Consider the following 72,089-nt stretch of genomic DNA (forward strand, 5'->3'; position numbering starts at 1 on the left):
AAATGTTCCAACCGAAAGACATAGACTGGCTGAATGGATAAAAGAACACGACCAGTATATATGCTGTCTACAAGAGACCACTTCTGACCTCAGGACACATACAGACCGAAAATGAGGGGATGGAAAAAATATTGATTTCCCCAATGGAAATCAAAAGAAAGCTGGAATAACAATTCTCACATCAGACAAAAGAGACTTTAAAGTCTATTACAAGAGACAGAGAAGGACACTACATAATGATCAAGGGATCAAGGGATCAATCCAGGAAGAAGATATATCAACTAATTTTTAATTCTGATAGGTTTTAGTTTTACACATTTAAATATTTAAAATAGCACATTCAACTTTAAATTTTCAAGTATCACTTTTAGATATACAAGAGTTTCTTTGAATTCTCCTCTATGAAATATTAATAGCTATAGCTGATGCCTAATGAGTCTTTTCTTAGTAACTGCTTGGGAATTTGCATGCATCATCTTATTCTCACAACAACCCTATGAAATAGGCACACTTCTCATCAAGTGATTTTGCAGGTGAAAAAGCTGAGGTTGATGGGGCTTCCCTGGTGGTACAGTGGTTGAGAGTCCGCCTGCCAATGCGGGGGATATGGGTTCGTGCCCCGGTCTGGGAGGGTCCTGCGTGCCGCGGAGCAGCTGGGCCCGTGAGCCATGGCTGCTGGGCCTGCGTGTCCGGAGCCTGTGCTCCACAGCGGGAGGGGCCACAACAGTGAGAGGCCCGCGTACCACAAAAAAAAAAAAACCCAAAAAACAAAACAACAACAACAAAAGCTGAGGTTGAGAGAAGTCAGTCATTAGACCAGGGGCCCATAACTATTTCTTGTTAAAGCTACATTCAGAATATGTTTTGATCGATTCTAAAGGCCAAAATCATAATATATTGAAGTGAAGAAATTATTGAACTTCTACTTCTTTCCAATCTCTATCCATTTTCACAGTTAGTGAGTCTAATTCTAAACCAGTGATCCTAACATTGGGCTTGTTTTCTTTTGTATCATGCTATATATATCATGCCCATCTGTTTGCCCCTGTACTGGGGAAGCTGCTCCATGTTAAGAAGGCATACACTTTGGTGTCGAGTGCCCTTCATGTTTCATTGTATTCCATCTCAGAGGAAGGAATCCACTTTCATGAAAAATGTCCAGGGTTGATGGGGTTTTTGTTTTGTGTTAACATATGTATTTCTCCTGTCCAGAAAGCTGTTTGTGGCTCTAGTTCTCAGATTACGTCTATTTTTCTCTGACATTCTACCTGGCTAGAAGGAAGAGGAACTATAAATGGGTAGGTAGGTAAGCAATCAAATCGGTTCTATGGCTTCACATCTCTTCCAGGATTTAACTTTGCAGGGATGGTTATTTTCAGTGGTGAAATGGCCTCCACATAGTACAGTCTACGTATTTTGGAGTCTGCTCAAATCTAATTTCTCTGCCTCTCCAAGCTGATACCTGAACTAAGCTGGTGATAGGGGTCATATAATGATTTCTTGAGTCTTCTTTTAACCTGGGACAAATTATTTTGTATCTGCATTATACCTCTAGAAGTATATTGAATGAGACTTGGATTTTTTCCAAGTTCAAGCACTGCTGATTTATGTCTGTTCATGTTGGTCAGTCATGGCATGAGAAGTTCTTCAAGCCTGCACTATTTCTGCTTGATTTCCTAGAAAGCCTCACACTTACTTATTTTTGAAGGTTTTTAAGGAAAAGAAAGTTAAGCAGTATTCCTTGTTGAATGCCAAATTTCCACACTTGACATTTCATTAGAATAAAGCAAAAATCTCTACAGAAGAAAATGCTTGAGAGTAAAGGAAACCTTGTGCATTGTTAATGGGAATTTAAATTTGTACAGCCACTGTGGAAAACAGTATGGAGGTACCTCAAAAATTAAAAATATAAATAGAACTAAATATTATCCAGCAATCCCACTTCTGGGTATATACTCATAGGGAGTGAAAACAGGACTTTGAAGAGATTTCTGCACTCCTGTGTTCATTGTAACACTATTCATAACAGCCAAGATATAGAAACAACCTAAGTGCCCTTCGATGGACAAATGGATAAAAAGAATGTAGTATATGAGAAAGAAGAAAATCCTGCCGTTTGCAACAACAGGGATGGACCTTAGAACATTATGCTAAGTGACATAAATCAGACAGAGAAAGATAAATACTGTATTATAGCACCACATGTGGAATCTAATAAAGCCAAACTCATAGAAATAGAGAGTAGATCAGTGGTTACCAGGGACTGGTGGATGAGGGAAATGAGGAGATGGTGGTCAAAAAATACAAACTTCCAGTTATAAGATGAGTAAGTTCTGGGGATCCAATGTACATCATGGTGATTATAGCTAACAATACTGTGGTATACACATGAAAGTTGCTAAGATAGTAGATCTTAAATGTTATCACCACAAAAGAGAAATGGTAATTTTGTGAGGTGATGGAGGTGTTAGCTAACACTATGGTGGTAATCATTTTGCAATCTATAAGTGCATCAAATCAACATGCTGTATAACTTAAACTTACACAATGTTATCTGTCAATTGTATTTTAATAAAATTGGAGCAAAAGAGATCCATGGATCAGGAGATCTCTTTGCTGAGGTGGGAATGGCGTCAGTTCTAGAGTCATACACTCTGGTAGTAAGTTTTTGCTCAGCTGCTTTTAGATGCTGTGATCTTGATCAAATGTTTACTTTTTTCTGAAACTCAGTTTTCTTTTTTAACTCTGTAAAATGGAAATAACTATCATAACTTCCTGATATTATTTTTAGAAGGATTAAATGTAGCAAAAATATAAAGTATTGAGCATAATGCCTGGCACAGAATGAGCTCTACATAATTTTGTTTCCTTTTCCTTTCCCTTGCTTACCTATTAATGGTGAGAAACAGCTGTAGGCTTGCCAAAATATACATAATTTTATAGCTGAAAACATCCAAAATCTTTTTGGGTAGCATATTAAAGAATGAGCTATAAGGTTTTTTACCTTTGTCAATATTGATATTTTGTGGCGAATAATTCTTTGTTGGGGTGGGGGCCTGTCTTGCTCAATTTAAGATGTTCAACAGCATTTCTAGTCTGTACTCACTAGAAGTCAATAGCACCAACCACTCCCCTCCTCCACCCAGTTGCAACAACCAAAAATGCCTCCAGAAATTGCAAAATATTCCCTGGAGAGGGATGCAAAGTCAACCCCAGTTGGGAACTACTGAGCTAGAAAAACAAGAACGTTTTGGGGGGAAGTGGATAAGGACTTAAACCTCAAAGTGTTGTTTATAGACTGGTCCAGGGCTACCTCAGCCCTTCCCACCCATTCAGTGAGCTGGCCCTCTCTATGCCTAGGTCTCAATGAAGGAAAGAGTAGAGTAGCAGGAAAGAGTAGAAAGCAGGAGACAGAAGGGGGGTTTTCTTCATATAGGGGAAATTGAAAACAAGCCAGGGCATATTCAAAAGATTCCAGAAGATCCCTCATGAGTTAATGTAAAGCTTTTCTGTTCTTGAGACCAGAAACAAATTTTTCAGCCTAAGAGAAGAGTCAAGTCAAGATGGGTGTAGTGGTCATGGCTATCCTCCATTCTCCTGGTAGAGCTTGTTGAGGTGGCAAGACTCCAGAAAAGCAATGCTTTAGACACCTCAGGGAATTTTCAGTGCCCCAAAATGAAGATTGTGAAATGGTGGCATGATTTCACTATGCCCCAGAAGTTGAAAAAAGAGCTCCTTGGAATGAAAGAGCCTTGAGGATGGGCACTAAGGGTGTCTCAGTTGCACCTGGGAGACAGGAAGTTGGCTGTCTCAAAAGATGCTAAAAATATGATTAGTAAGATACCCTCAAACACACATACACAAACACAGAAACCTTGACCCTATGCCCTGGGAAAGTGGTAGAAATCTCTGAATTGGTGTCTGCCACCTTAGGAGAATGATATTTATAAGGTGAACTATCGAAAATAATAAACATTATATTTCTTGTTCCCCTGAGTCTTTGAACTGAGATATAAAATGGGTTGTGTAAAATAGAAAGCCTTGCACACGCCAGAGGACTCAGGCATAAAAGTACAGTTCAATTAAATAGTTCAACCATCACTTAACAACTGCCTACTAGGTATCAGACCCTATGCCAAGTACCAGAAAGTAAGACAACACCTCTGCCCTCACAGAGCCCACAGCCAAGTATATGTATAAACAGTTAAAATTCTGGGTGTTAAGATTTGTGATCGGAGAATGTGCTTAGGGTGATATGAGAGCCCAGAACACGGACACCTGAGCAGCATGGGAGAAGGCAACAGAAAGTGTCCCTATTTCCTGAGATGAAGCTTAAACAATGTCCATTGTATCCAATGTGCACTGACCTACAGCCCTTGTTTGCTGGACCCCTCTCAAAGGCCAAGTGTTGTTGCATTTGAAAAGCACTGGAAACCTAGGCTTGTAATTTATACAGATTTGACACTTTGGTTCCAGTTTAAGTGGGCAAAACATTTTAAGTGCATTAACACTTAGTTCAAGGGCTAAATCTCTGGCTTAAGGTTGATTTGTTTGTGGAGATTAGTGACGAAACTTTTTTAGAAGGATTTGGGAAGAAAACAAATTCTATATATGCAGGGTTGGCTGGATTGACCATAATGTACTTTAGGAAAAAATATTTAAGTACACCACACTTAATAAAGCCTTCTATGTACACAGTAGATACTTACTTTGCTAAATGACCAGACATTTAGAAAAATCAAAACACAGTTGTAAAACAGAGTCAAATGCAAAAGTTAAGATTCTTGTAAACTGGTCTGGACTGATCCACACAGCTCCCCAGGTTCCTGCATGTGTAGGACAGCCCTCTGAAGCCCCATTGGGCCGGTGTTCTGTGTTTCACTGTTTCTCAAACAGCTGGCAAATATGGTAGGGACACTATTAGTCACAAGGGATGAGGCCAGCCACAGTGACATCTGGCAGAAAGAGCTCACAGAATATGAGGTGATTATAAGTCCCTTTGTAGACTGTAAGTCTTCACTGTTCTGAGTCCTGGCAGCCCTGGTTCCTTCTTTAAAGCAGCCCTCTGAAAACTCTTATGTTGTTAGGCTAATTAGACCTCCTCTTTGGGTAGAATGTATAATGAGTAGCTGGGGATATGTAACTAGATGTCTTTATTAAGCTGGCAAAAACACACACAATCCCTGGCCCTTGATAATTAGTAATAATTTAGTCATTCTTAGAGTAATTGGGCAGCTACATGTATCACCCGCTTCCTGAGTCCTCGAGAGCCCAGATGACTTGCTACCTGTGAATTGTTTAATGCTACCTAGCTTGCTGACTCTGTACATGTTTTTGGTGATATTGATGGAGAAATCATCTGATGCTTACCTTGTGAATCTGAGTTTTCAAATCTATGGGCCTTGCAGGGCAGTCATGCACATGGCTTGGCTGAATCATTGGATAATAATGTTATTGTGGATTGACATTAAGCTACATTGCTTATATTGCTGAGGCAGTCTGATGTGAGTTTCTCAAACAGATATGACTCTTCAGTTAATAATCTGTAAATGTGTTCTATATTAAAATTTCTATTTTAAAGAGAATTTAATGAATCTGTTCCATAATAAAAGGATAGGAGTTAAGTGTTTTTTTTCTCCCATGGGATTAAGCATATCCATTTTCCAAGTAAAACACATATTTATTTATTATATATTCTATACATTTATTTTGTAAATATGAATTATGTGCAGTTCTAATACAACAAATACCATACTAACTTTTTAATGTCTTTAGAACTATCTCCCCTAGAGAATTAATCCATTTCTTTGACCCAGTGGTTCTCAACTTGGGAAGATTTTGTCATCTAAGGGAAGTATGGCAATGTCTAGAGATATTGTTGGTTGGCATATTGGGGGATGGGGGAAGATGCTGTTGGCTTTTAATGAGTAGAGGCGAGGAATGTTACTAACCATCCTATAGTACAAAGGATAGCCTCCCACAACAAAGAATCATGCTGCCCAAAATGTGAATAATACCAAAATTGAGAAACCTTCATTTGATCTAATGTGCTCAGAACTATAAAAATGTGCACTGTGAAAATCTGTGAAGACCGAGCAGCCAACAATTACCTCATTTTTTAAACATCTTTATTGTAGTATAATTGCTTTACAATGAATCACTTAATTTTCTGTGAGCTATTTCTACTAAAGCATTTGTGTGGGGAGACCTCTTCCCCAGCTGTTAAATGATTGGCAGGGAGGTTGAGAGATTGAGGTGAAGATGGCCAAAACCCCAGTGACGTTTAACAGTCAAGAAATACCCTACCTGGGGCTTCCCTGGTGGTGCAGTGGTTGAGAGTCCGCCTGCCGGTGCAGGGGATACGGGTTCGTGCCCCGGTCCGGGAGGATCCCACATGCCACGGAGCAGCTGGGCCCGTGAGCCATGGCTGCTGAGCCTGCGCGTCCGGAGCCTGTGCTCCGCGACGGGAGAGGCCACAACAGTGAGAGGCCTGCGTACCCCAAAAAAAAAAAAAGAAAAAGAAAAGAAATACCCTACCTGGCAAGTATTCATTCATAGTATCATAAACCACTGCAGGAAAATGATCTTTGAGCTCTGAGAAAATTAATAGCTGTAATATAATCTTTGCTAATTAACTTTTAGTTTGTGATCCAACAAATGATAAGCTAAGTAGGGAGTGGCCACAGGTTGTAGCATCTTATTTCATTTTCAAGAAAATATTTTTCTAAAACTATCACCATGAAAAGTGATTTAAAAAGAGAAAGTTACGTGTAGCAAAAGATTTAAAATTTTTCTGTAAAAAGAATATGATATTGGAAAAATGTATAATTACATTTTACTTGGAATTTTTTCTATGTGGCAAATTTAGTTCAGACTTCTTAAGAACATTTCATAAACTTGGCATCTCCATTTTGAGAAGAATTTCATGGAAATAATATTTTCTTATGTCTCCAAATGGGGGAGAGAGCCTCTCTCCACCAATTTACCATACTGAAGTGGTATGTTCAGCATTTTTTTTTCACTTCATCCATCCTGGCTGCAATTCAGCTTAATATATGAGCAGAAGTCCCCCTGCAAAATGAGTCAGAGGAGGGCAGTCACACCCATTTAGTGTGCTTTTCACATTAAAAAGAGCACAAGAACAAAAACAAAACAAACAAAAATACTCGATAAATACTTAATGAATAAAACTTTCTATTTAAGGGGCTAGAGAATGGAACTTGCTTCATTGGTTATGTTTTTTCTTTGTTTTCAAATTCTGCCTTTCTACTAGCTACTTCACCAGAATTTATAAATAAGTGCAATCTTGAATAAAAATTTTAAAACAAGCAGCATCAGCAACCATAAACATCCATTGACTCTGCCCTCCCCTTCAATGGTGACACTTACTGTCTTTGTTTTTACTTCCTTGATAATAGATCTCTTTTTAAAAAGCTTTATTGAGACATAATTGATATACAAAGAAATGCACATGTTTAATGTGTATGATTTGATTGGTTTAGACATACGTATATACTCATGATACCGTCACAACAAAGTAATAGACATATCGATTACTTCCATAAATCTCCCTTTCCTTCCTTTGTTAGTGTGTTTGTAGTAAGAATAATTAAATGAGATTTACCCCCTTAACGGATTTTTAAGTACACAATCCTGTATTGTTAAGTGTGAACACTATGTTGTAGAGCAGACTTCTAGAACTTATTCATCTCACATAACTGAAACTTTATAGCCATTAAACATCAACTCCCCTAATGCTTTTTGTAGTCTATACTTATCATTCCACTGAAACTATACTTTGAGAAATCACCAAGGACCTCCTAATTACTGAATCCAAAGTTTCCTTTAAGATAGTTAGGTCTCCAAGCAGATTGCATCTTCTTAGAGACACCTTTCCTGAACACCTGAGCTAAATCTCAGTACATCCTCAATTTATTTTCTTCATAGCCCTTAGTAACTTAAATCATTTTATGTGTTTGTTTACATGTTTATTTTCTTTTGACCCCCATTAGAGTATAAGTTCCTTGAGGGCAGAGACATAGTCTTGTTCACTACAACATACTCAGCCCCTAAACTATGCCTAGCACATAGTAAGCATTCAATAAATATCTGTTCACTGGCTGGGACTGATCGTTTTTCCTTTTAGGTGACCTCCCCAGGGCATTTGTCACTGATGAACATTCTCTTATATATGTTCTCTTCCTGGATTTTGAGATAACCATTCCTTTTCAGTCTTCTTTGTTAACTTTCCAATAAGATGTGATCTCTTTAAAGACAGGAACTGCTATTAATACATTTGCTGCACATGGAGGTCCAGGGAAACACTCACGAGAGGGCTTTATATTTGTATTTCAGTCTGAAAGAGCTTAATCGCACCCTGTATCTAAAGTGGCTGAAAACTATTGGTACAAGAGGAAGTATTATTTTTTGGATGCTGACAAGCCTAAATGTGCCTAGAGTGATAGTTAGGTATTGAATAGACACTTGGAATTGTATGAATATATGTATTGCTAATTACTATAGACAATAGTTGTGTTTTGGCACTTGGTCTGCTATTTCAACAGAAACACAGTGATTTCAAAATGGGTCAAAAAGGGATAATGTCCATATAAAGAAATGTCCATATATGGACAAAGGTGTTCATATATAGAGGAATGGTTCATGCATGGTACCATTTTATTGAATATTATGCAGCCATTAAAATTATAAATTGTAATTATGAAGATAAGAAACTTGCAATACTTGTTATAAGTGAACAAGGCATGACACAATATTGTACATACAATATGAGTAGAGCTTTATAAAATATATATAACAATGAATACAGTGAAAAATAAACAAAGACTGTAATAATAGCTGGGTCATTCTACGGGGTTATGGATGTTTTGTTCTTACTTTTCCAAATTCCCTATAGCACTCTAACTTACATATTTTGAAAACATTCCAAAGCTGAAAACACTAAACAACCTGTACCCCTAGTGGGGATGCATTTATGATGGAAATGTCAGAAGAGTGGTTGGTACTCCTGTCCTCTTTTTTCAAGGAGGACATACATTCCCTGTCACTCATGGCCTTTGAGATTCCCTGTGTCCTTTATGTATTCCACACCTAGATTCTCCTTTCAAGGTATCATGCCCTGGAAATATAAAGACTTAATTTACTCCCATGAAAATGACTTCTTCCACTTCACACTGTGAATCCCTGGCAGATCTGAAAATGAAACCCCTCAATTTACACTCCTAGATTTGACAAAAATCTCTAAAACACTTCTTCTATTCTAGAGTGGTGGCTACATAATGAAGGGTTCTAAATTTATTAGACTAAAAGTCTTAAATTTTCCCTTTGATTGCTATTGCTCTAAGTGGCAATGAAAGTCATTTTGACTTCACTTGTAAAAGCCAGATTGGTTTGACACACGCATTGTGGAGTTTATTAAATTACTGCCTCTTCTCTCTCACTTATAATTTTGAAAGTAAATTCACATTCATGAAATTTATTGCACCTGTGTTTGTAGAGGCATAGAGAAATGCAGCAATTGATTCATGAATAGGCTTTATCATGTAAATTAATGATAGCAGTGTCAGTCTAGTTCACAAGGTGGTTAGAGTGACAGAACACACACAAATTTCAGCCTTATACATGTGACAGTTTTTAAAGGCTATGTGCTTAGAGGAATATGGTTGGAGGAGTGATCTGAGTCTGATGCATGGATTCCCAGCCCCTGCATGCAGCCTGCCACTCCACACACTCCACAAGGGTCAGACCATCAGCCTGGGAAGTATAAGCTGCTAAACAGGAAGACATTTTTCAGCTCTGCACACCAGAAGGACTTGCCTTCAGCCAATTTAGACAGCCCAAATACTTCTTTATTAGTGGCTGGCTACATACGTTTTGTATTATTTCATACTTGAATAAATTTATTGCCTGTATACTGTCCAATTATAGCAACACTGAGCCGAAGAAAAAGCTCATCTTCCCTGAAGAATGTCTGAGAGGCCTAGAACCTAGAAATGCCAGATAAGGACATAGGGCAAAAGGGTGATATTGGAATAAAGCCAGGATAATTAATTTAAAGTATAGGGAAAAAGAAGCTTCCCTCAAGTCCATCTTACCCCATGCACAGAACTAAAACAGGCATACAACTGCAGAAGAAAAATTAGCAGTTCTCTCAACAACTTGAATGGCTCAAGAGCAAAAACTTGAAAAAATTTTCTCCAAACAAAATTATGTTTTTGAAATGTAGTCCTGTGTCTACATGCGACTGTGTTTCATTCATTTTTACTGCTGTATAGTATTCAATTTTATGAATATACCAAAAGTTATTTATCAGTATTCATTCAGTGGGCACCTATGTTATTTGGCAGCAAATTCTCTCACTTTTTGTTTGTCTAAATAGCTCATCATTTCACCCTCATTCTTGAAAACTATTTACACTTGGTATATGATTCTAGGTTGACAGTTCCATTGCCTTCCTGTTCCCTTTGCTTATGTTGCAAAGTCAGGTCTTAGTCTAATTGCTGTAGGTGAATTATCTTTTCCTCTGGATGCTTTTAAGATTCATGTGTCTTTGGTATTCTCCTCTTACACTGATGTATCTAAGGATGGGTTTCTTTTCATTTATTCCACTTGGGATTTGTTGGTCTTTCTGGATTTGAATTTTGGTGTCTTCAAAAATTAAAGTAAAATATCAGTCATTACGTCTTTCACTGTTTCGTTGACCCCCATTTTCTACTATCGAGATTTTAAATCACATATATTAGGCTTTCTTACTCAATACACCATGTCTTTTAATTTCCCTTTCATATTTCAATCTCCATTTTATTAGGCAGCCTCTCAGATAATTTCTTCAGATTATTTTCTTTCTAATTCTAAATACCTGCATTGTATTTGCATTAATGAGAAACTTATTTAGAAGTAATATAAACCCATGCCAGCATGGCCCAGCATAAGAGTTAGCCTACCAGGAAACTTTGGGGAATATCCTCCTAGTATAATTGAACTTTTTTTTTTAATTTAAAATCATACTGAACATGTTTTTAAAGTGCTAACATATCCATTCATTCTAGGTCATAGTATATATTGAGTGATACAATATTTTCTTCATTGATATTTCCACTGCAAGCTCTCTGTATCAGCATTTTGAGTAATATAAAATGGTAGTTTGAGGTACGTTTTCATACTTAGTTTAATTTAGCAGTGAATAATGTAAAGTGATGATTTGTAGGAAATCTTAAAAATAATTTCCCAAATTTAACATTTAATGCCAAGGACATTTAGTAAACATACTTATAATTTTATTTAGACAGAAATAAAGAGCTAAATTAAACTGAAACGGTTTATTTTCTTTTGAGGACAAAACATGCATACAGATTTTGATTGTGTACAACTATGTTTATGGTGATAAATGAGAATAGTTTTTATGATGGATAGAAAAACAAATCCCCAAAATAAAAGCAAAACTTTTCAGAATGCTTTGGTGTGAAGTATAAGATAACTTATCTTTGAAGTCTTATATGCCAATATTAACCTTTTGTTTTGCTGAATGGAAGTTTGCAAATTCCATCATTCCAGTCATATTTCCCAAAACGGAATTATATACTGACAAAATCTAAGTGGTGCTTGAGGGAAAAATGTACCAAGTGAATATATCTCTGTTGATACTCATTTTCTATGAGCTAACCTTTAAAAGCTAACAGATTTGCAGGTTAGACACATGACTCTCATTAAAATGCTATGTTGTATTACTTTTGAGAAACTAATGAAATTAGTAAATGTGTAAGAGTTATTTTGTTGTTGTTGTATTAAGCTTTTACAGGGATAAAAATGCTCTGGGAGGTATAATTGTTTAGTTGCAAAAGCATTTATGGGGAACCCTCCTACACTGTTGGTGGGAATGTAAATTGGTACAACCACAATGGAGAACAGTATGGAGGTTCCTCAAAAAACTAAAAATAGAGCTACCATATGATCCAGCAATCCCACTCCTGGGAATATATCTGGAGAAGATGAGAACTCAAATTCAAAAAGATACATGCACCCCAATGTTCATAGCAGCACTATTTACAATAGCCAAGACATGGATGCAACCTAAGTGTCCATCAAAAGATGAATGGATAGGGCTTCCCTGGTGGCGCAGTGGTTGAGAGTCCGCCTGCCAATGCAGGGGACACGGGTTCATGCCCCAGTCTGGGAAGATCCCACATGCCGTGGAGCGGCTGGGCCCGTGAGCCATGGTTGCTGAGCCTGCGCATCCAGAGCCTGTGCTCCGCAACGGGAGAGGCCACAACAGTGAGAGGCCCGCGTACCGCCAAAAAAAAAAAAAAAAAAGATGAATGGATAAAGAAGATGTGGTTTGGGTGTGTGTGTGTGTGTGTATACACACACACACACACACACACACACACACACACACACAATGGAATATTACTCAGCCATAAAAAAGTGAAATAATGCCATTTGTAGCAACATGGATGGACCTAGAGATTATCATACTAAGTGAAGTAAGCCAGACAGAGAAAGACAAATATCATATGATATCACTTATATGTGGAACCAAAAAAAAAAGGTACAAATGAACTAATTTACAAAAAAGAAATACACTCGCAGATATAGAAAACAAACTTAATGATTACCAAAGGGGAAAGAGGGAGGGATAAACTGAGATTTTGGGTTTAACAGATACACACTATTCTATATAAAATAGATAAACAAGGACTATATAGCACAGGGAACTGTATTCTTCAATATCTTATAATAAACTATAATGGAAACGAATCTGAAAAAGAATATATATATATATATATATATATATATATATATATATATATATATATATATATATAAAACTGAATCCCTCTGCTGTATACCTGAAACATTGTAAATCAATCATACCTCAATATAAAAAAGAAAGAAAAAGCATTTATGGTCAATCCTATTTATGATCAAATCAAATCCTGGCCCTATTGGTAACTAACTGTTTGACCAAGAATTTTTCTGCTCTTCAGTTTCCTCATCTATAAAGTTGTTATGATAATACATATATGATAAGGATGTAGCAAAAACTAAATTAAATGACAAATTTAAAGCCTCTGTAACTGTACTGTAATGCCTATATTAGAAAAATAAAAGAGATGTCAAATCAATTAACCTAAGCTTACACCTTAAGAAATTAGGAAAAGAAGAACAAACTATACATAAAGCAAGCAGAAAAAGGAATTAATAAAGATTAAGGCAGAAATTAAGAAAGAGAAAAGAGAAAATCAAAATTGGTGATGCCATAGTTTGGTTCTTTAGAAACCAATACTTGAAATCTGTTCTTTGAAAACCAATATTAAAAAAAAGTATACATATATATTTATTTTTTTTCTTTTTTTCAGGAATTATCTCACATGATTGTGGAGGTGCAAGTCCAAAATCTGCAGGATAGGCTGGCAGGCTAGAGACTCAGGGAAGAGTTGTAGTTCAAGTTCAAAGGTAGGCTGTTGTCAGAACTTCTTGCTTGGGAGAGATCAGATTTTTTGCTGTTAAGGACTTCAACTGATTGGGTGAGTCCCACATACATTATAGAGGGTAATGCTTTACTCAAAGTTCACCAATTTCAATGTTACTGTCTTCTAAGAAAACACTTTTTCAGAAACATCCAGAATAATGTTTGACCAACTGTATGAGCACTGTGATCCAGTCAAATTGACACATAAAATTAAACATAACAGACACATATTACCAAAATCAGTGCTGAAGGAGAAGGCATCACTACTGTCCTTACAGAAATAAAAAGGATTATAAGAGAATACTGTGAAAATATTTATGACAACAAATTAGAACACTTAGGTGTAATTAGCAAATTCTTAAAAAGATATAAAAGTATTGAATCTGACTCAACAAGAAATATAAAATCTGAATAGACCTATAACATAAGTTAGAATTACTAATCACTAAACCACTTATAAGGAAAAGACCAGACCCAGATAACTTCAATGGTGAATTTTACCAAATATTTAAAGAAAAATTAATATCAATTCTTCACACACTCATCCAAAAAATTAGAAGAGGGAAGTAGGATTGGTGATTATAAATTGAGGCTTGACATAATTGGCAAAAAGAGTTAATCATGATTCCAACCTATGTGGTCCTTCACTTTTCTCTTCATTTCTTCATCACTTCCAATTATCGATTGGAACCCCTGTGACAGTTGACCTGTTGGATATTGGGATGAGTCTCTGTCTAAATCATTGAAGCGTATTTGTCATCATGGTGGATCAATAGAAAACAAAAAATTTGCCATTAGAGCTTGAATGCTGTGCTATATTTGGCACTTTCCATTTACTTTCCTTTTTTAGTTTTTATTATTTGCATCAGATCTTTGGGTTTGTGTTTCTTTTAATGACAATACTGAACTAAAAGTTTATCTTGTATTATGTGGATTGAACTTAACAACTTTTACATGAGGCTAGTGTTTTTATTGAGATATTATTCATGTACCATAAGATTTATGATTGAAAGTGTACAATTCAGTGGTTTTTGGTATGTTCACAAGACTGTACAACCATAGCCACTACCTAACTCCAGAATGTTTTTATCACCTCAAAGGAAACTCTATACCTGTGAGCAGTCATTCTGTATTGCCTCCTCCCTTCAGACTCTGACAATCACTAATCTACATTTTTATCCCTATGGATTTGCCTATTATAAACTGTTTTGGCATCCTTGTAGAAAATTTAATTGACCACAGGTGTAGTGATTTATTTCTTACTTCTATTCCATTGATCTATATATCTTTCCTTATGCTGGTACCACACTATTTTAATTACTGTAGCTTTGTAGAAATTTTTGAAATCTGGAAGTATGCAAACTTTAACTTTGTACTTCCTTTTCAAGATTTTTCTGACTATTGTGGGTCACTTGTATTTCCATATGAATTTTAAGGTCAGCCCATATATTTCCCAAAATTTAGCAGTTGGAATTTTGGTAGGGATTGCATCAAATCTGTAGATCAATTTAGGGTGTATTAACATCTTAATATTAAATCTTCCAATCCATGAACACAGAATGTCTCTCCATTTATTTAAATCTTTCGTTTCTTACAGTAATTTTCATTATATGTAGTTTTCATTATATAAGTCTTGCACTTCTTGGGTTAAACTTATTTTTAAGTATTTCATTTTTGATGCTGCTGTAAATGGAATAGTTTTCTTAATTTCATTTTTCAATTTTTCGCTAGGGTATATTGATCTTGTTTCATGAAATCTTGGTGAACTCATGTATTAAATCTAATAGATTTTTTGAGTTTTTATGTATAAAATCATTCAATCTGCAAAAAGAGATAGTTTTATTTCTTTCGTTCCAATCTGGAGAACTGGTTTTCTCCTTTTCCTTGCCTAATTGCACTAAATAGAACTTTTAGTGTTGTGTTAAAGGGAATTGTTCTTGTTCTAAATCTCAGGGGGAATAGATTTCAGTCTTTTATCTTTGAGTATGATATTAGCTGTGAGTTTTTCATAGATACTCTTTGTCAGGTTGAGGAAGTTCCTTTCTATTAGTAGTCTGCTGAGTATTTTTATGATGAAAAGTGTTGGATTAGGTCAAATGCTTTTTCTGCATCTCTTGAGATTGTGCTATGCTTTGCTTTCTTTATTGTATTGATATGGTGTATTGCATTAATTTGTTTTCAGATATTAAGCCAACCTTGATTTCGTAGGATAAATCCCACTTGGTCATGGTGTATTATTATTTTTATATATTGATGGATTTTGCTTGCTAATATTTTTTGAGGTTTTTTTGCATCTGTATTTATATGAGGTATTGCTCTGTAGTTTTATTTTAATGGGATATTTTTGTCTGCTCTTGGTATCTGGTAATACTACTTTCATAGAATGAGTCAAGCAGTGTTTCGTCCTTTTCTATTTTTTTTGGAATATTTTCTAGAAGACTGATCTTAACTTTTCTTTAAACTGTTGATAGAATTTACCAGTGAAGCCATCTGGGCATGGGCTTTTCTTCGTCATATTTTTTATTACTTAGTCGATCTCTTCACTTATTATAATTCTATTCTAATTTCCATGTATTATTTGTAACTTTAAAGGCAACCCTTGAGGTACGTGGCATGATGACAATTTTAAAAAGGAGGAAACAATAGTTAAATTTCTTGCCCAGTTTTTCAAGATAATGAATGGCAAAGCTATTGACCAGAAGGTCAATCTGGTTCCAGAAACCATGTCAGTTTTCATTGTATCAAACTGTCTTACATGGACACTGATTAAGATTATATACTCCAGTTATCTTTGATATGAACACAGAGTTAAGAGAGTAAAGCCATTGGAGAGATGTGGGCACCTTGAAGCAAATGTCTATTGGCAAACCAGCATTCAGCCAATATTATTTGTGCAGATTGTGAACATCTGGTGAAAAGATTTATTTAATTCAATCCATTTTTGGTCATCTGTCCTCCACTGGAAGTAAAATATTAGAAATGTTTTTGATGTTTCCTTTTATCTACTGAATTATTTTTGATTTTATATGGCAGGGACAACATTTGGGTTACTCTTGCTGAAGAAAATTGGTCTTCTCTGCTAAACTTCTCTTTCTCTCCTTTCTTCTTTCTGAGAGACTTGGCTTTGTAAGAAAGACGTCTGGACATTTTTATGAAGACTTCAGGAGATTAAGAGACACAATAAAAATGTTGTAAGAAGAAAGGGGAAGTGAATAAGGGACAAGAGTCATGCAATCTAGTGTTTTGTGTTTTGAGGTGAGAGTTTGAGAAGTAAGAGATGAGGAGAGAGAAATTAATGAGTGAAAGGTGTTATTGTGAAATGAATCCCCTTTTTATGTTTTCCAAAAATTCAAGTGAACGATTCATTTTGTTTTGTCCACTGGATTAAGTTTATTTATCCACAAGATTAGTTCAAATGTGGGACCATGAGGGCTCCAGCTTGCATTAACATCACACTCCCATCACACAATGAGGATGTTTCTGAGTTTGGTTTTGTACCCTATGTACAAAGTGATAGTGGCTTTTGGATTTGGTTTGCATGAGTCATATGATTTATTCACTCATAAACTCAAAAAACAATTATTGAAAGCCGATTCTGTAAGCCCTGTGGTAGAGGCTGGGTGAATAAAACAATTATGATCCCTGACGTCATGGAATTTATAGCCCAGGAAGGGAGATAGATATTTAATGATTATACACACAAGTATATGAATGATTACAATTTGTGGTAAGCCTTATGAAGGGAAAGTACAAGGAATTATGAGGGATAAGCATTCTGGACCTAAGTTAAATGGAAGGGGTGGACAAGAACGCCATCTCTGAGGTAGTGATTTAAAGCTAAGACCTGAAATCTGAATAGGAGTTTCCTATATAATGAAAGTTCCAGTTAGAAGATTCTGCACATGCACAAGTTCTAAATTGGGAAAGAGCTGTGATCTATGAGAAATTAAAAATGCCAAGGACTAGATCATGGTAACTGAGAAGAATATGTAGCTGAAGAGGTAAGCAGGGCCAAGATCACACAGATCATGTTAAAATTTTTTTAAATATTTTATCCTGTGTCCACATGGGAGTTATTTAAAGGTGTATTTGGGAACCTGTTTCCTCCCATACCCCAGTTGAACTCTTCAGGCATACAAGAACCAAGCACCAGCATTCCAAAAGACCAGGACTAAGGAAAATTTAGATTTTGAGTGATCTCACTCTCAGGAGCATATGTACAATTTTGCTAGGTGACAAAACAAGTATCATTCTGTAATCAACTGCCCCCTAATTCAACAACGTATGATTGAACCTAGCTAGACAGGGTGAGAGGTCTGTGAATATAAGACAGGATTTTGGCGGGGAGGTCAATGTGTTATCTACTGCTATTCTTTGTGCACTTTTTCCTCATTTATTTAGGTGCATTGTACTTAAGTTAAAGATATAGAAGCTGAAGGTCATGGAGATAGAGTGATCTTCTCACAGTTGATGGGAGAGTTTATTTAATCCCTTTCAGTTGAGAACTCTTGTTTCCAGAACATCCTATCAACCAGATGTTGTTAATTAATGATCATTCATCCATCAATCCATTAATTTGTTCTCCACATATTAATTAAATATTTAATTAATGAAAAGCAGTTGGGAGCTGAGCCTATGCTCAAGAACTACTGGCATTTTCCTAGATCCTTCAGAGCTATAGCAAAATCCTAACATGCTTTAGAAAATAAAATATAAACCATATAAGCTGCATTACCTGTCTAAAATGAAATTTTTAAAAAACCTCTGAGGGAAAAGAGGGAAGTATTCTTTCTTTTGGGGAGACAGCTTAGTATAAACACCATGCCTAGTGGATTCACCTTGGTCCTATTACTGAACCAAACTTGGGTCCTCTCGCCCACGCACAGTAAAGTCAATCTACTATCACCGGGTTATAGTGAGGGAAAGTGCAGCATTTATTTCAGGTAGCAAGCAAGAAGTCCAGGGCAGCTAGTGCTCAAAAAGCCCAAACTCCCTGAAGGCTTTCAGGGGAATGGTATTTAAAGACATGGTGAGAGAGAGGGATTGTGGAGTGTGTGATCAGCTCGTGGACATTCTCCTGATTGGTTGGTGGTGAGGTAACCGGGAGTCAACATCATCAACCTTCTGGTTCCAACCAGTCTGGGGTCTATGTGCTTGTGGGCAGCATACAGTTAAATTCTTCCACCTGCTGGAGGTTTCAGTGTCTGCAAAACAGCTCAAAGGATTTGGCTCAGAAAATTATCTGAGCCCTTGAGGAGGAACAAAGGTCCTTGACTTTGTTTAATGGCTAAACTGTTATTATTTTGTCTTGCTTGACAGTTTTCCTTCCTTTCTACATTTTCTCACTTATCTGATTAAATTTCTTCTTTGACTAAAGTCTTTCTACAGACAAAAGGCAGGCAGAGGGCCTGGCGGGGGATCTGTTCTGGGAAGGCCCCCTAGGGTCCTGCTCGGTTAGAGTCCTACTGTTCATTTAACAGCTCTTTATTACACTCATAATGTGTGTAAGGCACTATCCTTGGTGTTGAGTTCACCAATATATGTGGACTAAGACTAAATGAATTGCAAATTTCATTTTGGTGAAAGTTTGAAAAATCAATCCCTCATCTGAAAACTGGCAAAATGCCTGGTTCCTAATATATTCTGTAACTCATAATCTCGAGCGGATTCTATGTTCAGCCATACACAGGTACAAAGTGTGATTAGCAACATGAAGCTGATGCTTTTAAGTCCCATATCAATTTCATGAACCATGTATAAAACCAGTAGATAAGTTGAAAATAGTTAATTTTAGGGTTTATTTTATCCTCTAAAATCCATGCATGAGGAAGAGAAGGCTTTGGAGTAGTATCTTTCTTTCTAGTCTCCAATTTATGGTTTGACTATTTTCTATAAGCATATGTGAAATAGAACTATGGGATATGTTGAAAGAAAAAGCAGACAGTGCATCCAAGTAAGCTACTGGAACAGTGATGGATGGCTTTCAAACCTCTGAAAGACCATCTGGACCAAAAACAGCATTGACCTGTGCTCAGTACAGCACTGTGGAGAGGTCTCTAATGGTCCTGAATGTGATAGGTGGACATCAGGCTTGGACCTTGGCCCAAAATTTCTGAGAGATGCACTGGTAACCTTGTGATCTTGTGGCTAGATGAATCCATTTTTGTTAGTTGGCTTTGATTTTTCAGAAATGAAAGAGGAGAAAAATAAACCCAAGTTGTATACATACTGATGTTAGACAATGAAACACATTTTTGTGAAGGAGTTGCAGTGCCTGAAGAGAGCTGCTCATGAGCAGAGGTGAGGAAAATTTAGTGCTGCATAATATAGAAGTAGTTGCTATCATATTTCAAAGTGTTTCTGCTACAGTTTTGAAAACTTTCTTCCCATAGGATAAATTTTAATGTCTTTGAAAAAGATATTGGAGTCCTTTCCTGTACCTTAATTCTGGATCCACTAAATACTATCAACTGAGGAAGGAGTTTTAATAAAAATTTGGCTCACATTAGTGTTACGTGTATACCAGGGAGAGAGAATACAAGTGAATGCAAATGTAAAGACTCTGGCCCTGATAGAACTTCAGTGGATCTGTCCAGCGTTCTGAACATCTTGGGTCAGGAGTCCCTTGGAGAATCTCATAAAAGCCACCCAGGCAACCAGTAGTTTGCTCACTAAATTGATCATACAATTTCAGGGGATCACAGACCCTTGACATGTACTTAAATCAGTTCAAAGCTCCCATGTTAACAACTCTTGGGCTAGATAGTAAAAACATTAGAATGTAGTTGTGAAAAAGTCAGGCTGGGAGATTTTGGCATTGATAAGGAAACTAGGCTCCAGAACTAGAACCCACCAGAAGAGTCTCTATCTGCTTATCTGTAATCACTGGCAGGAGTCCACAGGGTGTTTGCCTACAGGTGAGAGTATATGGGCTGAACAAAGGTTCTTTTTATTGTAGATTATCTTTAGAGTTCTATCCCAGGTTCCGAGACAATTGAGCCACTCCAGCTCTTCACACCACACATCCATCCAGCTTCCATATATATCCACCTTAGCTTCCCATTACTCTTTACTCTTCTCCCTCCCTGAACTATATTGGGGGCTCGGCAAATATTTATAACTCCAAGAAAAGCAATTCATATACCCAAGAGTACCTCTTTGGACATGGAAATCAGGCCCACAGTCCCAGAGACATTGTTCTCCATTCTACCTCAAAAAAGAGAGAAAGTCTAGTCACACTCATGGCTTTAAGTATGGCAAAGTAATTACATTAAAATAATATCCTGATTCAGGAATTCAGGGCTGGAGGAAGCTGTATGTTAAATGCACACCCCACATACGCCTGAAGCCAGAAATGATCTGTGGAGAAACATTTGAGAACCACTGCTCTAGCATAAGTAATAATGAAAATTAATAGCAACAACCCTTGAGCATTTACTGTGTGTAAGACGCTTAATATATATACTCCCATGTAAACCTCTGAACAAATCTAAGAGGTAGGCACTTTAGTGACGATGCCATCTGTTGAGCATCGAAGGAAAATGAGGTAAAGAGAGGTTAAATTGAAGTCAAGAGAAGTTGCCCAACTTCATATAGGTAGGAAGAGGAAGAGCCAGGACTGCCAGCCAGGTCTCTCTGAATAGTGAGTTTTGGGCTTCTCACCCTTTTCTATGTCATGTGGCATAGAAATGCTTGTGAGGGTCTGGTAAAACCTATGGACCCCTTCTCAGGATAAGTACTTAAAAAGGAAATTGAGGATACTTAAGTTATCAACCTATTAAAAAATGAATATAGGATATAGTAACATGTACCACTTTTGTGGTGCTTTAAGTAATAAGATCTACAGACAAGTCTAACAGCTACTACAGTTTCAAAGTAATGATGAATGTAAACGATGTTTAACAATATTTTGAGATATCTGTAATAGCCCTAAGGTGATGTGAAAATATCTATGATATCTATTGATAACAAAGTCACACATACTGCTAATACAACTGTACTTTGTTGCCTACATTCATTGTGGAAGAAATGCTGGCTTTCAGATTAGTGAAAATACAGTTATCTATATTAGATATACATTAGATATACAGATATAGATATAGATATAGATATATAGATATAGATATCTTTTCCCTCATCCAAGTTCATGGACTCTTTGAATTCCATCCATAGACCCAAGGATAAGAACTTCTGTAGAGTTTCTTCTCTTTACCAGCATGATGCACGGACTTTCATTAGAATTATTATTATTTTTTAAAATTTTATTTATTTATTTGCAGTACGCAGGCCTCTCACTGTTGCGGCCTCTCCCGTTGCGGAGCACAGGCTCCAGATGCGCAGGCTCAGCAGCAATGGCTCACGGTCCCAGCCGCTCCACAGCATGTGGGATCTTCCCAGACAGGGGCACGAACCCGTGTCCCCTGCATCGGCAGGCGGACTCTCAACCACTGCGCCACCAGGGAAGCCCCTAGAATAATTAAAGATAAGTATCTGTTTCCTTATAGCTCTGATATTCTATGACTTTCTCTAATACATGGTGAAAATAAATAACATGACTTTGTCAGAACATAACTGGAAAAGCTGGATATTAAAGTAAATGATACATTTCCAAAGGAATGTTCTTGGGAAGATGTATACTCATTCTAATGATGCTTTTTTGTTTCTTTGGTTTTTGTGCCTAAAACTTTTCAGACCTCCTAAATATCAAGCGTAAATTGATGCTGTACTGTCGCTTGGGTTGTCCTTAGTTTTATCTCTTTGAGTATTTCTCCTCTGTCCTCAGCTGTGGTTGTGTCCTATTCTTTTCTCTTTGTCCTCTCCCCCTCTACTCCCATTCTTCTTCTCTTCAGTTTTTATGTCACTAGCTTCTTCCTTCCTTCCAAAAGTAATGTTTGTCTATCTCTTTTTCAAAATAATTACAAAATATCCTCTGATTTATCCTCAATCCCAGGGTCAAACTCATGAAAAGGTAAACTGTGCTTTCTTTTCTCTACTTTCTCAGTGCAGACGTCCTCATTATCCTTTAGAAATCTGACTCCTATCTACACTGCTCTACTGAAACTTCCCTATTGACGTCAACAAGTACTGTCTAATTTCCAAATCTGGCATCCTTACTCTCTCCTCATTTGCTTGGAATTGTCTGGGATATTTTGCATTGCTTTCCTCGGCTGTTTCTTTCCTCTGTCTCACTGTTCTTTCTCTACCCTTTAATGACAACTTTTCTTTCTCCCTCTCCTATTTATGAGTCTTATAATGCAAAACCATATATATGTAAATTATATCAATATTATATATGTATACGCATATACACAGTCTATCAATACATCATATCTTATAAAATATATAACTCTCAGAGGTTTCATTTGAGGATAAAATATTTGTGTATAATTAATATATGGCATATGTTATATACAAAGTTAATATATAATGTATTGCACATAAACTGTATATCTTACATGATATAAGATTTATACATATGCATTCTATATGTATAGTGTGTGAGTACACATTTAATCTTCACAATAACCATTGAGAGATATACAATTATTTTCTAAATTTTACAGATATAGAAACTGAGGCACAGAGAGGCTGGTACACTTGCCCAGCAACACAGCGCCTGAACTAGTATTCAAACAGGTGTCTTAGGCAAAGGGCCGTGCTCATAGCTATTCTATTATATACTGCAGGTTCAGTTTTCAGAGAGAGAACACAGCAAAGATAGTAGATGTTCTTCAATTCATTGGAGACATTGAGTACCAAACCGAAGCCCACTTTTCCTTGAATAACACAAGGCTTCACTATAGCTCTGAGACTTCCATGATGATACAGGTTGAAATCTCATCCAAGTCTAACTTTTAGTCATTTGAGAGTTTCCTTTCCCTCCTTCTGATTTGATTATCAGTGGCTGTGATATCTTTTGCCACTTTGCATCCTTCCCTTTCCCCCTCACACCACACAAGTTCAGGCCCATGCTTCCTCTTGCCTCATCTGTAACATCAGCCTCCTTTATGAGCTCTCCTTGCTTTAATCTATTTCATAGAGCTGCTATGTTTACCTTTCCAAGCAGCATTCCAATTATGCCATCTTCTTACTCAAAAAGTATTCCATGGGGGTCTTCCCTGGTGGCACAGTGGTTGAGAGTCCGCCTGCCGATGCAGGGGACACGGGTTCGTGCCCCGGTCTGGGAAGATGCCACATGCCACGGAGCGGCTGGGCCCGTGAGCCATGGTCGCTGAGCCTGTGCATCCGGAGCCTGTGCTCCACAACGTGAGAGGCCACAGCAGTGAGAGGCCCGCGTACCGCGAAAAAAAAAAAGTATTCCATGATTTCTTACTGCCTAAGAAACTAAAAATAGACTATTTGACATAATATTGAAGGGCTTTCAGAGTATGTCTCACAACTACCTTACCAACTGCATTTCTCTTCCTTTATCATTATAATTCAGTCACTGGAACTATACTTTGTCCTTTACACCAATCTTTGTGTAATTCCCATTTTCTCTTCTCAAAGTCCTTCCCTTACAGACTTGTTTCATCATAGAAACTTTCCTGGTCCCCCTTGCTTCCCAAGGAGACAAAGAAAGCTTCTTTCTCTTCAGAAAATGTCTAGCTACTGCTACTTCTCCTATAGCACTTGGGTTCTGACCTGTGTATTAGGTACTTGTGTATTTTGTGGCTTATGTATCTTCTTTCCTGCCATGTATAATAGCACAGAGTCTGTCACTTAGAAAACATCAGTAACTATTTGTCAAAGTGACTTTAGTTGGACATTTCTGCTAGAGTTGGCTACAATAGTCACACTAGAAAACTCTTCTTGTTTTAAAGCAAAACATGTTTACCCACCAAATGGTACTATCTGGGGGGCTAGCCAACTTTATTCAGTACTGTGAACCATAGAATAAATTTTAAAAGTGAAATTCACCCTCAAAGTATAGATGTATATATATATTTTACCATTGGAAATATTATTGTGAGTGTGATGTAAGATCTGAAGGCAATCCCAAATGATGAATTCAAAATAGAATTCTAGTTAATTTCCCCTTTCAAAGGTATCTGGTGGCTTCCTATCACCATGGGAATATAATGCAAACACCTTCCCTGCTCTACAAGCCCCTGCTTGTTCTGGTTCTTGCTCACCTCCAGAATCCTCTCCTCCCTCTCCCTCCCCATTGCTTGCTCCTCTAGTCATACAGAACTCTTTGCAGCTCCTTGAACTTGTGAAGCCTCTTCCTGCTTCAGGGCTGTTATCCTTGCTGTTCTCTCTGCCTGAAGTGCTCTTCCCCCAGACTTCAGATGCTCTTTTCCCCATTCATTCACGTCTCTGCTGTGTCGCCCTACTTAAAACAGGCCTCACCCTCACTCCACCAGCCTCTATTTACTTACCTTGGTTTTCTTCATTATACTTGCAACTCTCTGAAATTACCTGGCCCATGTCAACAGTATCGCTCTCCATTATGACACATAGTCCAAAAGGTACAGGATTTTTCACTGCTGTGTGCAGAGCACCTAGAACAGAATCTGGCACATAGTACATTCTTAGCATATATATCATAAAAAATAAAGTATGATTAATAAACAAATACATGCTGAGTGACTACTGTAAGGGGGAATATTGATTTAGAAAATTCATTCTAGTGAGAGTATTAATTATCCATGTTGAGTGACAGTTACAGTTCATGCAATCAAATATTTAAGCTTTCCTGGGGAAGCATATATGCTAGTCTGGATATGCCTTGGTAATATTATTTGAGAAAAAAGAATAACAGCATTAAACTTTGTTTTCATCAGAAAATGTAAAAATGCATGCAGCTTCTTTTTTCTGTAAGAATGAAGAATCCATATTCACAGCTGAGGTGGATTATCTAATGCTCTTCCAGCAAAGGAAGGCTCAGGATTGTCTTAGCCTTGAAAACATTAGTTTATATAATTCCAGCAATCAATCTTTTGCTCAAATCCACACAGGGTTATCACGGGAAAGCTCATTTTGTTTTACTTCTGATTGAAATTAGGGAAATGGCTTATGTAAGTTGCCTTCTTATATAATCAACAATCATTAAAACCCCATTTCTTACAAGCAATCCATTTTATTTCTTAATAAATTCATTTAAATTTATTTACATATATAATTTTCATAAATGCATTATATGCAGGCATATTCACTTGTACTGTGTGCAAACATTTCTGTTCTTTCTCTTTATGTTGTTTGGCTTCCCACTCCCCCAATTCAGTTATCCCCTGCCTGGCAATCTATGTTAGCAAATGTGTGCTTACGTATTTGTGAGCTATATGTACATACACCATGGACGCCCTTGTTTAAAATCTAACATATATTCTTGCATGTTTTTATTCATGTTCACATATACACACATATTCATATATGATAGATACATACATACATAGAATAGTCAGATAGTATCTATCTATGTCTATCTATCTATCTACCACTAGGTATACATGTATTTATATCTACACACAAACCTACATACATTCACACATAAAGTTGGAGTGGTAGGTCTTATTTGGGGAGGGGTTTACTTTAAAAATCTAAACATTATTCTACACACTTTCTTGCATTCATAGTTTCTCAAGTTAGAATACATTGTAGAAATTCTTTCCAGTCACCTGTGTAGCTCTGCTTCATTATTTTTAATGGCTGCATAGTATTCTACGACACAGTTTCATGCAATTCTTATGACCACTTCATAATGGATGAGCACTCACTTTGTGTTTTTAAACGCATTTTTGCAATAAAATATTCAAGGGTATCCTAGCAAATCCTAGATCTTTTACAACTGAGTTAGATTCCAAGGAGTTAGTTTGCTAAGTGAAGGATGCATTTTTTTATGTTCATGAGTACTGTCAGATAGCTTTGCAAAAATGCTTTACTGTATTATATGTGTCTAAAGTCACAGAGCCTGATTCCTCCAGCTCCGTTTTTCGTTCTCAGAATTGCTTTGGCTATTCAGGGTCTTTTGTGTTAGAATAAGATTATATGACTTATGTGTAGTACAAGACAACAGTATGGATCTCTTCAGATTGCTTGATTTTACATTTTCTATTCACTTTTGGTCACTTTTAACTGTTTTTGATTGTTTGTTTGTTTATTTGCTTTGGTGTTTTCGGGGTTTTTTTTTACATCTTTATTGGAGTATAATTGCTTTACAATGGTGTGTTAGTTTCTGCTTTATAACAAAGTGAATCAGTTATACATATACATATGTTCCCATAACTCTTCCTTCTTGTGTCTCCCTCCCTCCTACCCTCCCTATCCCACCCCTCTACGTGGTCACAAAGCTCCAAGCTGATCTCCCTGTGCTATGCGGCTGCTTCCCACTAGCTATCTATTTTACATTTGGTAGTGTATATATGTCCATGCCACTCACTTGCTTTGTCACAGCTTACCCTTCCCCCTCTGCATATCCTCAAGTCCATTCTCTAGTAGGTCTGTGTCTTTATTCCTGTCTTACCACTAGGTTCATCCTGACATTTTTTTTCTTAAATTCCATATATATGTGTTAGCATATGGTATTTGTCTTTCTCTTTCTGACTTACTTCACTCTCTATGACAGACTCTAGGTTTGTCCACCTCATTACAAATAGCTCAATTTCGTTTCTTTTTATGGCTGAGTAATATTCCATTGTATATATGTGCCACATCTTCTTTATCCATTCATCTGATGATGGACACTTAGGTTGCTTCCATGTCCTGGCTATTGTAAATAGAGCTGCAACGAACATTTTGGTACATGACTCTTTTTGAATTATGGTTTTCTCAGGGTATATGCCCAGTGGTGGGATTGCTGGGTCATGTGGTAGTTCTATTTGTAGTTTTTTAAGGACACTCCATACTGTTCTCCATAGTGGCTGTACCAATTCACATTCCCACCAGCAGTGCAAGAGTATTCCCTTTTCTCAACACCCTATCCAGCATTTATTTTTTCTAGCTTTTTTGATGATGACCATTCTGACTGGTGTGAGATGATATCTCATTGTAGTTTTGATTTGCATTTCTCTAATGATTAATGATGTTGAGCATTCTTTCATGTGTTTGTTGGCAGTCTTTATATCTTCTTTGGAGAAATGTCTATTTAGGTCTTCTGCCCATTTTTGGATTGGGTTGTTTGTTTTTTTGTTATTGAGCTGCATGAGCTGCTTATAAATTTTGGAGATTAATCCTTTGTCAGTTGCTTCATTTGCAAATATTTTCTCCCATTCTGAGGGTTGTCTTTTGGTCTTGTTTATGGTTTCCTTCGCTTTGCAAAAGCTTTGAAGTTTAATTAGGTCCCATTTGTTTATTTTTGTTTTTATTTCCATGTCTCTAGGAGGTGGCTCAAAAAGGATCTTGCTGGGCTTCCCTGGTGGCGCAGTGGTTGGGAGTCCGCCTGCCGATGCAGGGGATACCGGTTCGTGCCCCGGTCCGGGAGGATCCCGCATGCCGCGGAGTGGCTGGGCCCGTGAGCCATGGCCGCTGGGCCTGCGCGTCCGGAGCCTGTGCTCCGCAATGGGAGAGGCCGCAGCGGTGGGAGGCCCGCATACCGCAAAAAAAAAAAAAAAAAAAAAAAAAAGGATCTTGCTGTGATATATGTCATAGAGCATTCTGCCTATGTTTTCCTCTAAGAGTTTGTTAGTGTCTGGCCTTACATTTAGGTCTTTAATCCATTTTGAGCTTATTTTTATGTATGGTGTTAGGGAGTGTTCTAATCTCATACTTTTACATGTACCTGTCCAGTTTTCCCAGCACCACTTACTGAAGAGACTGTCTTTTCTCCACTGTATATTCTTGCCTCCTTTATCAAAGATAAGGTGACCATATGTGCGTGGGTTTATCTCTGGGCTTTCTATTCTGTTCCATTTATCTATCTTTCTGTTTTTGTGCCAGTACCATACTGTCTTGATTACTGTAGCTTTGTAGTATAGTGTGAAGTCATGGAGCCTGATTCCTCCAGCTCCATTTTTCATTCTCAGTATTGCTTTGGCTATTCGGGGTCTTTTGTGTTAGAATAAGATTATATGACCTATGTGTAGTACAAGACAACAGTATGGATCTCTTCAGATTGCCTGATTTTACATTTTCTATTCACTTTTGGTCACTTTTGGCTGTTTTTATTGATTTGTTTTGGTGTTTTGGGAGTTTTTTGATTTTTTTTTTGTTTGTTTTCTTTTGTTTTTGGTCATGCCGCTCAGCTTGCTGGATCTTAGTTCCCTGAACCCAGGCCCTGGCAATGAAAGCACCGAGTCCTAATCACTGGACCACCAGGGAATTCCTGTAACAGGTCACTTTTAAGGCTCTGCTTTTGGCATCCTTTGTCCAAATCTGCGCTTACACTCATCAATACCCAGACACTTACTCCTCTAATCTAGTGTGTCTGTTTTAGAAACTGGCAGCTCTGCAATACCAAACATTTCTCATGGCACACAGAGTAAGGGACTGGAGGCAAACTTGTCCCAGAGTTACCTGAAGACCAGTTTTCCATGATGTTTATTGTGTCTAACTGGTGGGCATTGTAAAAATTTTAGAAGTGGGACTTCTGATTCCAATGGAAAACTTTGAAAGAAATTTGACCCATGAACACACGGAAGTCAAAGCAGTCCAGCTGAAGGGAGGACTTTTACCCAGAGTCCTACAACTCAGCACCCTTTCTTTCCCCCCACTCCAGGGTATTTGGCGCTCACATCCAACTGCAGAACTCTAGACTTCCCCTGAACATAGCTGCTAGAAAACCCTTCTCAGACATGGATTTCGTCTTGCTCCTGCACAGGCATCTATCTGTGTGGACCCCAATATACCCAACTCACTGAATCCCAATTTTGCCACATGGCTTTCTGGCACTACCAAGAACTTGATTATATTACGTGTTCTTGTCATTTTTACACTTTCTGAAAGCTCTTGCATGATGTGTCCCTTTCTCTATATAAACAATTTCTTATACTTTTAGCTGCATCCTACACCATTTCTTCTCAACCACCTCTTTTTGTTTTGGTTTCTCAGACGAGAGCAGATATTTTAGCTTCTCTAATCTTTTAGAAGAACCAGTTTTGTTTTCATTGATGTCATTGTTTTCCTAAATTCAATTTCATTGATTTATGCTCTTATCTATATTATTTCCATACTTCTGCCTGACTTGGATGAATTTATTTTTCTTTTTCTACTTTCTTAGGTGAAAGATTAGAGTATTGATTTGAGTCTTTTCTTCATGCTAAATAAAAGCATTTAATGACATAAATTTACTTCTAAGCACAGCTGAATCCCTTAAATTCTGATGTGTCCTGTTTTCATTTTCATTCAGTTGAAAATATTTCCTAATTTCCCACAATAATTTATTTGAAATAGGATGGCAAAAATATATTGTTTAATTTCCATAAATTTGGTGACATACCCATATCTCTTTAGTTCTATTCTTTGTTTTAATTCCATTATGGGTAGAGAAATATTTTATATAATCTCAATTCTTTTAAATTTGTTGGGTGTTGTTTTATGGTCTATCTGTGTGAATGCTCTGAGTGCACTTGAAAAGAATACATGTTTTACTGTTGGAGTGTTTTGTAAATGCCAATTGGATCAATTTGGTTGGCATTCTTTTTCAGGTTTTATTTTCTAATTATTTGATCATTTACTCATAGAGGAACATTGATGTTTTAAAATATAATTGCAGCTTTGACTATTTCTCTTTTCCCATTCTCTCAGGTTTTGTTTAATGTGTTTTGAAGCTCTGCTTTTAGGTGCAATCAAATTAAGGACTGCTATGTTGTCTTGGTAAATTGACTTTTTAAAGATTATGTAATTAATATCCCCTATTTATCCTTGGCAGCTTTCCTTCTTATGAAGTCAATTTTTCTGACATTATTTTAATTATTCAGTTACATTTTATTCCCATTTTAATTTTTTTCTAAATAGCAAATAATAACTTTTTTTGTTTGTTTTTGGGTACATTACTGTGATTTTTATCCTTCTATAGATTTGTGTAACCACCATAATTAAGATACTGAACACCTCCATAACTGCCCCTCTAAAACAAAACAAAACAAAACTTTCCCATGTGTTATTTACACTCATAACCTCTCCCCACACCTAACCCTGACAACTACTCATCTATTCTCCACATCCATACTTATATATTTCAAAGAATGTCATATAACTGAAGTAATACACTATATAACTTATTGATACTGACTTGTTTCACTCAGCAGGCTTTGAGATTTTTCCAGCTCACCGTGTGTCAATAGTCTATTCCTTTTTGTTGCTGAGTAGTATTCATTGTATGAACATACCTAGGTTTGTTTATTCATTCACGCATGCAAGGATATAAGATTGTTTCCAGCTATGAATATGAATAGAGCTATTACAGAAATCACATATAGATTTTTGTGTGAAAATAAGTTTTTATTTCTCCCAGCCATGAGATTGTTGAGTCAAATGATAAGTGCATATGTATATAAGAAATTATGAAGTCATTTCCTACAGTGACTGCTCAACTTTATATTCACAGGGGCAAAGCATGAGAGTTCAAGTTATTCTTCACCCTTGCTAGTACTTAATAATGTCAGTATTAGTTTTCAATCTGGTCCTAAAAGTAGTTGTATCTTACTGTACTTTTAATTTGCTTGTCTCTAATGGTTAATGACGTAGAAATTTTTTCATGGGCTTATTTAACATGCATATGTTAATTTTAGTGAAATATATTTTGCCCATTTTTAAAATTGGGTTTTCCCCTGAATTTTAAATCCTGAGATTCCTTTATGTCTTCTAGATACAGATCCTTAGTTGATTTATAAAGATTTTTTCTGGTCTTTAGCTTGACTTTGCTCTTAAGCATGTCTTTTTCAGAGAAATACTTCTTTACTTTTAAAACATTGGATATATTTGATTTATTATTATTTTTTCTTTTTGAAGAATTTTTAGTGTCATTTTTTCAGATCTCTTTGCCTAATTCCAGGTCATTAAATTTTTCTCTATGTTTTTGTATTTGAGCTTTATACTTTTCAATTTGCAAGTCATCAGGGAAGGACATTGAGGAAGGACTGAGGGGACCTGCAACCTCAGATGAAGGAGCCCCAGCCCCACCTGACCCTGGTGTTAATCCAGAGAAGCTCTGGGCAGGGTCCCCAGGTGTGAAGTTTCCTGACCCCATCAAAGGAGTCTGAGGGAAGCTTGGGATCATCTGAGGGGGCTTGACTCAGGTCAGGACAGGGAAGAGTCCCAGGCCCTCCTAGGCTTCAAGCTGGCGCCTCTGAGGAAGAACAGAAGGGCCCTCCCACCACAGATACAGGGAACCTCAGTTCCACCCTGCCCCTGATGTCAACCTCCAAAAGCCCCAGGTGGTGTCCTCAGATGTGTTGTTTCCAGACTTCCATCTTGGGAGCTTGAGGGACTGGACATGAGACTTCCTCTGTGGGCTGTGGCTTTGGTTCGGCAGATGGGAGTTCTCACCCAGTCAGACATCTAGTTGAGGACACTAAGGAAGGACTGAGGAGACCTCTCACCACTGATAGAGGAGGCTCCAGCCCTGCTCCACCCTTGCTGTCTTCCCTGAGAAGTCTCAGCAGTTTTCCCCAGGTGTGCTGTATCTGGACTTACATCTTGGAAGCCTGAGGGAAGTGAGGCTTTTTCTGAGGGATTCAGCCTTGGTTCAATAGAGGGAACAGTCCCAGGCCCTGCCACACATCAAGGTGAGGATCTAGAAGGAGGACACAGAGGATCTCTCACTGCATACAGACAGAGTCTCACAGAAACCCTCCCCTGGTGTTAGCCCTGAGAGGTCCCATGCATGGACATCAGGTAAAGACAAACCTCGACATCTCCCTGACTTTTTCTTTTGGCATGTCAGGGAGATAGATGGTGGCCTTGAGCTGAGGGACTAACCTCAGGTAAGTAGATGAGAGGGGTGCAGGCCCTGTCAAGAGTAAACATGAGGATTTTGAGGAGGACTGAGGGGACTTCACAGAATCCTGCCTTTCTCTGCTGTCAATCCTGGGAAAGAAATATTTTTTAATATTGAGGAAGTCTGATGCCATTTTTTTTGTTTGAATCATGAATTTAATTTTTATTCCTCTAAAGGTTAATGATGTAAATGAATTTTTATGTGCTTATTTAACATCCATATGTCAACTCTCCTGAAGTACATATTGATTTATTTTGCAGATTTAAAAAATTAGGTTGTGTTGACTTAAAAAAAAAAAGCACAATGTGGGAGTTGTGAATTAAGTTTTATTGGGGGCAAACTGAGGACTGCAGCCTGGGGGGAACAGCGTTTCAGATAACTGAGAAACTGCTCTGAGGAGGCGAGGGGAGGGGCCAGGGTAGATAGGAGTTTTGCAACAAAAGGGCAGGTAGTCAGAAAGCCAAAAGATTATTGTTAGTTAAAGAAAACCAGATATCTCAAGTTAAGAAATTTAGCGTTTTTCTATATATGGGAAGATGCAAGAGTCTGGGCTCACTGAAATCATTCCTTTGATATGCACCACAGTTATCTGGGGCCATTATCCTGTATTTTCACATCCTGAGTTTCCTCAGGGCTCACTGCAGGGACTGGCTGCTGTCTGATGGCTGCTAGATGACAGGTATCCTTTTCAGCCCTGAGTTTCCTCAGGGCTCAAAGGCTCACGCTGGAGGGTTGCAATCTTTTATGACTGTGACATCCTTTGTTTATTGATATGGCAGGAAATATTCCATTCCATTTATAAATATTCCATATAACAGTTGTTTTAAATTTTTTTCAATTTTGAGGATTCTTTTTGTACTCTGGATATAGGTCTTTTGTTGTATATTTGATTTGCAAATATTGTCTTCCAGTCTGTAGCTTTGGTACACATTTGTGAAGATACTCAGCATCATATGTCACTAGGGAATTGCAAATTAAAACAATATTGTTTTATAAAACACACCTATTCAAATGGCTAAAATCCAAAACACCAAATGCTGACAAGGATGTAGAGCAAAAAGAACTCTCAGTAATTCCTGGTGGAAAGGCAAATTAGTACAGCTACTTTGGAAGAGAGCTCAGTTTCTTACAAAACTAGGCATAATCAAAAGTTGGTTTGTGACATCATTAACTTCTATGAAAAATAAAATATGTATAACTTTACCCCTGAGATGAGAATCTTTAACCTAAACAATAGCTTGAATATGTAAATGCCCATTATCTGTGCACTGTATTTTAATTTGGGGACAAAAATGAGTTTCAGGCTATTTTAAAACTTGTGTGGTTGGAAGATTTCACCCAAGTTTTATGGCTCCAAATTCACTCCTCAGAGTATTAAGAATGTTGTTGCTTATCTGACTTTCATATATAGAGGAAAAACAGAGCTGATGATTTACATGGGTTTTTCCAAACCAATAAAGCCATGACAAGAACCTCAAAGCCCCTGGCAATCATTCTTATGAGCAACAATTCCCTGAATAAACAAAACATACATCACACTAGGCCAACAGGTGCCTTTTGGGTGAATACAACATTCAAAAATGTAAAGAACTTCCTGAGTTTCAGCATTGAAGATGCAGGAAAGAAAAGAAATGAGATTTTCAATAAACTGTAGGTTCAGCAAAAATAAACTTGATAAAATGATGCATTGCCATTTTTGCAGCAGAAATAACTAGTAGAGTTGAGACTGCACAGAAGTACAGTGTTCATCTTACATTAAACATTTTTCAAATAAAAACATATGCAAATCAGTTCAGTTCAGTTTAAAATTATGATTAAATATATAATTTAGATGCTTAATTGAACTTTTTATTGGATTTTTCACAATAATTCTGAGTGATGTATAGGTATAATTAACTTATTGAAACCATCTTTCCAAAATAAATTTATACATTTTATAAAGATTGTTTATGTTGCTAACAGTGTACTTCATATAGTAACACTAAAATGATATTTATTTAGGCTTTTTAAATGGAAGTTTCACAAGAGTTGAGTCTTCTGGTATTTTCATATATATATATATATATATATATATATATATATATATATATTTGGTTCTGGTAAAGGAAGAGTAGTTTAAATATATATAAAAATATATATTTCATATGTACATATAGCTAGTTCTGGTTCTGGTAATGGCTGAGTAGTTTTTTTCAGAATAATCCTCCCACAGATAATACTTATAAACTGAGGCCAAATTTTAAAAAATATCACTACTTGAAGGTACTAGAATAAGACTGAAAGCAGACAGAAACTGGAGGGGATTGAACCTTTGAAAGAAGGAGCTTGCACTGGGTGAGAGTCATGATTATAGGACTTGTCCCCTGTGGCATTCCTCAGTCTTTATAAAAGAGGAATGCAAGCAGTTAAGCAGAAAATCACCATCATATTGGCTTAAAGTGTCAGAAAAGGGAGCATGTAATTGCCAGAGTTGGTAGACGTTGAGGAGGAATATCCCAGCAAGGAGGAAGTCAAAGTGAGGGTTCCCCTAAAATAAGCATATAAATTCCCTTCAAATGTTTAGTTGAACCATGAACTGTGTTTGCATAGGAAAAAAGTCCAAAAAGCCCAAGTGGAAAACTATAGTTGGAGGGCTGAGAAACAAGCAGAAATTTCAGTGTTTGGTTGCTGCAAGGGTGACCAAGTCAGGAGTTCAAGTCCAAAAATGTTAGAATGGCTTGGTAAAACCTTGAGTTTTCACAAGCCAACCCAAAGAAAGTGTAAAACAAAGCTTCTACAAAGTGAAGGTGATCAGTCAGTAATTTAACTACCTGAAAGAACAAAGAGCAACAATCTTCAAAAGAACACAATAGTATATTTTTTCCTATTTCTGACTTACTTCACTCTGTATGACAGACTCTAGGTCCATCCACTTCACTACAAATAACTTGATTTCATTTCTTTTTATACCGTATGCTAGCATATATATATGGAATCTAAAAAAAAAGCACTCTGAAGAACCTAGGGGCAGGGCAGGAATAAAGATGCAGATGTAGAGAATGGACTCGAGGGCTGGGAGGGGGGAAGGGTAAGCTGGGAAGAAGTGAGAGAGTGGCATGGACATATATACATTACCAAATGTAAAATAGATAGCTAGTGGGAAGCAGCCGCATAGCACAGGGGGATCAGCTCAGTGCTTTGTGACCACCTAGAAGGGTGGGATAGGGAGGGTGGTAGGGAGATGCAAGAGGGAGGGGATATGGGGATATATGTATATATATAGCTGATTCACTTTGTTATACAGCAGCAACTAACACACCATTGTAAAGCAATTATACCTAAATAAAGATCTTTTTTTAAAAAAAGAAGACAATGGAATTCAGAGTGTCTATACTGTGTAAACCATAATGCCTAGTATACAGTAACAATTAGTAGGCATGCAGTGAAGCATTAATATGGTGATGCTGCAGATTTGGGAATTAATTGACACATTGTTTTCAGGTGTAGATAAAGTGTTGATAGAGATAGACTGTATAAGAGTCCATAAATTAAGTATTTAATATTAAAGAATGCCAAAAAATTGAGTTCCTATAGACTATGTCCCCTAAGCAAAATATAATTATATTAGAAAAAGTGATAAAGAGAAATTATAAAGAAAATTATAAAAATGTGAATTGCATAAAATATAGCATGCCAACTCAGGGGGGCTTGCAGGTAAAGTATTTGTAGAGAAACATTCTTGCTTTAAATTCATATATTACAAAAGCAGAAAGTTCTCAAATCAATAATCAACATTTTTACGTCAAGAAACTAGAAAAAAGAGCAAAATAAACCCAAGTTAAGTAGAAGGAAAGAAATAATAAGGATAAGAGCAGAAATCAATGATATAGAACACAATTAATGGACTAAATTAACAAAACTAAAAAGTTGCTTCTTTGAAAATATGAACACACTTCATATAACTAGGAAGATAATAAAAATGATAGAGATACAGATGATAGAGAGATACAGACAGCCAGAGACAGCCAGAGTCAGAGAGGGGGAGAGAGAACAAACAAATGCCAACATCAGAAATGAAAGCAGGATATCATGACAGATCCTGCAGATTTTAAAAACACAGTAAAGAAGCAATATGAAAAGTATGTCAGTAAATTTGACACCTTAGATCAAATTGAAAATAACTTGAAGAAGAAAACTTAGGACTGTCTCAAAAAATAAAATAGAAAAGCTAAAGTACCCTATATCTATTAAGGATGGTAAGTTCATTATCAAAAACTTTTGCCTCACCATCACAAAAAATTCCAGGCCCAGATAATTTAACTGATGATTTTTATCAAACATTTATTGAAATAGGGATAATGATATATTACACAATCTTTTGGAAAATTGAGGAGGGAGCACTTCCCAACTAATTTTATAATGCAAGTGCAAACATACCAAAAGTTGACCCTGAGTAAAACTTAAATTCACAACTCTTATGTTGTGTGTTTTTCCTCTGACAGCAAGTACAAACTTTTGCCAAAAGATGACAAATATTTTATAAGAAAGAAACTGTTGACCAGTATTGCTGATAAATGTAGAAACATAAAACCTTAATAAAATATTAGCAAATCAAAGCTGACAATATGTTAAATGGGTTAAACATAATCAAGTGGGAATGTAAGAATGCAAGTTTGGTTTAAAATTTTAAGACCGTTTACTATAATTTACCACGTTAACTTTAAAATGGATAAAATCATCTCAATAATTGTGTTAAAAAGACTCAACACATGTCGTTATGCATTTATGGTTTTAAAAAATACTCTCAGCTAACTAGGAATAAAGGGATGTTTCCTCACTCTGAAAAATGAGTCTCTATTAAAACACTTGCATCTAACATAGTCAACTATGTCAAATTTCCCCCTAAGTTCAGAAACAAGGAAAATATCCCTACTTTCACTTTTATTCAATAGCCAGTGGGTCAAAGGAAAAGTCACAGGGGCAATTAGAAAATAATTTGAGGTAAAGGAAAATAAAACAGAACATAGCAAAACTTATAGGATACAGCAAAAACCATGCTCAATGGAAATTTATGGTGGTGAATACCTACATTAAAAAAGAAGAAAGATCTCAAAAAGTAACCAAGCTGTACACCTTAAGGAACTAAGAAATGAAGAGCAAGCTAATCCCAAAGATAGGAAAAGGAAGGAAATAGTAAAGATTAGAGTGGAGATAAATGACATGGAGAATAGAAGAGAGAAAAGAACCACAAAATCTACAAACCTTTAGTTAGACTGACCAGGAAAAAAAAATAGAGACGACTCAATAAAATCAGAAATAAAAGTGAGGAACTCACTGCAGATATTGCAGAAATAAAAGAATTGTAAGAAGGTACATGAACAATTGTACATCAACAAATTAGATAATGTAGATGAAGTGGAAAAATTCCTAGAAACACACAAACTTCCAAAACTAACCAAAGAAGAAATGGAAAATCTGTACAAACTTAAAACAAGTAAAGAGATCGTACCAATAATCTAAAACCTCCCAACAAACACAAACCCAGTACCAGATGGTTCAGTGATGATTTCCACCAAATATTTCAGGAAGAATTAACACAAACCCTTCTGAAACTCTTACAAAACACAGAACAGTAAACTATTATGGCAACATTGTCCTGACACCAAAGCCAAACGAAAACATCACAAGGAAGCAAAGTTAACATACCAATTATTTCTTATGAATATAATGCAAAAAAGTCCTCAACAAAATCCTAGGAAACAAAATCTGGGAGTATATTAAAAGGCTTATACACCATGACCAAGCAGGATTTAGCCCACTTGTAAGAGTGGTTCAACATAAAATAATGAATGAATGTAATACATGACATTCATAAAATGAACAATCCACATAACCATCTCAATTGATTCATGGTTAAAAATAAATAAACTTAACAAAAAAATCCTCTCAGAATAGAAGAAGTCTTCTTAAACATGATAAAAGATATGTCTTAGTTTGACTGCTATAAAAAAAATCATAGATATTTGCCTTTAACAACAAACTTTTACTTCACACTTCTTCTGTAGGCTGGGAAGTCTAGGATCAAGGTGCTGGCAGATTCAGTGTCTGGTAAAAACTAGCTTCCTTGTTCATGAACAGCCATAGACAGGCATCTTGCTATGTCTTCGCATAGTGCTAAGAAGGCTAGAGAGATTTCTAGGGTCTTTTTAAATAATGGCACCAATCCCATGCTATTATTGGTCATTATTGGTCACCATTATGACCAATTACCTCCAAAACGCCCCACTTCCCAACTCAATAACCTTGGAAGTTAGAAATCTGTCTTTCACAAATGAGTATGATATTCCCTATGGGTTTTTCATAAATACCTTGTTATGGACTGGATATCTGTGGAGTGAATTCATATGCTGAGGGCACAAATATTCAGTGCATAACAATGTATTTATGGAAAAACCCATTGGTAATATCATACTCAGTTGTGGAAAAACTAAAAGCTTCCCTTCTAAAATCAGGAACAAGACAAAGATGACTGCTGTTGCCATTTCTATTCAACACTGTACTGGACATTCTAGCCTGAACAATTAGAAAAGAAAAAGAAATTATAGGCTCCAGATTAGAAAGTAGGAAATAAAAGTATGTCCATTTACATATGACATTTTCTTATATAAAGTCCTAAAGAATCCACAAAAAGTACAGCTAATAATCAAATTCAGCAAATTTGAGGGATATAGATCAATACATAAAAATCAGTTGTCTCGGGCTTCCCTGGTGGCGCAGTGGTTGAGAGTCCACCTGCCAATGCAGGGGACATGGGTTCGTGCCCCGGTCTGGGAAGATCCCACATGCCGCGGAATGGCTGGGCCTGTGAGCCATGGCCACTGAGCCTGCGCGTCCGGAGCCTGTGCTCTGCAACGGGAGAGGCCAAAACGGTGAAGAAGACATAAATAAATAGAAAGACACACCATGTTCATGGATTAGAATACTTAATGTTGTTAGTATGGAAATACTCCTCAAAGTGATCTATAGAATCAATGCAATTCTTATCAAAATTGCAATTGCCAAAATTTGCAGAAATTGAAAAATTCATGTGGAGTTGCAAGGACCCTCAAGTAGCCAAAATAATCTTGAGAAAGAAGAACAAAAGTGGAGGACACACAATTTCCAATTTCAAAACTGACTACAGCACTACAGAAATCAAAACATTTTAGCAATGGCATAAGGATGGGCATATAAATCAATGGAACAGAGTTAAAAGTCTGAAGTACATCCATAAACCTATGGTCATTTAATTTTTTTTAAATGGGTGACTAGTATTTTATTTAATTAATGTCTCACTAGAAGCTGACAAAAAAATGGAACTCATCGCATTTCCTTTTTTTTGTAGTTTTATTGAGATATAATTGACATATAGCACTGTATAAGTTTAAGATGTAGAGCATAATGATATGAGTTACATACAACATAAAATGATTATCACAGTAAGTTTAGTGAATATCCATCATCTCATATAGATACAAAATTAAAGAAATAGAAAAAATTTTTGTGATGAGAACTCTGAGGATTTACTGTTTAACAGCTTTCATACAAAACGTACAGCAGTGTTAATTATATTTATCATGGTGTACATTACAACCCTAGTACTTATTTATCTTATAATTGCAAGTTTGTACCTTTTGACTGCCTTCATCCAGTTCCCCTTCCCCCCAACCCCTGCCTCTGGTAACCACAAATCTGATCTGTTTTTCTATGAGTTTGTTTTTTTTTTAATTAATTAATTAATTTATTTATTTTTGGCTGTGTTGGGTCTTCATTCCTGTGCGTGGGCTTTCTCTAGTTGTGGTGAGTGGGGGTTGCTCTTTGTTGTGCTGCATGAGCTTCTCATGCAGTGGCTTCTCTTGTTGTGGAGCACGAGTTCTAGGTGCATGGGCTTCAGTAGTTGCAGCACACGGTCTCAGTAGTTGTGGCCTGTGGGCTCTAGATCACAGGCTCAGTAGTTGTGGCACACAGGCTTAGTTGGTCTGCGGCCTGTGGGATCTTTCCGGACCAGAGCTCAAACCTGTGTCCCCTGCATTGGCAGGCGGATTCTTAACCACTGTGCCACCAGGGAAGTCCCAGTTTGTTTGTTTTGGAAGTATAATTGACCTACAATGTTATTTTAGTTCCTGTTACACAATATAGTATTTTGGTATTTCTATACATTTCAAAATGATCACCATGATAAGTCTAGTTGTGATATACAAACATATTACATGTTTATTGACTATATTCCTCCAAGCTGTATATTTCTTACACATGACTCATTTATTCTGAAACTGGAAGTTTATACTTCTTAATCTCCCTCACCTATTTCCCCACACCCCCTCCCCTCTGGCAGCCGCTTGTTTGTTCTCTGTGTCTATAACTGTTTCTGTTTTGTTATGTTTGTTCATTTGTTTTCTTTTTTAGATTCCATGTATAAGTGAAATCATACTGTCTTCCTCTGAGTTATTTCACTTAGCACAATGCCCTCTAGGTCCATTCATGTAGTCATAAATGGCAAGATTGCATTTTTTGGTGGCTAAGTAATATTCTATTGTATATATATACCACATCTTCTTTATCCATTCATCTATTGATGGACACTTGGGTTGTTTCCATATCTTACCTATCGTAAATAATGCTGCAGTGAACATAGGGATGCATATATCTTTTTGAATTAGTGTTTTCATTTTCTTCAGATAAATACCCAGGAGTTGGATTGCTGGATCATATGGTAGTTCTATTTTTAATTTTTTGAGGAACCTCCTTACTGTTTTCCATAGCAGCTATACCAATTTACTCTCCCACCAACAGTGCACGAGGGTTCTCTTTTCTCCACATCCATACCAACATTTGTTGTTTGTTGCCTTTTTGATAATAGCCATTCTGACAAGTGTGAAGTGATATCTTATTGCACAGTCATTTAATTTTTATCAAGGAGGAAATAATAGTTTTCTCAACAAATGGTTCTGGGAAAACTGTATATCTACATGCAAAGGGATAAAGTTAGACATTTACCTCACACCATTTAAAAACACTAACTTAAAATGTAGCAAAGACCTAAATAAAAGAGGTAAAACTCTAAGAGCCTTAGAAGAAGCATAGAAATATATCTTCATAACTGGGTTTGGCAATAGATTTTTAGATATGACACCAAAAGCAGGAGCAACAACAAGAAGAGATAAATTGAACTTCAGCAAAATTAAAAACTTGTGCATCAAGTGACAAGAGAATCATGAAATGGGAGAAAATATTTACAAATTACATATGAAATAAGTTTCTAGTGTCCAGATATATAATGAGCTCTTACAACTCAACAACAAAAGAAAAGCAACCCAATTAAAAAGTGGGCAGAGGATTTAAATAGACATTTTACCAAAGAATGTATACAAGTGGACAACAAGAATGTGAAAAGATGCTCAACACCATTAGTCATTAGGGAAAGTCAAATCAAAACCACAATGAAATACCACTTCACAATAGACCATAACAAGTATTAGCAATGATGTGGCATAAATTAGAAGTTTCATATAATGTTGGTGGAAATATAAAATGGTACAGCTGCTATGGAGAAAGGTCTAGCTTGTCCTCCAAAGATAAAATATAGCATTGTCATATAGCCTAACAATTTTACCCTTAGGTACATACCCAAGAGAAATAAAACATAAGTCCACACTAAAACTTGGACACAAATGTTCATAGCATTATTATTCATAATAGCCAAATAATGGAAACAACCCACATATCTATGAACTGATGAACAGATAAAATGTGGCATACACATACAATGGAATATTTTTCAGCAGTAGAAAGGAATAAAATAATGATACTTTCTACAATATGGATGAACCTTGAAAACATTGTGCTAAATAAGCAGAGGCACACCACAAAGGACACATACTGTAGGATTCAAATTAAAAATAATATCCAGAACTGGCAAATCCATAGAGACCAAAAATAGATTATTGGTTGCCAAGGTGGGATAGAGCACAGGGGGAGTGGGAATGATTATTGACAGATAATGTTTCAACATTTGTTTTTAGGGTGTTGAAAATGTTTTAAAAATTAGATTGTGGCAATAGTTGCACAATTCTATGAATATACTATGTACTATGGAGCTGTACTCTTTAATTGGGTGGGTGAATGTAATGGCCTATAAAATATATCTCAATAGATTGGGATTGACATATATACACTAATATGTATAAAATAGATAACTAATAAGAACCTGCTGTATAAAAAATAAATTTCAAAAATTCAAAAAAAATCTCAGTAAAACCATAAAAATTGGGAATCTCTTAAAATTAATACAGTATGAAGTTACAATTAAGAAAAAAAGGAGAAATAAGAAACCCCATTAGTCATATATGTATACAAACTTTGTAATTAAAAATCTTCCAACAAGGAAAACTCCTGTCCCAGAAGAATTTGTTGGCGAATTGTATGAAACATTTAAGGAAAAATTAATCTCAGTTATATATAAACTTATTCAGAAAGCAGAACAGGAGGAAATACTTCCCAAGTTATATTATGATATTAACCACAATAAAAAAGGCAGAAAAACATGTAAGAATAGCAATAACAACAAAACTACAGACTAAGAATTCATGAATACAGATACAAAGTCTTTTAATAAGATATTAGCAAATAATTTAATAACATATAAAAAGCATACCACATCATGACCAATTGGTGTTGATCAAATTAGAAATAGCTGAGAATGACTATCAATTAGTAAAAGAGCATATATGAGCAACTTACAGTTAATAATGATCAAGGTGATTCATACATTCCTCCTAAAATCAGAAACAAGGTCGAGATGGCCACTAGTCACCACTTCTACTATTTTTTACTTTTATTGAATTGAAAATCTCATTCTAAAATTCACATAGAAATTCAAAGTACTCAAAGTGCTGCAAATATATATATATTTAAGACAATTAACATACTCGCTTTGGCAGCACACATATTAAAAAAAAAAGAAAAAAATTAACAAAGCAGGATTACACTATTGAAATGTAAGTCTTACCCTAAATCTATATCAAATTGTTTCAGCAGTGATCAAAGCAATGTGGAATGGCAAAAATGAAGAGCCTAGAAATAGATTCACACAAATGTGGTCAATTGATTTTTGGCAGTGGCACCAAAACATTTGATATAGAAAAGAAAGTATTTTTAGCCAAAGACTCTGAAATAACTATATATCCATATAAAACATGAACCTTGACCCCTATCTCCTACAACACACAAAATTTAATTCTAAATCTCTCATATATCTAAATGTAAAAGTTAAAATTGTAAAGCTTTTAGAACAAAGTATAGAAGAAAATATTGATGACCTAGGGCTGATAAAGACTTATTAGCCAGGATAAGGAAATCAATAAGCATAGGAAATAAAAAGATCAATTAGCCTTTTCAAACTCAAAAACTTCTGTTCATCAAAATATATCATTTAAAAAATGAAAAGTCAGGCCACAGGCTAGGATAAAATAGTCACAAATCATGTTTGACCAAGGATTTGTGTTCAGAATATAAAAACAAATCTTACAATTCAATAATAAAAGCCAAAAATAATCAAAATTAGGCAAAATATTTGAAGAGGTACTTCACAAAGAATGACATGTGAATGTCTAATAAGCACATGAAAAAAATGACCAACATCATTAATCATCACAGAAATACAAATTAAAACTACAATTAAACACTATTATATAGTCAGTAAAATAGCATGAATGCAAAAGATGACAAAAACGAGTGTGCACAGGAATGCAGATCAACTGAAATTATCTCACATTGTTAATGAGAATGTAAAATCATAAAGTCTGGGAAAAGTTTTGCCATTTCTTATAAAGTTAAAACTACACTGGTCCTTCAACCCAGCACTTTTAATTTATCCAGGAGAAATTAGAATGCTCAAGAAAAAATTCAGTAAAAAAATAAAGTTCGTGAGTTTTATTAACAATAGCCAAAAACTAGAAAAAACTTAAATGTATATCAACAGAAAATGGATGAAAAATGTAATATATCTATACAATAGAATAGTACTTAGCAATAAAAAGAAATAGACTACTCTTTCAGTCAACACCATGGGTAAACCTCACATTTATAACCCTGAGTGGAAAAAGCTAAATTCAAAAGCATAATATTTTAAATGGATTTATGCACAATTTGAGGAAATACAACACTAGTCTAAGGTGAAATTTTTCAGAACAGTGTTTTTTGATGTGACTGGAAGAATTGACTGGAAAAGAACAAGGAAACATTTGGGGGAAGGTGGACATTTTCTATATACTGAGAGAGGTGTGTGTTGTATGAGTGTATCCACTTAAATTTTTATTTAAATTTTATAAATTTCAATATATGTAAATTTCACATATAAAATTACTATCAAAAATAAGCAAGTAGCGGGTGTGGAGTCCATGGGTTTACAGATAAAGCAAGAACAACAGTATGTAGATAATTATTGAAGTGCGGTGATGGGTTTATAGAGTTATGTTTTTTAATGACGGTTTATTCTGTATACTTAGTGTAGGTTTGAAAATTTACATAATCAGTAGTTTTAAAGAGTTTTTAAATAGTGGAATACACATTATTTTCAAGTGCAAATGGAACATCACCAAGATTATGTCACCAAAAACTCCACTAATTTAAAAGAATTGGACGAGGGGAAGATGGTGAAAGAGTAAGACGTGGAGATCACCTTCCTAACCACAGATACACCAGAAATACATCTACACGTGGAACAACTCCTACAGAACACCCACTGAACATGGCAGAAGACCTCAGACCTCCCAAAAGGCAAGAAACCCCCCACCTCCCAAAAGGCAAGAAACCCCCCACGTACCTGGGTAGGGCAAAAGAAAAAAGAATAAACAGAGACACAAGAAGAGAGTCGGGACCTGCACCAGTGGGAGGGAGCTGTGAAGGAGGAAAGGTTTCCACACACTAGAAGCCCCTTTGTAGGTGGAGACTGTGGGTGGTGGAGGGGGAAAGCTTCGGAGCCGCGGAGGAGAGCACAGCAACAGGGGTGTGGAGGGCAAAGCGGAGAGATTCCCACACAGAGGATCTGCCGACTGGCACTCACCAGCCCAAGAGGCTTGTCTGCTCACCCGCTGGGGTGGGCGGGGCTGGGAGCTGAGGCTTGGGCTTCGGTCGGAACACAGGGAGAGGACTGGAGTTGGCGACGTGAACACAGCCTGCAGGGGTCAGTGCGCCACGGTTAGCTGGGAGGGAGTCTGGGGAAAAGTCTGGACCTGCCGAAGAGGCAAGAGACTTTTTCTTCCCTCTTTGTTTCCTGCTACGCGAGGAGAGGTGATTAAGAGCACTGCTTAAAGGACCTCCAGAGACGGGTGTCAGCCGCGGTTAAAAGCAGGGACCCCAGAGATGGGCATGAGACGCTAAGGCTGCTGCTGCCACCACCAAGAAGCCTCTGTGTGAGCACAGGTCACCATCCACAAACCCCTTCCGGGCAGCCTGTGCAGCCCACCACTGCCAGGGTCCCGGGATCCAGGGACAACTCCTCCGGAAGAACTCATGGCGTGCCTCAGGCTGGTGCAACGTCACGCTAGCCTCTGCCGCTGCAGGCTCGCCCCGCACTCCGTGCCCCTCCCTGCCCCCGGCCTGAGTGAGCCAGAATCCCCGAAGCAGCTGCTCCTTTAACCCTGTCCTGTCTGAGCGAAGAACAGACGCCCTCAGGTGACCTACATGCAGAGGCAGGTCCAAATCCAGAGCTGAGGCTCTGGGAGCTGTGAGAACAAAGAAGAGAAAGAGAAATCTCTCCCAGCAGCCTCAGAAGCAGTGGATTAAAAGCTCCACAATCAACTTGATGTACCCTGCATCTGTGGAATACATGAATAGACAACGAATCATCCCAAATTGAGGAGGTGGACTTTGAGAGCAAGATTTATTATTTTTTCCCCTTTTCCTCTTTTTGTAAGTGTGTATGTGTATGCTGCTGTGTGAGATGTTGTCTGTATAGCTTTGCTTCCACCATTTGTCCTAGGGTTCTATCTGTCCGTTTTTTTTTCTTTAAAAACATTTTTTCTTAATTATTTTTTATTTTAATAACTATTTTATTTTATCTTTATTTTATTTTATCTTATTTCTTTCTTTCTTTCCTTCCTTCCACCTCCCTCCCTCTCTCCCTCCCTCCTTTCTTCCTTTCTTCTTTCTTTCTTTCTTTCTTTCAATTTTTCTCCCTTTTATTCTGAGCCGTGTGGATGAAAGGCTCTTGGTGCTCCAGCCAGGAGTCAGTGCTGTGCCTCTGAGGTGGGAGAGCCAATTGCTGGACACTGGTCCACAAGCGACCTCCCAGCTCCACATAATATCGAATGAAGAAAATCTCCCAGAGATCTCCATCTCAACACAAGCATGCAGCTTCACTCAATGACCAGCAAGCTACAGTGATGGGCACCCTATGCCAAACAACTAGCAAGACAGGAACACAACACCACCCATTAGCAGAGAGGCTGCCTAAAATCAAAATAAGTCCACAGACACCCTAAAACACACTACCAGACGAGGACCTGCTCACCAGAAAGACAAGATCCAGCCTCATCCACCAGAACACAGGCACTAGTCCCCTCCACCAGGAAGCCTACACAACCCACTGAACCAACTTTAGACACTGGGGACAGACACCAAAAGCAATGGGAACTACGAACCTGCGGCCTGCAAAAAGGAGACCCCAAACACAGTAAGATAAGCAAAATGAGAACACAGAAAAACACACAGCAGATGAAGGAGCAAGATAAAAACTCACCAGACCTAACAAATGAAGAGGAAATAGGCAGTCTACATGAAAAAGAATTCAGAATAATGATAGTAAAGATGATCCAAAATCTTGGAAATAGAATAGACAAAACACAAGAAACATTTAACAAGGACCTAGAAGAACTAAAGATGAAACAAGCAATGATGAACAACACAATAAATGAAATTTAAAATACTCTAGATGGGATCAATAGAAGAATAACTGAGGCAGAAGAACAGATACGTGACCTGGAAGATAAAATGGTGGAAATAACTACTGCAGAGCAGAATAAAGAAGAAAGAATGAAAAGAACTCAGGACAGTCTCAGAAACCTCTGGGACAACATTAAACACACCAACTTTCGAATTATAGGGGTTCCAGAAGAAGAAGAGAAAAAGAAATGGACTGAGAAAATATTTGAAGAGATTATACTTGAAAACTTCCCTAATATGGGAAAGGAAATAGTTAATCAAGTCCAGGAAGCACAGAGAGTCCCATACAGGATAAATTCAAGGAGAAACACGCCAAGACACAAATTAATCAAACTGTCAAATATTAAATACAAAGAAAACGTATTAAAAGCAGCAAGGGAAAAACAACATATAACACACAAGGGAATCCCCATAAGGTTAACAGCTGATCTTTCAGAAGAAACTCTGCAAGCCAGAAGGGAGTGGCAGGACATACTGAAAGTGATAAAGGAGAAAAACCTGCAACCAAGACTACTCTACCCAGCAAGGATCTCATTCAGATTTGATGGAGAAATTAAAACCTTTACAGACAAGCAAAAGCTGAGAGAGTTCAGCACCACCAAACCAGCTTTACAACAAATGCTAAATGAACTTCTCTAGGCAAGAAACACAAGAGAAGGAAAAGACGTACAATAACGAACCCAAAACAATTAAGAAAATGGGAATAGGAACATACATATCGATAATTACCTTAAATGTAAATGGACTAAATGCTCCCACCAAAAGACACAGACTGACTGAATGGATACAAAAACAAGACCCATATATATGCTGTCTACAAGAGACCCACTTCAGACCTAGAGACACATACAGACTGAAAGTAAGGGGATGGAAAAGATATTCCATGCAAATGGAAACCAAAAGAAACCTGGACTAGCAACACTCATATCAGAGAAAATATATTTTTAAATAAAGACTATTAGAAGAGACAAAGAAGGACACTACATAATGATAAAGGGATTGATCCAAGAAGAAGATATAACAATTGTAAGTATTTATGGACCCAACATAGGAGCACCTCAATACATAAGGCAAATACTAACAGCCATAAAAGGTGAAATCAACAGTAACACATTCATAGTAGGGGACTTTAACACCTCACTTTCACCAATGGACAGATCGTCCAAAATGAAAATAAATAAGGAAACACAAGCTTTAAATGATACATTAAACAAGATGGACTTAATTGTTATTTATAGGACATTCCATCCAAAAACAACAGAATACACATTTTTCTCAAGTGCTCATGGATCATTTTCCAGGATAGATCATATCTTGGGTCACAAATCAAGCCTTGGTAAATTTAAGAAAACTGAAATTGTATCAAGTATCTCTTCCAACCACAACGCTATGAGACTAGATATCAATTACAGGAAAGATCTGGAAAAAATACAAACACATGCAGGCTAAACAATACACGACTTAGTAACAAAGTGATCACTGAAGAAATCAAAGAGGAAATTAAAAAATACCTAGAAACAAATGACAATGGAGACACGACGACCCAAAACCTATGGGATGCTGCAAAAGCATTTCTAAGAGGGAAGTTTATAGCAATACAATCCTACCTTAAGAAACAGGAAACATCTCAAATAAACAACCTAACCTTGCACCTAAAGCAATTAGAGATAGAAAAACAAAACAAAAAAACCCCCCAAAGTTAGCAGAAGGAAAGAAATCATAAAAATCAGGTCAAAATAAATGAAAAAGAAATGAAGGAAACGATAGCAAAGATCAATAAAACTAAAGGCTGGTTCTTTGAGAAGATAAACAAAATTGATAAACCATCAGGCAGACTCATCAAGAAAAAGAGGGAGAAGACTCAAATCAATAGAATTAGAAATGAAAAAGGAGAAGTAACAACTGACACTGCAGAAATACAAAACATCATGAGAGATTACTACAAGCAACTCTATGCCAATAAAATGGGCAACCTGGAAGAAATGGACAAATTCTTAGAAATGTACAACCTGCCAAGACTGAATCAGGAAGAAAGAGAAAATATGAACACACCAATCACAAGCACTGAAATTGAAATTAAAAATCTTCCAACAAACAAAAGCCCAGGAACAGATGGCTTCCCAGCCAAAATCTATCAAACATTTAGAGAAGAGCTAACACCTATCCTTCTCAAATGCTTCCAAAATATAGCAGAGGGAGGAACACTCCCAAACGCATTCTCTGAGGCCACCATCACCCTGATACCAAAACCACACAAGGATGTCACAAAGAAAGAAAACTACAGGCCAATATCACTGATGAACATAGATGCAAAAATCCTCAACAAAATACTAGCAAACAGAATCCAACAGCATATTAAAAGGATCATACACCATGATCAAGTGGGGTTTATTCCAGGAATGCAAGGATTCTTCAACATACGCAAATCAATCAACGTGATACACCATATTAACAAATTGAAGGAGAAAAACCATATAATCATCTAAATAGATGCAGAGAAAGCTTTTGACAAAATTCAACACCGATTTATGATAAAAACCCTGCAGAAAGTAGGCATAAAGGGAACTTTCCTCAACATAATAAAGGCCATATATGACAAACCCACAGCCAACATTGTCCTCAATGGTGAAAAACTGAAATCATTTCCACTAAGATCAGGAACAAGACAAGGTTACACACTCTCACCACTCTTATTCAACATAGTGTTGGAAGTTTTATCCACAGCAATCAGAGAAGAAAAGGAATCCAAATCGGAAAAGAAGTAAAGCTGTCACTGTTTGCAGATGACTTGATATTATACATAGAGAATCCTAAAGATGCTACCAGAAAACTACTAGAGCTAATCAATGACTTTGGTAAAGTAGCAGGATACAAAATTAATGCACAGAAATCTCTGGCATTCCTATACACTAATGATGAAAAATCTGAAAGTGAAATCAAGAAAACACTCCCATTTACCATTGCAACAAAAAGAATAAAATATCTAGGAATAACCCTACCTAAGGAGACAAAAGACCTGTATGCAGAAAATTATAAGACACTGATGAAAGAAATTAAAGATGATACAAATAGATGGAGAGATATACCATGTTCCTGGATTGGAAGAATCAATATTGTGAAAATGACTCTACTACCCAAAGCAATCTACAGATTCAATGCAATCCCTATTCAACTACCACTGGCATTTTTCACAGAACTAGAACAAAAAATTTCACAATTTGTATGGAAACACAAAAGACCCCGATTAGCCAAAGCAATCTTGAGAATGAAAAGCGGAGCTGGAGGAATCAGGCTCCCTGACTTCAGACTCTACTACAAAGCTACAGTAATGAAGACAGTATGGTACTGGCACAAAAACAGAAATATAGATCAATGGAACAGGATAGAAAGCCCAGAGATAAACCCACGCACATATGGTCACCTTATCTTTGATAAAGGAGGTAGGAATGTACAGTAAAGAAAGGACAGCCTCTTCAGTAAGTGGTGCTGGGAAAACTTGACAGGTACATGTAAAAGTATGAGATTAGATCACTCCCTAACACCATACACAAAAATAAGCTCAAAATGGATTAAAGACCTAAATGTAAGACCAGACACTATCAAACTCTTAGAGGAAAAAATAGGCAGAACCCTGTATGACATAAATCACAGCAAGATCCTTTTTGACCCACCTCCTAGAGAAATGGAAATAAAAACAAAAATAAACAAATGGGACCTAATGAAACTTCAAAGCTTTTGCATAGCAAAGGAAGCCATAAACAAGACCAAAAGACAACCCTCAGAATGGGAGAAAATATTTGCAAATGAAGCAACTGACAAACGATTAATCTCCAAAATTTACAAGTAACTCATGCAGCTCAATAAGAAAAAAACAAACAACCCAATCCAAAAATGGGAAGAAGACCTAAATAGACATTTCTCCAAAGAAGCTATACAGACTGCCAACAAACACATGAAAGAATGCTCAACATCATTAATCATTAGAGAAATGCAAATCAAAACTACAATGAGATATCTTCTCACACCAGTCATAATGGCCATCATCAAAAAATCTAGAAACAATAAATGCTGGAGAGAGTGTGGAGAAAAGGGAACACTCTTGCACTGCTGGTGGGAATGTGAATTCATACAGCAACCATGGAGAACAGTATGCTGGTTCCTTAAAAACTGCAAATAGAACTTCCATTTGACCCAGCAATCCGACTCCTGGGCATATACCCTGAGAAAACCATAATTCAGAAAGTCATGTACCAAAATGTTCATTGCAGCTCTATTTACAATAGCAAGGAGATGGAAACAACCTATGTGTCCATCATCAGATGTGTGGATAAAGAAGATGTGGCACATATATACAATGGAATGTTACTCAGCCATAACCAGAAACAAAATTGAGCTATTTGTAATGAGGTGGATGGACCTAGAGTCTGTCATACAGCGTGAAGTAAGTCAGAAAGAGAAAGACAAATACCATATGCTAACACATATATATGGAATCTAAGAAAAAATGTCATGAAGAACCTGGGGTAAGACAGGAATAAAGACACAGACCTACTAGAGAATGGACTTGAGGATATGGGGAGGGGGAAGTGTAAGCTGTGACAAAGCGACAGAGTGGCATGGACATATATACACTATAAAACGTAAAATAGATAGGTAGTGGGAAGCAGCCGCGTAGCACAGGGAGATCAGCTAGGTGGTTTTGACCACTTAGAGGGGTGGGATAGGGAGGGTGGGAGGGAGGGAGACGCAAGAGGGAAGAGATATGGGAACATATGTATATGTATAACTGATTCACTTTGTTATAAAGCAGAAACTAACACACCATTGTAAAGCAATTATACTCCAATAAAGATGTAAAAAGAAAAAAGATGGTGTCATGTCTCCAAGGTTCAGTTGACCATCACACTTCTGGGTAGCACTTAACCAGGAAAAACATGATCTTTGAAGCAAACAAAAGTGGATTTATGTCGTGCATCTGCCACTTACTTGCCTCGTGATATTAAACCGTCACATTTTTTTGAGCATCAGTTTCCTTGTGTGTAGAATGGAAATAGTGCCATTTAATCACTTTCTAGAAAGCTTGTGAGCACCAACTTAAGATAAGAAAAAGTAAAGCCACATCAGAATACCTGAGATTTAAGAGTCCTTCAACTGATATTATTTAAGTATGGTATGGGATGTAGCTGTGGTAATCCTCACTTTACAGATGAAGAAAGAGGTTCAGAGACATTCAGTTACCTGTCCAAAGTCACACATTTTCTCAGGCCATTTACCAAAGAGTTATCCTTGACTTATCTTTTCCCCTCAATCCTACTCCCTCCCAATATCTAATCCATTAACAAATTCTACCCTAAGATTTGATATCAAATTCTGCTATTTGTTCCCATCTCCACCATAACCATCTTAGACTAAGTCTCTCACTTTATCTCTCACTTGGCTTATTTCAACAGCCTCTTAACTGGTCCCCCAACTCCAACTATTACCTGCCCTACTATCTGTTCTCAACAAAACAGTAAGGATAAACCATACACAAGGCTATGCCACTTTCCTTTTTAAAACTCAACAATGGCTCCCACTGTGCTTAGAATCAAAACCAAAACCCTTAGCAGAGTCTTCAGGACTCTGTATTCTCGGATCTCTGTCTACATCTCTAATTTAGTCTGTTACCACTCAACCCCTTGTTCGCTGTTTCAATCACACAAGCCTAATTGTATCTCCTCATGCAGCAATCTTCTATTCTGCCTGGGAGCTTTTATGCTTGCCAGTCCTCTGCTTGGAAGGTGCTCCCACTAGAGCCTCACAAAATTTCTCCTCCTTATCATGCAGGTCCCTGATCAAACGCCATCTCCTCAAGAGGCCTTTTCTGATTACCTGATCTACAATAACTTCATGTTCCCATTCAGTCATTGGCTCTTCATCAGGCCTCATCTTTTCCCTAGCCCTTACCACTATCTAAAATTACTGTATTTATTTCCTTAATTTTTTACTTGTTTTTCAGTCCCACCTTACTCTTAAAGGCTATGCCTTTTTATATAAAACATGAAACAAAATAAAAACAAATCCTGAATTTTTTTTAAAGTCATTTAAGTGGAAGCAGTAATCAGTTAAATCTATTTTATCTTTTAAACTTATCTAGTGAATCTATTTGATCCCAGTCAACTGATTAGTTTCCCATTGTACACCTAGACTAAGGCAGGCATTTTTACAAAGCATTCGAACGCTCGGGACACTATTTAGCAAAGAAGAAATCAGCCAGCCTTCTGCCCACTTGGGAATCAGGAGTAGGAATGCCATAGATGATTTCCTCTCATTTTAGCGATGCAAAACCTCCTCCAAGTCTTTTGCCAGAGCTACTGATAAGAAGCCAAATTGACTAATTTGATCTTCACCTTCTCCCCCCATCCCTGAGCAGTACACATCAGAGGTGCTAATGAACAAAAAAGGGGCTCAATGTGCAATCACAGGAGGCCAGAGGAGGAGCAGAGCGGAGATTCTGGAACTTGTTGGCTAATAAGGTTTGTTTTTCTCATCCACTTCTTGGCCAGGACTGTGAAGATGTAAGGCCTGGTAGACTTACCCTTGAATATGTGCTCATACGGGGAGGTGACCAGCCCAATGGGAATCGGCAAGAAATGAAAAAGTGGCTCAGGGCCAGCCCAGCCACTTAGACAACAAAAGAAAGCCAGCTGTCTAAGTTTCACATCAGCACACTTCACACACAAGCGACTCACAGCTTCACAAATACCTTAGTGAGGGGCGGATGGAAGTTCACATCAGTTTCATACTGTAGTAAGATCTGTACATAATCATCATTGCTGTATACTATAAACTGCTTAGTATATGTTATAATTCATTTTATAATGGTTTTGTTTGCTTAGATAATTCTGAATAAGATATACCCAACCAGTGGTTGAAGCCACTCCCCAGAGTGTATGGTGTTGGCAGAATAGTGGCTGAGTAGTTTTTTGGATGGACCAACTTCACTTCCTACTAGATATGCCCTCATGATTAAAGCCCTTCCAAAGCTCACAGAAGCTGGGAAATTCTGGCTTTAGCTTACGAGCCTGGAAGTGGAATTCTTGCAGCAGCCAAAAGATCTTGAAATGCTGTTTGACATAAACCCAAACATGCTAGAACACTGTCAAAGGGAACTTTCTCACTGATAAGGGTGCCTTTCCAGATATAAAGAAAAAATAATGTGGCTCCTTTATTTATGAATTGCATACTGCTTGACTCTACCTGGGCAGCAGTTCTGAAAAGTGGCATGAAAAGTTGATGACCATCTAATTTTACTGGAGCTCTGAGTTTTCCATTTGGGTCAAGTACAATGAGCAAAGAAATCAATAGTAGCTCAGACTCGGCACTGTGTTGGCAAGACAGACTCAGAGTCCCAGATTTCTACCAATGTAAGATTTACACTGCTCAGCAATGCACCTCTTTTTGCATTTCTATTTAAACAAGTGTTTGGATAAATGCTCTGATGTCACTGCTCAAAATAAAGACTGCCATAAGATCCAACTACAAGATTTGTTTAGCATTCTGTGCACAGATCCCTGCAGAGCCCGTACATTTCCAAAGTTATTTCGTAGCACAAACCTTCGTCAGATGAGAATCATTAGGTTCCCCACACAAATTGGTTGTCTCTGGAGCATTTCCTCCTGGCCGTCAATTTGGCATGTTACAGAGTTAGAGCATTGTGTCTTTACTTTTCTTGTCAGTCTGTTCATCTGTTTCCAGTATGTTTCTCTTTCTCATAATCACTGAGAGAATATCCTTGCCCTTTTCCAAAGAAGCCATGCCTCCTTAATGAAGGATAAAGTTTAGCTTTTCAACAACCTACACATTACAATGCACAGTAATAAAAATAGCTATTTGGCGGGGGGGCTCCTAGTCTGTGCTAGGAGCCAGAACTGGCTACATAATTCACCAGGCCCAATGCAAAATGAAAATATGGAACCTGTACAAAATGATGAAGAATCTCACGATGGTGACAACAGAGCATTAAACTAAATGCAGGGCCCTTCAAACTGCAGAGCCCTGGGCGATTGCACAGATCACATGCCCATGAAACTAATCCTGCTAAGAGCTAATTTATTTCTAGTTTGAAAAAGCAGAAATCATTATTTCTAGTTTGCAAAAGCAGAAATCAAAACTCAGAGGAGTAAAGAAACATCAAAAATTAGACCACTAAGAAGTGATCAAACCAGCTCTATCTGACTCAAAAACCTGTCTTCTTTCCCCTATACTCGGGGTTGGCAAACTATGGGCCACAGGCCAATTCTGGCCCACAAGCTTAAAATGTTTTTTACATTTTAAATGGTTGAATACAACAAAAAGAAGAATATTTCATGAGGGTTGAAAATTATACAAAATTCAAGTTTCAACGTCCATAAAGGCAGTTTTGTTAGAATATAGCCACGACCGCTCACTTGTTGTGTGTGACTACTTCCGTACTCTAAGGGCAGGGTTGAGTAATCGTACCTGAGACCTAGTGGCCTGCCAAGCTTGAAATATTAACTCTTTACAGAAAAATTTCTCAACCCCTGCTCTATACCATGCAACCAGTGAGCACAGAATTGTGTGAAAGAAAAATAAATGTACATGCATAGATTGAATGGGATAGTTCCTCATCCTTAGCATATTAGTTTCCCAGGGCTGTCATAACAAAGTGCCTCTAACTGGGTGACTTAACAGAAATGTATTTTTCTTACAGTTTTGGAAGCCAGAAGCCTGAAATCAAGGTGTTGGTAAGGTTGGTTCCTTCTGAGAATTCTGAGGCAGAATCTGTTCTAGGCCTTTCTCTTGGCTTCTGCTTACAGCCAGCAATCCTTGGTATTCTTTGGCTTATAGATGCCTCACTCCAACTCTGCTTCACATGGAATTCTTCCTGTGCCTCTGTATCTTCATGTGACCATCTCCTTATAAGGACAAAAGTCATATTGGATTAGGAGCCCACTCTATCCCAGTATGAACTCTTCTTAACTAATGACATCAGCAAAGGCTGTATTTCCAAATAAGATCACATTCACAGGTACGGGGGTTAAGGACTTCAACATATCTTTTTGGTGGAGGACACAAACCCATAACACTTAGTGTAGTAAATAAATAGTAAGCATGCAAATGAAGAGGAAACAACCTACAATCTCATAGCATTCCTCAGTCTGATTTCCCTGTCCCTGACCAGACTAAGCCATGCAGCAAGTATTTACAGGACTTCTCCAAATCAATGTTCTCAGACCTACTTTCAACCTTCATCTTACCTAATTTCTCAGATCCTGGGAGCATCTTGGATGCCCAGTGGACTCTACCTGCAAATCCCTTTGTTTTAGCATTTATAAATTAAGATCAGGCAATGTAGTAGAGGATTTTTACTTCACACACATTCTGAACACTGGAATGTGCACCATGATGTGGTTCCTTACTTCATTCATTCTGTCTAGTTCAATCCCTTTTTTTGTTGTGAATAGGTGTCTTTGTATTTTTTCAGATATCATATCCTTGGAAATAGAACTGTACTGTATTGGAAATCCAAGGCTATCAAGCACTTCACTGCGTCACTTGAATTTTCAACAAAGGCCTTTTGGAATTCTAAAGAATTCTGGTGTGCCTTCAGTTCATGGCATGGTGTTACAGACTGCATGGGCCCCACTTTAATACTCAGCAACCACTTTCATCTTCAAAGCACTGCCTTCTGATTTAATTAGTTTTTCTGATTTTCTCTGAAGTACACCATCTTTCTTCCTACTTTATTTTAAGGGAAAGTAAAGTAACAAGAGGAAAACCCTTATAAAGCATTGCAGATATTTCTTGATGAGTTAGGAGCTAGTTAAGGTGGCTTGAGTTTTGACATAACTAGTAGAGTTTTGGTGTCAGGGGCAATGGAAGGGACTTCCTACTTTTTTTTACATGGATCCTCTACTCATTATATACCACAACCCAGCAGGAGTGGCTGCTTAATATTGGGTGAATGAATGAAAGGAAATAAGACATATTTTAATATCTAAGATACATCAAGCACTACCTGAAGTCGTGTGCATTCTCAGTTTTTCTTTTATTTTGTTCCATTGAAATGCCAGTACGCCTGTGCTAGTAACTTGTAAAATGACTTCCTCCTACTACCCACCTCTTCTCTGCTGTTTCACTACTTCAGTGTCTGACACAACCACATAGACATTTCAATAATTATGTGCTACGTCCAAAGTGCCTTCAATGCCTTAGCATATAAGAGAAACTACTCAACCCAATTTCTGCTGAAGTTAAAATCCTAGGTAGTCATGATCCTTTATCCCTGCCCTGTCTTTCTTTGTATGCCCTCTGGCTACAGTTAATCGGATCAGAAGCAGAAACATAACCAAAAGGTAGACTATGATGTGGCCTGCCACACAGAAGAAAAAGATGACTACTCAAACAGGAACAGGCTGAGCCAATCTGTTTCTTGCTCTTAGGAATTTGAACTGAAAAATAATGCAGGGAATGAAGCCATTAACAGGAGCTAAATGTGGAAGGCTATACGGAGAGCCCATGCACTGGTGAGAGTTAGGAGATTTTTGCGAAAGCAGAAACTATAAGTAGGAGGAGTTATAAAGAAAGTGGAGATATATGGGACCAAAGATTTCCCTCCTCATTCATTTAATGTTTTAGATTTTAGCACCTGAATCCCTATGTTGCTTTCTAGCCATATGCTTGTCATCAATTTGACAATTTCAAAGTTGACATAGATGATCTTTCTATACCCTGGCCTCTTAGATTTTTGACTATCTCACTTCCAATGGTCTTGACCTCCATTTCACCATGACCACTCATCGCACAATAGTACCTTTAACTCCCCATAACTCTTCTACTGCAAAGACTGAACTAACACAAATTGCTCAGTTTGGGCTATTATAATAGTTATGGCAAAATATGATGATTTCTCCAACTAGTGAGCTAACAGTAGAAATAGTTATAGGAGGAATAAATTTTGGATTAGCCTATCATCTTAAGTAACAATATAATTTGGGATATGTTTTGATGGTTGAGCCAACAGGATTTGCTGATGCACTTGATGGGGGTAGTGGTGAGGAGAGTAGTCAAGGATAACAGCACAACTGTCCTGAGAAACTGGATGAATGCCATTTACCGAGGTGAAGAAGTAGTTCTTGGGGAGAAACTCAGAGTTCATTTTTGGAAAAGAGAAGATGTCATGGATGCAGTTGCATATTGTGTATGAGGTTCAAAAGGGGTGTCAAACCCACACAGGTAAATTTGGAAAACTATAGCGTATAGCATATAGGGGATAGTTAAGTCTATAAATGTGAAATCACCAAGGTTGTGAGTGTAAAGAACAAAAAGAAGAGAACCAAGCACTAAGCTCTGGAGCATTCCAACTTTTATCATTTAGGAAGAGGAGGAAGAACCAGGGAAGGATATTTAGGAGTATCTAATGAGTTAGGTGGAACATAAGGCATGGGTCAAAAGATATGATCATACAAACACAAGAAGTAAAAGGAAAATAGTGTTACTGTGAAAAGGAAGTCCCTATATGTTTTCTGGCTAGAAGGTTATATGGATCAGCTCACCCATCAGGATATTAATCAGAATATATTAGTATATTAATATAATCCTCATGATTGGATAATTGAATGGGTTTGCGTCAACAGTGCCCCCCAAAACAAAAGAACACACACACATTAAACAACAACACACACTTGTCATCCCTGTTTGATTAAGATAATATTTAGAGATAAACTAAGAGCAGCAGCAATATAACTTATCTCCTCAGTTTCATTTTATAATTATCTTATTTTCAACTTTTATCCAAAAGATTATTTACAACTAGATACTTTTCAAGAAAATGTAAATTTCTAATATACTTTTATGACCTCCCTTACTTTAACTTTCCTAGAAACCATCCCCCTTTTTTCCTCCAAATCAAAATTAAGTGCTCCTTCTCCTTGCTGCTGAAACATCCTCTATGTCTCTCACGAGTCCTCATGAAATTTCATTACAATTATCTGCTTATGTGTCTCTCGTCCCACCATAATGTAAACTCCTAAGAAATAGAAACTATGCTATATACACACTATAGACACCTCCATAGTTAGAGTTTTTAGCCCAGTGCCTTGACTAGTGGGTTCACGTCTCAAATAAACATATATCGAACCCATACTAACTCCAATGTTTAAGAAACTCCATTGCTCACAGATTTTCCTTTGTATTAAGCTTAGTTGCGGAGGGAGCCAACTATTTCTCCATGGAATGCTGTACTAGCCCTTCCAGATAACATAAAGGTAAATTTAAAAGACAACTGCACTGTATGTTAAAAAGAACGTCAGGAGTCCTGACTTCTCTATTTCTCCATGCCTCTAAAAGTTGTTAAGACTAGGGGCTAAAAACCTTCTCTAAATTGAAGAGTTTAGACTCAAATGCAATGATTACTGTAGTAATTAACTTATATTGCATACAATTGTGACTTCCCATACTTCATGACTCTAGTAGGAAAAAAAAATGAGAAGGATTTTCATTCTCGACCAACATTAAAATCTGAGGAAATGGTTATGGAACAACTGACTTACAACGATATGCAGGACACACATTTAGGCACCGCCGTGTCTCTTCCACGGACTGTGGGAGGCAAAGTGCTGGGCAGCGGGCCTTCTGATGTCACAACCCCTCATTCATGGGTTAACTTTTCAGAGAGTGTGGCTCTTTTATCTAACTTCTCCAGTTACAATTTATTCCATCACCAAGATAAAAAGCAGGAGCAGCAAACCATTACTATTAGGGAAACCTCTTGATAATTCCTGCTTTAATGTTCAGATGGAAAATTTGTATATCAGCTTTCCTCCACACATTTTGCTTTATTTCATACAGTTAATTAGATGAAAATATTTTATACTGAGGCACATATTAATAAATCATCTGTTTTAATTTTTTTAAAAGCAATTCTTAGGTATAGGAGGTAGTAGATTATCTAGCAGAGAAGTGTTCTTTTTTTTTCTTTAAATGAAGTAAAACAATGCTTAACTAAAGTCCACATACTTGACTTTAGACAATTATTTCAGTCTTCTCTTCTATCTTGGCTAATAAAAGTATCAACACTGACTGCTTCGAATTTTCCTCCATTTTTTGTAGAAGTGTTAGAGGGATGAAAAGAGGTGAAGGAAAATTTTTAGTGCAGTCTTGCCCATTCTGAAAACACTGCAAAGAAAAAGTGAAGGAAGGGCTAGGTGGAAAACATGCCTTTTTCATCATTTAAAAAAAATCCAAAAACAAAACACACACATACAAAAATCATTTACTCATAGGTTCTTTTTTTTTTTTTTTTTTACTCATAGGTTCTTTTCCCCATAGGCTACTTCTCTGATTTTATAATGGGAACCAACAAGAAAATCAGATTTGTTTCATAGATACTGACTATGAAAGTATATTTATTGCTGAGTAGTATTCCCTTGTGTGTGTGTGTGTGTGTATATATATATATATATATATATATATATATATATATATATACATCACATCTTCTTTATCCATTCATCTGTTGATGGACACTTAGGTTGTTCCCTTGTCTTGGCTATTGTAAATAGTGCCGCTGTGAATATTGGGGTGCATATATCTTTTTGAATTAGAGCTTTCGTCTTTTCTGGATATATGCCCAGGAGTGGGATTGCAGAATCATATGGTAACTCTATTTTTAGTTTTTTAAGGAACCTCCATACTGTTTTCCACAGTGGTTGCACCAATTTACCTTCCCACCAGTGGTGTAAGAGGGTTCCCTTTTCTCCATACTGTCTCCAGCACTTATTATTTGTAGACTTTTTTGATGATGGCTATTCTAACCGGTGGGAGGTGATACCTCATTGCAATTGAAATAATGCCATTTGCAGCAATATGGATGGACCTAGAGATGATTATACTAAGTGAAGTAAGTCAGACAGAGAAAAACAGATATTATATGATAGCACTTATATGTAGAATCTAAAAAACAGTACAAGTGAACTTATTTACAAAACAGAAACAAACTCACAGACATAGAAAACAAACTTATGGTTACCAAAGGGGAAGGCAGGGGAAAGGGATAACTTGGGAGTATGGGATTAACAGATGCACACTACCATATATAAAATAGATAAACAAGGATTTGCTGTATAGCACAGGGAACTATATTCAGTATCTTGTTATAAACTATAATGGAAAAGAATAAAAAAGGAATATATATATATTCTGAATCACTTTGCTGTATGCCTGAAACAAACACAATAAGGTAAATCAACTATACTTCAATAAAAAAAGAAAGTGTATTTCTTCATACACAGATATTTTATAGCAAATATGCTAGCTACGGTTACTATACTTCTTCTATCAGTTCTCAATGCCAAATAGGTTTATTTCCTGTATCCATACATAGGTACTCAATTAGGTCATTAAAACATATTTTTGGATTTGAGGTCTTACACACCTTAAGCCCTATAATAAAGATGGCAAAGGAAGTCCAGATGCTTTCTCTGGATGAAGAGTTTATGATTAATTTCTATCTACATTTTTTCCAACTACAGGAACTGCTAACAACTATGTAGAACTGTATCCTCCGAAGCTACACACTAGTAGTCATTGTCATGCCACTTGTGTAACCAAGTAGATACATGAATTACATGTGCACTAACTTCTTCTTAGTTTGCTCTTAATTGAGTTCTTGTAAAAGTCACTTTAAATTTATAATGATGACTGACCTCCAGGGAATGCAACTGTCAAGTCACAAAGAAGGCTGTCTAGGGACTTAGAGAAAGACAAGGCTTCATTATGCAAATATTGTGTTTTCTAGATGTGGATGTTCAGTTATTCCCTTATTGCCCTAAAAATACATAAATATTCTAATTGCAGCTTTTATGCAGAAGACACCCAGGAGCTTATATCCTGGCTGATTAAAGGACCCTGAAGAATATTAAATAGAGAGATACATGTGAAGAATAATACATAGTTTTAAAACCTACTGCAACAGGCAAGGGCTTTCTGGACTTCTGTTCTCTGCTTCAGTATTCTAACAGGGGTATTAGGGTGGTGTTAAAGGCCGAGAAAGCTAAGAATCTTATCTGAGGGCTTGAGGAAACTCAGATCCAGAACCCATGTCCTGTTTTTTCTCTAGGGCCTCTTATATCTTTGTGCAGTTGGCAACCTATTCTGAATCCCCTAAATGGACACAGGCCTTTTGTTCCTGTTTCGACATTTGGAAATGCTTGCTTGCAATGGGAAATGTTCCACCAGAACCAATCTGAGTTTACCCAAATCCTTGATGTCATGCTAGAATGGAATCTGCATTAAGCTGTAATGGTAAAGTACATGGAAATACATGCATCTATTGGAAAACTAAACTAACTCTTATTTGTGATATGGAGAATCAGGAACAGGAGAAGAATGAGAGTAGGTGGGCAGGGTTATGGTTCCCTCACTATACTCCCACCTCCAACTCATTACTCTGCCATCTTCAGACTGCAAACAATTATGCAAATACACAATGAGCAATTGCTATGTGACAAATACAGTGAAAAAACTGTATTTGTGCCAGACAAACACAGTCTGGCTCTGCAGGCCTTCTTCTTAAGTATTATCCACTTATCAACCCCTTATTGCACATATCATTTGCAAGTATCTTATCCCATTCAATAGGTTGCTTTTTCATTTTTTTGATGGTTTCCTTCACTGTGCAGAAACTTTTTAGAATGATGTAGCCTCATTTGTTTATTTTTGCTTTTTTTGCCCTTACTGGAGGAGACAGATCCAAAAAAATATTGCTAAGGCCAATGTCAAAGAGTTTTCTTCTATGGGTTTTATGATTTCAGGTCTTATATTCAAGCCTTTAATCAATTTTGAGTTTATTTTTTTATATGGTGTGAGAAAGTGGTCCAGTTTCATTCTTTTGCATGTGGCTGTCCAGTTTTCCCAACACCACTTATTGTCATAAATTAATTGAGCATATAATTGTGGGTTCATTTCTGGGTTCTCTGTTGTGTTCCATTGGTCTATGTATCTGTTTTTGTGCCAGTACCATACTGTTTTGATCACTGTAGCTCTGTAGTATAGACTGAAATCAAGGAGAGTGATTCTTTGAGATCTTTTTTCTCAAGATTGTTTTGGCTATTCAGGGTATTTTGCATTTCCATACAAATTTAAAAAATATTTTTTCTCCTTTTGTGAAAAATGCCATTGGTATTTTGATAGGCCTTGCCTTGAACCTGTAGATTGCTTTGGGTAACTTTTTTGGCCATGGCTACTGTGGGTGTGCTGGTGGGCAAGGCTGGTCCCCACATGACTGGCTGTGAGGCCCAGTTTCAACTGTTATGAAGTGCTAGTGCAGGCCAAGGTCTCCCTCCAGGTGGAGTGTGACAGGAGCCACCTTGGAGGGGCTGGCTGGGGTGAGCAGGTTGGACAAGGCGGATTCTCAGGTGAACGGCAGGGCCGTTAGGTGTTAGGTAGGTTGGTGGAGAGTGACAGAAATGCCACTTGCCAGTGCCAGGCCAGCTAGGTGGAAGGAGAGAGAAACAACAAAAAACCCAAAACAAACCAAAAAAAGCACACCAGTGCTTCCATCCCTGGAGGAAGTTCCAACAGATCCCTGCCCTTTCAGCACATATGCTAAAAGTAGTCAGTGACACTCCTTCTCATATGACCCAGGTGCTTTTCAAGCTGTGGCATCTGCATTGAGACTGGGAGCAAATGAGTTTGTGTGCAAGCCCTTCCAGAGCACTCTTGGGGTCCCACAGCCCTTGGGCTCTTCCAGAAGTAAGCCCCACTGTTTTTCAAATTCAGATGTTATGGGGGCTCATCTTCCAGGTACAGGTCCACTGAGATGGGGAATGCAACTTGGCACTCGGAATCCTCACTCCTCAGGGCCACCTCTGGTGTTGTTGCCTCATTAGGGGTGTGGGTTCTGACTAGACTGCATCTTTGCCCCTCCTACCTGTCTCTATACAGCATTTTCTTTGTATCTTTGGTTGTAGAATATCTGTTCTGTTACTCTTCAGATCGTTCTCAGGGGTTTCCTACTCTGCCATCTTGATCGGACTCCCTTAGGTCCTTAAAAATGGACACTCTTTCCCAGCTTTGCTCACAGAACCAGAGATGGCATCATGAGAAGGACTTGGCCCACCATTTTCTGGCTTTTTTTTTTCTTGATTGTAGTATAGTTGATTTACAATGTTGTGTTAGCTTAGGTGTACAGCAACCACCATTGCTGGCTTTGAAGATGAAGGAAGAGGCCCACAAGCCAAGGAATGTGTGTGATCTTGAAGCCCAATCCAGTCTCTGTACCCTGATACTGAATTAAATCTCAAAGACCGAGTTTTGGGTGAAGTAGAAAAGAATAGCTTTATTGCTTTGCCAGGCAAAGGGGGCCACAGCAGGCTAATGCCCTCAAAACTGTGTGTCCCAAACCAGGTGTGTGGGGGGGACAGGGGGGTGTTGGGAGGGTTGTGAGGAGACTTATAATCAAGAGGCAGGGTTGCTGATAAGGGTGAGGGTGATTACAGGGCCTGCATTCCTTCAATCCAGAGATCATCTGGCATCAGGTGATGATGGGCAAACTGTGAACTTCTCTCGAATGAAGAGTGCTTCATCAAGTAGTTAATGTCTTCCATTTGGTGGGGGGTTTTGTTCTGCAGAAGAGCTCAAAGATATTGTTATGTGTATCCCTTGAAGGGGAACCAGGACCCTGCCTCAAGGCTGCACTGTTGTTTCTTGACTGCTCCTCCTTTATCCCTGCATCCCCTCCCTTCCCTCCCTTCCCTGATTAGCAACTGTTTGAAACTGCCCTTTGGAACTCAGAGAAGGGGATACAGAAAGGCTTTTATGCCCAGGAGCCCCATAAGGTCCTCCTAGGTTTCAATCTCTAGAATCTCTAGAAACTAGAAAAGACAAGGAGGTGAATTTCCCCCTAGAGCCTCTAGAAAGTTGTCAACAACTCGATTTAAGCCCAGGGAGACCCATTTCAGACTTCTGACCTCCAGAACTGTAAGCTAGTAAATTTGTCTTTCCTTTTGCAGTTTTTTAATTTTGTGGTAATTTGTTACAGCAGCAATAGGAAACGGTACTTCATGAGGTTGTTGTGAGGATTAAGTAAGTGATTATATGTAAAATACTTAGAATGATACTTGGCACATAGTATGTATCATTTAAGCATCAATTATATTATTATTATTATTATTCTAAAAAGAAAAAGACATCAACCACTAGGGAAAGGATGAAAAATGGATATGAGAACAACTAATGGCAACATATCAGACAGGATTAAGACTTGTATTAAAATTCTGTAGAAGATTGGAAGTAGGAACCACTGAGCTACAGTGACGACATTGGAAGAAAACTTAAGACAGAGAGTGGAACTAGGTCAAATAAAGGGGAGAGGGCTCAAACTGAGGGGGCAGCAGAGTCAACACATGAATGCAGAACAGCCGGGAAATTGCTGTGCTTTCCTTCTCATACCCCACAACTTCTTTCTCTAATTTTGTATCTCATCCTGTGCAGAACTATGTGGAAAATATAATATACTACATAGGCAACATCATACTGCTGAAATTCAGTGTTATTCCAGTGACAGTTGAAAGCCTGTGCTCGGTTTCTCCCGGACTCTGCCGCTGACACATTTTCCCTTTGCTAATTTGATCTGTGTCTTTTCACTGCAATAACCATAGCTGTGAGCGTAACAGCTTCTGAGTTCTATGAGTCGTTCTAGTGATGGAATCATCATGCCTGAGGATGGTTTGGGGGACCGCCAACAGCGTTTTTTGTTTTTTTTTTGCAGTACACGGGCCTCTCACTGTTGTGGCCTCTCCTGTTGCGGAGCACAGGCTCCGGACCCGCAGGCTCAGCGGCCATGGTTCACGGGCCCAGCTGCTCCGCGGCATGTGGGATCTTCCCGGACCGGGGCACGAACCCGTGTCCCCTGCATCGGCAGGCGGACTCTCAACCACTGCGCCACCAGGGAAGCCTCGCCAACAGCGTTTTGAGTGTTTCCTACTTAAAATTATAAGTGGGAAAGAAAAAAGTTGTCTTGGTTATTAAGGTAGATGTTTGAATGAACCTTATACACTGAAATACACATGGTCTTCTTCAGGCTCATCTGAGGACATTTCATGAAGTCCGTTGCTCACTAATGAAAAGCCTGGATTCAGCAGACTGGGCTCAGAGGGCCTGTGTCTCTTTCCTGCCTCACCATGTACATTTCTGCATTCGTAGCATAACTTTCTAGAGAGTGGGAAGTCAGTCTTCAGTCCCTGGGATACAAGGAGCTTATAATTTTCTTGGTGTTTTAACGGGGAAGTGATGTTTGGAGGTAGAATGACTCCACAGAGGCTGGGGCAGTGAAGTATGTACTAAGAGCAACTTCACTTTTATTATAATTGTATTATATTTAGTCATACATATTATCTGCTTAAATTTCTGCCAATTTTGGTAAATATGAACTTAGCTCCTCAGGCTTGATCACAGAGATGAATTGCCATGGCAAGTAGTACTACACAGTTTTAAGTAAACCTCTAACCTCTAACTTTCCTGCTATGCCTAACTCATTATTTTCAGTGTTACAGAAATGCACATAAATGATTTCAACTATGGCCTTATACATTTTAAGCTAAACTACAACCTGAAGACTACTTAAAACCTTCACATTAAAGAAACAAAAGAAAATAAATATGTGTATGTCACTACTGAGTGTGTCAGTGGAAATAATTTCATGAGGGCTTTGAGAATCTCCTTTAGGATATGTTTAGATCTTAGATCAATGATAATTCTCTAATACTCCACACTATCCTGAGACTCTTCACTCTCCAATGCAGGCAGTTTTCATCACATCCCCCTTGTTTGAAATCGTTAATGGCTCCTATTTCCCATCCTGTCAGACTCAATTACCCACCCACAAATTTCAAGATACACCCTAATCAGACCCCATCCTATACAGGCAATTGGATCTCTCTTCTCACTCTCTCTGCCCCACGTCTTTCACTCTAATCAGCTCAGGTTTCTTACTGTCCATTGAGGAAGTCATATTTATTTTGACTTCTAGACCTTTGCTTGAGCTCCTTTTTAGTCAACCTCTGGCACCTCTACACATACACTTCGGTGTTCCCAATCAAACCTGCCTTTCGAAGTTTAGTTCGTGGTTTACACCATCCATGAAAACTCTCAGTGTTCCATTCCTTGATGCTTTTCCTTTGCCTAGAACCGACCTCAACACAATTTGTTCATTCCTGCCTCTGGGCTTTTGCACATTCTATTTCCTCTTTATTCCACTAATCTTCCATGCTTTCACCTTCTACTGTTGAAATCGGCAGACTCTTAACAATCACACCAGTCTTATGAAGCCCTTTACTGTAAGATCTATTGGCAACTTTAGTTAAGAATTTGGTCTCTCTTATGCTTGTGCAAGACAAACTCATGGTCTTCATGCCTTGCCAAGAGATAGTGCTGTAATGCTGTAATTTCAGATGCTTGTGCCTCCAGGAACTCAGAAAAGCTTTGATTCTCGCTAGATCTGAGTCTCTCCTCAGGGGATGCTGCATGCATGGCTGTGCTTCTTCAGGTCACCTTTATTCAGGCAGTTCAGGAGGAGCTTGATGTTACCTCACCTCATCAGCTCCACTAGCTCCTCCTAAATTATTTATAACTGTGTCTTACCCCTTTGACAAAGTACTGTCAACCCCATGTTTTTGCTCCTCCTTAACACAGGACTTTCTAATAAAGATTTGACCCCTTAGATGTAAATGCCCTGTGCTGAGCCTTGTACTCTGACCCACAATATTCTGAGCCACCCATCATTCCTTCCTACCTAAACAGGTTCAGCACTCAGTTGGCAAACCTGAGCCTAAAGGATCAAACTCCTCAGACTGCGGACCTAGCTCTATAGATATTGGAGGTAGGGGGAGAAATACATGTATAAACAACGTCCCTTAGTTCCCTCCAGCTTAAGAATGGTCCCCTGAGGTGTTACTTTCAAAGCTTCCTGAACCAGGCTTCTTGCTTGCTTCCAAGGACAAGGTAGCTCACTACCTGTGCCTGTCAGGCACTGAATCAGACACAATAGCCCATTTTACCTGCCTGAGGGTAAGGATCAGGGAATTCAAGGGACTTTCCCAAGCTCACACAGCTTGTGAGCCTGGGAGTTGGGATTTGCATTGGACCCTGGGTCTGTGCTCTTAACCCCTGTGCTGTACTCACCAAAGCCTCAAGTCATCTGTGGGTAAAATGAGGCAATAAACTAGACTTTTGTAGGACCCCATCCGCCTCTACAGAGTCATGAAACCCGTCAAAAGACAAAGTCTAAGAAAAGAGCTGCTCGGAAGAAGGGAAGATGGCAGAAGAGTAAGACGCGGAGATCACCTTCCTCCCCACAGATACAGCAGAAATACATCTACACGTGGAGCAACTCCTACAGAACACCTACTGAATGCTGGCAGAAGACCTCAGACCTCCCAAAAGGCAAGAGACCCCCCACGTACCTGGGTAGGGCAAAACAAAAAAGAATAAACAGAGACAAAAGAATAGGGACGGCACTTGCACCAGTGGGAGGGAGCCGTGAGGGAGGAATGGTTTCCACACATTAGGAAGCTCCTTCGCGGGCGGAGACTGTGGGTGGCGGAGGGGGAAAGCTTCGGAGCCGCGGCGGAGAGCACAGCAACAGGGGTGCGGAGGGAAAAGCGGAGAGATTCCCGCACAGAGGATCGGTGCCGACCGGCACTCACCAGCCTGAGAGGCTTGTCTGCTCACCGCCGGGGCGGGCGGGGCTGGGAGCTGAGGCTCCGGCTTCGGTCGGAGCGCAAGGAGAGGACTGGGGTTGGCTGCGTGAACACAGCCTGCAGGGGGTTAGTGCGCCATGGCTGGCCGGGAAGGAGTCCGGAGAAAAGTCTGGACCTGCCAAAGAGGCAAGAGACTTTTCCTTACCTCTTTGTTTCCTGGTGCACGAGGAGAGGGATTGAGAGCGCTGCTTAAAGGAGCTCCAGAGACGGGCGCGAGCTGCAGCTAAAAGCGCGGACCCCAGAGACGGGCATGAGACGCTAAGGCTGCTGCTGCCGCCACCAAGAAGCCTGTGTGCGAGCACAGGTCACTATCCACACCCCCCTGCCGGGGAGCCTGTGCAGCCCGCCACTGCCAGGGTCCCTGGATCCAGGGACAACTCCCCCGAGAGAACGCACGACGCGCCTCAGGCTGGTGCAACGTCACGCTGGCCTCTGCCGCCGCAGGCCCGCCCCGCACTGCGCGCCCCTCTGTCCCCCATGGCCTGAGTGAGCCAGAGTCCCCGAAGCAGCTGCTCCTTTAACCCCGTCCTGTCTGAGCGAAGAACAGATGCCCTCTGGCGACCTACACGCAGAGGCGGGGCCCAATCCAAAGCTGAGCCCCTGGGAGCTGTGAGAACAAAGAAGAGAAAGGGAAATCTCTCCCAGCAGCCTCAGAAGCAGTGGATTAAAGCTCCACAATCAACTTGATGTACCCTGCATCTGTGGAATACCTGAATAGACAACCAATCATCCCAAATTGAGGAGGTAGACTTTGAGAGCAAGATTTATGATTTTTTCCCCTTTTCCTCTTTTTGTGAGTGTGTATGTGTATGCTTCTGTGTGAGACATTGTATAGCTTTGCTTCCACCATTTGTCCTAGGGTTCTATACATCTGTTTTTTTCTTTGTTTTTTTCTTTTTTAAAAAACTTTTTTTCTCCTTAATCATTTTTTATTTTAGTAATTTTATTTTATTTTATCTTCTTTCTTTCTTTCTTTCCTTCCTTCCCTCCTTACTTCCTTCCTCGCTCACTCCCTCCCTCCTTTCTTTCTTTCTTTTCTTCTTTCTTTCTTTCTACTTTTTCTCCCTTTTATTCTGAGCCGTGTGGATGAAAGGCTCTTGGTGCTCCAGCCAGGAGTCAGTGCTGTGCCTCTGAGGTGGGACAGCCAACTTCAAGACACTGGTCCACAAGAGACCTCCCAGCTCCACATAATATCAAATGGAGAAAATCTCCCAGAGATCTCCATCTCAACGCCAGCACCCAGCTTCACTCAATGACCAGCAAGCTACAGTGCTGGACACTCTATGCCAAACAACTAGCAAGATAGGAACACAACACCACTCATTAGCAGAGAGGCTGCCTAAAATCATAATAAGGCCACAGACACCCCAAAACACACCACCAGACGTGGACCTGCCCACCAGAAAGACAAGATCCAGCCTTATCCACCACAACACAGGCACTAGTCCCCTCCACCAGGAAGCCTACACAACCCACAAAACCAACTTTAGCCGCTGGGGACAGACACCAAAAACAATGGGAACTACGAACCTGCAGCCTGCAAAAAGGAGACCCCAAACACAGTAAGATAAGCAAAATGAGAAGACAGAAAACAACACCGCAGATGAAGGAGCAAGAGAAAAACCCACCAGACCTAACAAATGAAGGGGAAATAGGCAGTCTACATGAAAAAGAATTCAGAATAATGATAGTAAAGATGATCCAAAATCGTGGAAATAGAATAGACAGAATGCAAGAAACATTTAACAAGGACTTAGAAGAACTAAAAATGGAACAAGCAATGATGAACAACACAATAAATAAAATTAAAAATACTCTAGATGGGATCAATAGCAGAATATCTGAGGCAGAAGAAAGGATAAGTGACCTGGAAGATAAAATAGTGGAAATAACTACTGCAGAAGAAAGAATGAAACAAACTGAAGACAGTCTCAGAGACCTCTGGGACAACATTAAATGCACCAACATTCGAATTATAGGGGTTCTAGAAGAAGAAGAGAAAAAGAAATGGACTGAGAAAATATTTGAAGAGATTATACTTGAAAACTTCCCTAATATGGGAAAGGAAATAGTTAATCAAGTCCAGGAAGCACAGAGAGTCCCATACAGGATAAATCCAAGGAGAAATATGCCAAGACACAAATTAATCAAACTGTCAAAAATTAAATACAAAGAAAACGTATTAAAAGCAGCAAGGGAAAAACAACAAATAACACACAAGGGAATCCCCATAAGGTTAACAGCTGATCTTTCAGCAGAAACTCTGCAAGCCAGAAGGGAGTGGCAGGACATACTTAAAGTGATGAAGGAGAAAAACCAGCAACCAAGATTACTCTACCCAGCAAGGATCTCATTCAGATTTGATGGAGAAATTAAAACCTTTACAGACAAGCAAAAGCTGAGAGAGTTCAGCACCACCAAACCAGCTTTACAACAAATGCTAAATGAACTTCTCTAGGCAAGAAACACAAGAGAAGGAAAAGACGTACAATAACGAACCCAAAACAATTAAGAAAATGGGAATAGGAACATACATATCGATAATTACCTTAAATGTTAATGGACTAAGTGCTCCCACCAAAAGACACAGATTGACTGAATGGATACAGAAACAAGACCCATATATATGCTGTCTACAAGAGATCCACTTCAGACCTAGAGACACATACAGACTCAAAGTAAGGGGATGGAAAAAGTTATTCCATGCAAATATAAACCAAAAGAAAGCTGGAGTAGCAATTCTCAAACGGGAAAAGAAGAAGTAAAGCTGTCACTGTTTGCAGATGGCATGCTACTATACACAGAGAATCCTAAATATGCTTCCTGAATACTACTAGAGCTAGTTAATGAATTTGGTAAAGTATCAGGATACAAAATTAATGCACAGAAATCTCTGGCATTCTTACACACTAATGATGAAAAACCTGAAAGTGAAATCAAGAAAACACTCCCATTTACCATTGCAACAAAAAGAATAAGATATCTAGGAATAAACCTACCT

This window comes from Phocoena sinus, chromosome X, assembly GCF_008692025.1.
Source record: "Phocoena sinus isolate mPhoSin1 chromosome X, mPhoSin1.pri, whole genome shotgun sequence".
Taxonomy (NCBI): domain Eukaryota; kingdom Metazoa; phylum Chordata; class Mammalia; order Artiodactyla; family Phocoenidae; genus Phocoena; species Phocoena sinus.